Source organism: Xyrauchen texanus, chromosome 31 (assembly GCF_025860055.1).
Source record: "Xyrauchen texanus isolate HMW12.3.18 chromosome 31, RBS_HiC_50CHRs, whole genome shotgun sequence".
Lineage (NCBI taxonomy): Eukaryota > Metazoa > Chordata > Actinopteri > Cypriniformes > Catostomidae > Xyrauchen > Xyrauchen texanus.
This window is the reverse complement of record NC_068306.1, coordinates 7,872,229-7,933,176: the sequence shown is the minus strand read 5'-3', so window position 1 is coordinate 7,933,176 and position 60,948 is coordinate 7,872,229. Positions and strand designations below refer to the sequence as shown.

The following is a 60,948-nucleotide window of genomic DNA, read 5'->3' as shown; positions in this document are numbered from 1 at the left end:
CGAAAAAATGAAATATTTGTATTATTGTTTCATGATTGTGCATTATGTTTGCATTGAATTGTGTACGCCAACTAACAGTTACACGTTGGCAACAGTGCAAAACAAAAACCCCCAAAAATAGAAAATGAACATTTTTACTTGGAAACAGAAAATGCTCACTTTGCATTCACACTGTCCTGAACCATGAAAGTTGACCCAGGTTTTCGTTTATTTATTTTTTAAGTTCATTTCAGGGGTATGAGAGCTGTTCATATGGATTTTGGCAACATTTGAACAAGTGAACTAAACTGGGACCATCTCGGAAGGTGGTTCAAGGAGTACAGCTTGCTATAGGTCTGCACTGTAGACTGCTTATAACGTGCATTCTGAACACATTTCTGGTCTAAAGGGATCTGAGTTTGGTTAGTTTAAAAGGATGAAGTGAAAAAGGCCACAGACCTCTATTCGGTACACTATAGTTGCAATTGGATCTCTGTACACTTTCCATTCACACATAAACCATCTTTGGAGGGTTTCAAGGCAGAAATGTGATGCTTATAATCTTATAAAAGCACTTACATTCTCACTTTCCTAGTGTTTGTCCCCCTATGGTCCGCTTCGGGATAGTCCGCATGTATAAATTGATTTGGCACTTTTAAACCTGATGCCTTTCCTGATACAACCCCCAGTGGATGGGAGACACTCGCACACGGACAATTTAGAGTCTCCAATTCACTTAACCTGCATGTTGTTGGACTTGCAGTGGAAACCGGAGCACCTGGAGGAAACCCACGCAAACATACAAACTACACACAGGAACAGGGCTGGACTGGGGGGTTTGTTCGCTGTCCTTTTCTGCATATCGCGGCACCGTTTTGTGGTCCGGCTCGTTTGAGCTTATCGCGGCACATTTCGCAGTTGAACCATCGGCCCTCTCGGTTCTCCTGATGGCCAGTCCACCCCTGATCGGACCCAAAGTGCATCAGCCCACCAGGAAAATGTCCGGTATGCCAGATTACCAGTCCAACCCTGCACAGGAAGGCCCTAGTTGAGCCAGGACTCGAACCCAGGACCTTCTTGCTGTGAGGCAACAGTGCTAACCTGTCATATCGCCATATAGTCGAATTGGATAACTTTACACAGAAAAGGTTAGTAAGCAATTGTATCACAGTAAAATCAGGTTTACTCCTTTCTTTTTGTGGCTGTACTTTTGAAACAGTGACTATTTTAATGTTTACAGATTGGCCCCATTCACTTCCATTGTAAGTGCCTCACTGTAACCCAGATTTTTGCCCTTTTTTTAATTAAGAAAAGGAGGGAAGAGTCAAAACTAATTTGTGGTGATCAACATTATGCCACAAATCCAGTCGATTGAGCAAAATTTGCATTAAACCCAGAAAATTCCTTTAATATTATTTAATATTAAAATATGCATATTTGATATGTGAACAGGGAAGCATGTTGCTTTAACAATGCATGTTATAGGCGTTATCATATCAGGGATTATGTAATTGTGACAGGTGTATGTTATGAGTTCATTGCTTCTCTGACCTTTGGATTGAGATATCCCGACACTGCTGTCCTTGTTTCTTTGAGGGATAAACGGAACAATATTAGTAAGAACTTTAATTTATTTAATTTATTTTGCCATGTCTACACCTCTCATCCACACTGGACTGCCGCTTTCTTCCACCAAAAATCGAAACCCCCCCATCTGCCATTGATCAAACAACCAGATAGTCCCGCCCCAAACTCACACCATTGATTGAGCCAATGTTGCTGTGTTGGGCTGGACAGGCTGCTCAAATAAAACCTTTTTCTTTTTATTATTATTATGACTATTACATTGTAGAAGCGTTTCGGCCTGTAAAAGTGCAGTTTATTTGCAAGCGCTGCCTGCATTGGTTTGGTGCCAGATTGATTAAAGGAATTACGTACATCAGGCAATGGCACAAATAGAAAGGAGGCATGCTTGCATGGAAAGGAATCACAGTGACATAATTGAAATACTCAAGCAAATTGATGCAGCACTGAATGATTCAGCTTATAGCCTGGATTACACTACACAATTTTAATACAGATTTTAGCTCTGATTTTCAGTCAGGCTGAACCAGTGTTAGTTGGTGCTTGTTGGCTCTAGTCGCCTGCAGTCGAGAAAATCACGTAGTATATGATTGGGACTGACTCTGCTGTTTAACACGATTACATGGGAAATCCAATTGCATGCTGCACGACTGAAATCTGAAGTCATACTGTGAGCAGCCAATGGAAATCAAGCGCTCTGGGCCATGAAGCTCAAGAAATAGAAATGGCGAACAAGCACTCAGGTGGAGTTGTGTTAATGTGTTCAGCCTGCTAGTATTTTAAAAATCTGTTCAAATATTAAAAGTCATGTAGTGTAATCCAGCTCTTTTACAGGTGGTTAGTGAATAAGGCACAGCTTTTTTTGGTTCAGTCCCCATGAGGAAAACAGCTTATAAATCATACTAAATTATGTTTTTTGAAAATGTAAAAATGCAGAAAGTTTTCTGTGAGGGTTAGGTTTAGGGGTAGGGTTAGGTTTAGGGGATAGAATATAAAGTTTGCACAGTATAAAAACCATTATGTCTATGGAAAGTCACACAAACGAACCATCGTGAGTAAACAAATAGATACAAATACAGATCTAAACCAAAACCAACTATGGCTTCTGTTCAGTTTTCCTCCTAGTTAGCTGTAAACAGTGAATGTTGGAGATGGTAAAAATGTGGCTAATACCCTAATATTTGGCAGGGGCTTCAGGGACTCCATCCAGGGCCTTGTTGGGTGGGATACAGCAGCAAAGGACCATACTAGGCTCCTCTAATATCCACTAAGAATGAGACACTGAACAGTAGATGATTGGAAAAAACATTGCATGTTCCGGCGAATCTCAATTTCTGCTGTGAAATGCATATTGATTGGGTCAGAATTTGGTGTAAACAACACAAATCAATGAATCCATCACGCCTTTTGTCAACGGTTCAGGCTGGAGATGCAATGGTGTGGGAAATATTTTCTTGGCACACGTTTGCTTTCTTAATACCAACTGAACAATGTCACAGCCTTGTTGCTGGCTATGTGCATCACTTTAAGGCCACAGTCCCTTCATTTTCTTAAGGCTATGTAATGAACCATGTTGCAAAGCAAATGTAATTTCAAACTGGTTCCACAAACATAACAATGAATTCAGTGTCCTCCAGTGGCCTCCGAATTTACAAGATCTCATTCCAGTAGAGCACCTTTGGATGTGGGAGTAGAACTACATAATTGCAACATGAAAGTGTGGCCGAACAAGTGATAGTATGATGCATTATCACATTATTTCATTATGTTGCATGTTTAATTCAGAGATTGGTTTCTAGAAAACACCTTTAATTCTTTCCAGTCCAATTCAGACCAATGTCTTAAAAAATAAAAATCCTTACATCATTACAAAATATTATTTAATCACCCAAACCCATATGACTTTCTTTTTTGATACACAGTGTGCCTATATTATAACATTTCAAACCTTTACACTCCGCCCTCATTACGCATGAAAAAGCCACTAGAAAGTGATAGCACAAGATGACTCTGAGAAATAATAATAACAAATATAGCTGCAAGCAGCGATGAAGGGTCCAAGCACCATGGGTCCATTTCCACCTTGTGGCTTTTGGAAAATAATGCAAGGTGGACACATGCATTTGCCATTATTCTAAACAATTTGGGAAATATATGAGGACTATTTCAAAGTCTGTTGTAAGTGCCATACTATCAGCTGCCAGTTGGTGGCACTATGACCATGACCCACAATAGCCACATCCATATGATTAGCCCCCAAGAGAAAACATACAACTCAATTTTGGTCTAAATCACACAATGCACGCAGAAGATATAAGACACTTCCCGTTTCCCTATTTTTGCCATTAATTAAGTGCATTGCCATGGCAACACCATTTGATATTTAAAAATCTGTTCACAATGTAGCATCTTCGATGTCTTGGCATTATGTTGTCTACATGTGGTGACAGTCTCATGAATCACCTAGGAGGAGTATTTAAAAGTTCAGAGTATCTATCAATCTGTCTGTCTGTCTGTTTGTCCATTTTTAATTCTTGACTTTTGCAAACTGATTAATTTGACATTTTTGCTATAATTTAATGTAATTATTTATTTAAAAATAAAAATGTCTTCATTGTAATTAAGTAATTTGCCATTTTTATTTATCTTTAAAATGGCTTTAAATTAAATTAACAAATATAATTCAAGGCATTAGGTGTTAATATGAGCACAGAAATAATTTAGGCTTGTAATTTTGTTGCAATTCCATTATTACATTGTCTGATATTTAAATCTGGTATATGGCCATATACGAACAAATACAATTAGAGTTCATTTATTTGAGCATTTATGTACACATTTAAATTCCACAAGTGTTTAAAAAAACATGTTTCATATATGAAAATTGTCATTTTGGTCATATAGTCATATTCTGTATATTACTTTTATCTATGTAATAGACATTTTTATATCAGTAAAAACATTTATGAACGTTTACATCCAGCATACAAGTGTTCAGCATATATTGCCATTTTCAGATTCATGGCCTACTGTATTAATAGCACTTCAAATTCTAATCACAGTTTATTACACAGCTAATGGGAAGTGAATGTTAGGGATTCTTTGTATAAACGTGGGTTTTTGTGTCTCTTTTGCGGCACGTAGGTTGAAGATTTAACACGAGCTGTGATGTGTCTGTGCTGTCTGTGGTCCAGTGAATGTTTAGAAGGATTTTGATAGTGAACAAACAACATGGAGGAAATGCTACAACAAATATTGCGGAGATTTGTTGAATTTGCAAGATCGGAAAATAGGTTGTGTCTAGAAGGTATCCTTTAGTAGTTACACATACAGTACTTAAGACTATACAAAATGTACAAAAGAGGGATCCCTTCTAGACACTACCTGCTACATTTTGAGGACGGACTGAAATGTGAAGTTTGGGAATCATTCATCAGTCGAGCTTGGCCCTCAGAACTGGGTTAAAAATGGCTTTGAATTTCAAGTATTTTTACATTTCAGTTGATATTTGTATTGTTTTTTATTTATATAATAAATAGAATGTTTTTGCAGTACATTTTCATTACAATAAACTTAAACTTCTATAGCTTTTTTATTTCACTTTAAAAACGACATTCCCTTGCACAATAAACTGCAATGGCAACAGTATTTAAGATATTGAATATCCATTTACAATCAGCAGTGTCTTGACATTATTCTAAATAATTTTGAAGCAATTCACAAGAACAAAAGAGGGCTATTTCAAAGTCTTATAAAATTGCCTTACTTCCTGGTTCCAGTTGGTGGTGCTTTGACCGTGACCCATAATAGCCCCATAATTGTAATCAGCCTCCATTACCAAACATACAGCTGGAGTTTCATCAAAATCAAACAATGCACAAAGTTATAAGGAACTTCCTGTTCACATTTTTGCCCTTAATTTATTGCCTCGCCACGGCAACACTGTTCAAAAATCCATTCACAATTTAGCATCTTCAATGTCTTAGGAGAGATATAAAAAATGTCAGGGCCTGCAATAAAAAAAAAAAAAAAAAATGCACATTCAATCCAAAATGGTCGACTTTCCATTGGGTGGAGCTAATGACTTTAATTTTGAAAGTTGTCCGGCTTGATGAGAACAATATATGTTACAAGATTGGTGACCATAGAAGAAACTGACCTCACCTCTTTTGTGGTAGTTAAACTACAGTCAAGCTGCTCTTTAAAAGTAGTTAGGAAGGTACATTAGAAGCTACTCACAAAAACTACTTTGAAGCTATTTGAAGAAATAAAAATGGTCGACAACTCTGATGTGTGTGCAAAATATCATGAAAAGTCAAGCATGCAAATGACCTCACAAACATGTGAATATACATAAGAAGGAATAATGCCATTTAATGCTTTGCCATGGCAACAGCATTTAAGATATCAAGATTCCCTTCAGAATTTAAAATCTGCACTGTCTTGACATTATTCAAAAATACATTTAAGCAATTCAGGTAAACATAAGAGGGATATTTCAAAGTTTGTTAAAGTTCCACGCTTTCCACCAGTTGGTGGCACTACGACCGTGACTCACAATAGCCATATGTGATCAGCCAGCAAGGACAAACATTTGGCTCAGTTTTGATGTATATCACTTGATGCACGTAGAAGATAAGAGACACTTCCTTTTTCCCAATTTTTGGTATGATGTCACCCACATTTGGTATCTGTAACATGAAATCCCTAGGAGGAGTATTTCAAATCCCAGAGCATGCAATCCATAATGTCTGAATTCCTGTTGGGCAGAGATTATGACTGTCAGCACAGAAAGTTGTCCGGATTGATGAGATCTATATGTGTACAAAGTTTGGTGTACTTTCAGTGTTTCATGTAACAATAGGGCCTCCACACTTTCAGTGCCCTGATAAAAGTAACCATATTTAAATTAAAACTAAACAAATACGTACAGATAGACTGAGAACGAATAAAAATAAACTAAATTGGAATGACAATTTGTACTTCTGAATGCCTTCTAATCATAAAATGCAGATACACTGTAGAAAACAAATAAAAGGACATATAAATATGCAAACGTAAAACATATTGTCTTTATTAAGAATATCAGTCAAAGTTGAGCTGTAACTGCCATATATGTTTGGGGAAGTATCCTATATAACAAACACTGGCACCATCTAGTGATGAAACCAGTTTTAGGAATAGTGTTCTAGTTACAACGAAGCACTTTCCACCGTCTCAGGTTATAAACATTCCACAATCTAGGCACACCACATATCTGGAAGGGTTTGTGACCAAAGGAGAGACATTTAGAGTTCATTTCAGACTCAGCATCTGTCCATCAGGTGGCAGGAAGCTAAAATGCTGCATGAGAGAGTTGAAGAAGAGAAAGAGCTCCACACAGGTGAGCTGCTTAACTGCGTACACACTCTCTTACTTGCAAATCAGGGAGTGGAATAATAAATCTGTTCACACATTGATGAACTGAAACAGAATGATGAACAGAAAGTTAAAGATATACACTAGAGTTCGAGTTTTAACATGAACGTATCCCGCAAACAGTCCATCTACGAGATCGGAAGTCATAATTACCCTGTAATGAGCATTCAGGTGGTTTTGGTCAGATAAAATGGAAACAATTGGGTAATTTCATATATAGATTTGTCTTTCTTACTTCCAGACAAAGACAAGTTTTATACGTTTTAGGAAAATAGACATAAATGATTAATTTACTTCTTTCAACCACTCCAACAGATGCTATTTTTATTCTTGCCACCAATCACCAAACCACATAGGATTAGGAGATATCATAGGCCAGAGCAAAGTCTCTTTCAAGGCAAGTCAGTCCATTCGTCAGCTATTTTCCATGGATACAAGTGGCATAAAAGTACAGCTCCTATCTACTTGAATGGGGAAAGATAGAAATGTTCAAAACGGTAAGTCAAGATTATGATCAAAGACCATATTTCAAATCAGCAGTTAAATGTGACAACAACGGTATCATAAATGTAAGCGCATCATAGTTCTAGCGGGAAGACTAGCAGCTGTACATCACACCATTAGCTGGGTGACTCCTAGCCAATCGCATGTAAGCCGTTGCTTTATAAGTCTGCTCACAATCTATCACATTGCTGTTTCAGTGTGCTAACACTGCAACCTCCATGGGTGTGGATCACCCCTTTTGATCCACAGCCATCTAGATGCCTTTTCAGTGGCATCCGTGATGTTCCTGATGGCTTTCTTGTTGTGCAGTTCCCTTATTCCTAGGAGCTTGAGGTCCCTGTAGAGCGACTGGCCGGTAAACCCTAGGTCTTCCATCCCCTGCTACAGCATTCACCAGCCAATTCCCAACCCTAACCCTAACCTTCCATTCAAATGCCTGTTCCACTCGGTCTTCCCAGGGCACAGTCACTTCCAGTAGGACCACCTGCCTTGATGATTCTGAAAGGAGGACCATGTCAGGCCTAAGTGTAGCCGTGGTAATTTGAGCTGCCTTCCCAGGTCAACCTTTAGCTGCCAGTCCCGGGCTGTTGCCAGAAGTCCCCCTGCTGGGTTCCTGCTCTGTGGTGGTTTCTCTCCAGCCTTGACAAATGCAATTGAGCGCTGTGCTGGCTGCTGGTGCCTGCTGAGGGAGATCCCTGTGCTGATTGTTTCTGCAATGACCCTTAGCATCTGAACGTGGCACCACCGATAACGTCCCTCTCCCAGGGCTTTAGGGCAGCAGCTTAATATGTGCTCCAGGGACCCTCTTTTTTGGCACAGAGGGCATGCGGGGGTTAAAGGTATAGTTCACCCAAAAAAAATTACATTCAGTCGACATTTCATCACCCCTATATTGTTCCAAACCAGTATGACTTAATTTCTTCAGTGGAATACCACATCTTTTTACATATAAGTGAATGGTTACTGAAAATTCTGCCTAAAATCTCCTTTTGTGTTCCACAGAAGAAAGAAATCAAATGGGTTCAGTACAATGTGAGAGTGAGTAAATAATGACAGAATTAAAATTTTTGGGTGAACTACCTATTTTTAGAAAGAGGTATCTTGATATATCGGCTTTACATATGAATCGGTGCTTATAGCTTTTTTTATTACTATTATTCCTTCATGTTCCTCTATGGACGGAGCTGGATGATTCTACAGTTAGAAGGGCTTATAGCGTAACAGCGGCCTCTAGAGGTGAAATCACATGGTGATTTTCTGTATCTTTTATCATTGACAATATTAAGGCAGGTGCTATTTGCACCCTGGTGCAAATAATGGTAAATACTAATTGCACCCTGGTCCAAATAGTGCCAGATACATTTTGACCCATATTTAAATACCTATATACAATACTGCAGTGTGTGTGTATTGTGTTTTTTTTAGAGTCCCACAGTCACACCACATTAACCCTGACCCCTAAACCTAACCCTAACTTTAACTTAACTTAAAATATAACCTTGGTTTTACCACAGTTACAAGTTTCACTGTGGTATTTTGTTGTTAATTTACAGAAACTCGCCTCAATCTGGATGCGGAGGGGCCTTCACCCCTCTGAGACAGTCAATCCATGCATTTTATAACATGGCTTGTTGATCTCTTTATTTAAATCTCTGTAGAATTAAATAATATCATCCGATTGTTATGCATCTAAAAAAACATTTTTATTTCTTCAAATAGCTTCAAAGTAGTTTTTGTGAGTAGCTTCTAATGTACCTTCCTAAATACTTTTAAAGATCAGCTTGATTGTAGTTGATCTACTTTATTTTGGGAGCAGCTTGGAAAGCTACAGGTACAGTTTCAATGTATCTTCCTCCCAGCCCTGGTCAGCTTATTAAGCAAAATCGGTCTAAGATCGTGCACAGATCCTGTCGTTTACAGGGAAATATAGTCGGTCTGTGAAGACGTCCGCCTGCTCCATGAACTCTTTGAAAGTCTGGTATCCAGTGAGCAGTATACAGGGTTTGCTTCCCAGGTAAAGTGAATGGTGACTGCTGCTGTCAGTCCCTAACATTCCACATCTACAATTGTGTTCCACAAAAGAAAGAAAGTATTATGGGTTTGGAATCGTACTCTTTGGGTAAACTATCCCTTTAAGTGTGAACTTTTCAGATACTGTATGCAAAACTAGGACAGTGGAAGATACAGCTAATTGATATTCAGGTCTCACATGTCGAGTCCATATCTGAAAAAGCCATTAGCACCAAGAAATGAAATTACACCCTTGACCTTATATGCAGTCTGCTGCTGGTTATGAATTTTCATTTTCAAGTGTTTGTGCATCACCTGAGAGATATGCAGAGGTAATGGCCTAAATGCCTGGAAAAGTTAACATCATTTTAAGGGTTTATTGTTTTTGCAATAAATTACAAGGCAATATCCTATACTGTAGCACTATGTGGTGAGAAGCAGGATGGTCAGTTCAGTTAGAAGCTCATCTATCTTTAATGTTGAATGGGCTAATTGCGATCTCTCACTCTTGTGATCTTTGACTGAACGGCTACCACAAAATCACGGCAATGTTTCCTGTTTTGAGCTAAATCATATATTTGCCCATCTTGCTGTGGAATGGTTTGAAACTGATGCTGATGTGCTCACCAGTTTTTGTAAAGAAATCAATGTTTGAAACCAGTTTTGAACCCATTGCAATGTAACATCACATGGGTGATGTCAGGACATGTCTTATTCTACAGCTTTTGAAACAACTTTTCTGTTTTTGTTACATGATGATGCATGACCGACACAACAGAGTGAACAGAGTGGAAGAGGACTCCAGTGGCAACCTGTGAAGCTCTGGTGAACTCCATGGCCAAAGAGGGTTAAAGCAGTGCTGCAAAATAATGGTGGCCACACAAAATATTGACAATTTGGGCCCAATTTGGACATTTTCACTTAGGGGTGTACTCACTTTTGTTGCCAGCGGTTTAGACATTAATGGCTGTGTGTTGAGTTATTTTGAGGGGACAGAAAATGTACACTGTTATACAAGCTGTACACTCACTACTTTACATTGTAGCAAAGTGTCATTTCTTCAGTGTTGTCACATGAAAAGATATAATCAAATATTTACACAAATGTGAGGGGTGTACTCACTTTTGTGAGATAATGTATATATGGGGGAAAAAAAAGTGTTAAACAGGGTGGAAAGAACATCCTTATTGACAGCTGGGGGCATTATAAAATGAACCAAATCACTTATTTCACTTTTATCTTTTGGTAAAGAAAAGAACAAAAGAAAATCCCACTGTTTGAGAATTTCTGCATTGCAGCAACAGAAATTGATGAGATTTGGTACATGTCTTCACATTGTCCTGATGCCAATGTGTACAAACTTTTATGAACTTTGGATATTGTATTCACAAGATACACACTGAAGAATAAAACAATGGTTGGTTTAACTTAATTCAATTGACCCTTCACTAAGCCCCGCCCTTAATATCGTTTCTGACCAATCCTGTCTTAGCAACAGTTGCCCCGCCGCCATTTCTCTGTGAGATCTGCAGAGCTTGTTAGAGAGCGAGCAACCGTAACCGGGGGGGTGGCTTAGCGAAGGGTCAATTGTGTACATTAGCTCCACACAATTGAATTTAGGTTAATATGAAACAGAAATGTAGGCTCTGTTCAAATACTTTGTGTAGCTAAAACGTAAATTAATTGAGTTAGTCGATCTTAAATTAATCTGTTTATACAACTCCATTGAACCTTGCAGCATGGTGCTAGCTAGCAACAAACAAACACATTAGCATATTATATCTGTACTGCTTGACAAGTATGGTGCTGCTGATAGTTTACAGATCATCACAATCAATTATGGCTGACTTGGGACTATCACTCAATATTTGCTTTAAGAGAAAATCAATAAACACTGATAATTTGTTAGTCGTTACCCATTCTCTATCCAACCATCTTCTCTATCTTCTCTGGGGTCAGAATTTGGCATCAAATCTTTGAATCCATGGACCCAACCTGCCTTGTGTCTACAGTCCAGGCTGGTGGCGGTTGTTTAATGGTGTGGGGAATGCTTTCTTGGCACACTTTGGGTCCATTAATACCAATCAATCAATCATCGCTTGAATGCCACAGCCTATTTCAGTATTGTTGCTGACCATGTGCATCCCTTCATGGCCAAAATGTTCCCATCTTCCAACGGCTACTTGCACCGTGTCACAAAGCAAAAGTCATCTCAAACTGGTTTCATGAACATGACAATAAGTTCACTGTTCTTCAGTGGTCTTCCCAGTCACTGGATCTGAATGCAATATAACACCTTTGGGAGGTGGTTGAATGGGAGATTCGTAGCATGAATGTGCTGCTGACAAATCTGCAGAAATTGTGATGTTAAATAACTGAGGCTGTTTTGAGTGCAAAGGGAGGCCCTACCCAGAATTACTGTAGAATTGTGTTCCTAATAAAGTACTCAGTGAGTGTATACCATGAATTAATGTTATGTTGTTTTGGATAAACACTGACTTAGCTGATTCTAATTCTACCCTATCGAGGTACAGCACATATCTGAAAGGGTTTAGGCCCGGAGGTGACACTAACAGTTCCTTTCAGACTCAGCGTCTGTCCCTCAAGCGGCAGGAAGGTAAAATGCTGCATGAGACACGTGAAAAAGAGAAAGAGCTCCATTCGAGCGAGCTGCTCACCTGGACACATCCTCTTACCTGTAAATTAGGGACTAGATTAGTATATATAACTCTATATATAACATGCATGCAGTTGCCATTATTACCTACCAATTGAAAATGGTATGAAATGTTCTTTCTTCACAAATTTGCTATTTTCATCCAGAAAATGTGCAGGGTTGAATTCATAAGGCGTTCTGTATTCATTCTTGTCCAGCTGGATTGTCTTCAGCATTGGCATCACTATCACTCCCTGGAAGTTATGTTAACAAAACACTGATCATAGTTGTAGACCCATTCATTATTTAAGGTTATGCTGTCTTGTTTAAGACTTTCTCTACATAACTGTTCACCTTGACATTGTCCCACAAACGCTTAATGGGACATAATGTATGCATGTACTGTATGCAGCGATGAACCGACCTTTGGAATGAGACATCCTGCCACTGTGGTGTCCTTGTTGGCCACTCGTGGAGGCGTAAAGGTAGCGATGTTTGCAAATCTCTGAATCTCATGGATCACAGCGTAGGTGTACGGCAGGTTTGTTCGGTCATCCATCAAGGGTTGACGTGTCTGTCCGATCACCTGATCAATCTCAGACTGGACTTTCTCTGAGTTTAAAACAATATAGACAGAAGAACAAACATAGCCATCATGTTACAGCAGTTTTTACTGAGGACAAGCAACAGGAAGTGAGCATTGACATCATACCCTGTACTTCTGGATACTTGGCCATGTAGAGTACTGCCCATCTGAGTGTATTAGAGGTGGTTTCTGTGCCTGCTGAAAACAGATCCACCACACATTGAATGAGGTTTTCCTCTGTGAACTCTGCTGCATTGTCCTTACACTGAGGACAATAAGAAAGAGAATTCACTTGGATGAAGAGACAAGAATTACAACATGAACACACATTCGCATTTTAGAGCTGTGTTGTGTTTTGCATTAATTATAACTCTAGTAAAATTACGGGAATAAAGTTGTAGCATTATGAGATTAAAGTCGGAATATTTGGAGAATAAATTAAAATTACGGGAATGAAGTTGCAGCATTATGAGATTAAAGTCGGAATATTTGGAGAATAAATTAAAATTACGGGAATGAAGTTGCAGCATTATGAGATTAAAGTCGAATATTTGGAGAATAAAGTAAAATTACGGGAATGAAGTTGCAGCATTATGAGATTAAAGTCGGAATATTTGGAGAATAAATTAAAATTACGGGAATGAAGTTGCAGCATTATGAGATTAAAGTCGAATATTTGGAGAATAAATTAAAATTACGGGAATGAAGTTGCAGCATTATGAGATTAAAGTCGGAATATTTGGAGAATAAATTAAAATTACGGGAATGAAGTTGCAGCATTATGAGATTAAAGTCGGAATATTTGGAGAATAAATTAAAATTACGAGAATGAAGTTGCAGCATTATGAGATTAAAGTCGGAATATTTGGAGAATAAATTAAAATTACGGGAATGAAGTTGCAGCATTATGAGATTAAAGTCGAATATTTGGAGAATAAATTAAAATTACGGGAATGAAGTTGCAGCATTATGAGATTAAAGTCGAATATTTGGAGAATAAATTAAAATTACGAGAATGAAGTTGCAGCATTATGAGATTAAAGTCGAATATTTGGAGAATAAATTAAAATTACGGAATGAAGTTGCAGCATTATGAGATTAAAGTCGGAATATTTGGAGAATAAATTAAAATTACGGGAATGAAGTTGCAGCATTATGAGATTAAAGTCGGAATATTTGGAGAATAAAGTAAAATTACGAGAATGAAGTTGCAGCATTATGAGATTAAAGTCGGAATATTTGGAGAATAAATTAAAATTACGGGAATGAAGTTGCAGCATTATGAGATTAAAGTCGGAATATTTGGAGAATAAAGTAAAATTACGAGAATGAAGTTGCAGCATTATGAGATTAAAGTCGGAATATTTGGAGAATAAAGTAAAATTACGGGAATGAAGTTGCAGCATTATGAGATTAAAGTCGGAATATTTGGAGAATAAATTAAAATTACGGGAATGAAGTTGCAGCATTATGAGATTAAAGTCGGAATATTTGGAGAATAAATTAAAATTACGGGAATGAAGTTGTAGCATTATGAGATTAAAGTCGGAATATTTGGAGAATAAAGTAAAATTACAAGAATAAAGTTGCAGCATTATGAGATTAAAGCCGGAATATTTTGAGAATTAAATCAAAATGACGAGACTTTTTCATCTTTTGGGATCTTTTGGGATCAGGACACTGCAATGTCAAAAGTCATTAAAACTCTCTTTTTTCATTCATATATGCTGATGGTAACATATATGTGTTATTTGTGTATAAAGGGAATATTTGGTTGTGAACTATTTTCATGGCTGTCTAAACCACGAGGTGGTGCTAACAGCTCAACGGATCCTATTGAGAAATCCACACCAAGGATCTTTGTGACTTGCCGTTGTTTTCATTGAGTCTTACATGTGAAAACATGATTATTTATAAAAAAAAGTTGCAAAATCTCTAAAGGCCTGTCACGCCTGTTAATTGAGCCCTCAAAAAAAGCCACTTAAAGAAATATCAACACATGAGAACATCCTAAAACTACCTTCTCAATTTCATCCAGATAACAGTCAATGTAGTCTCTGGGATTGGACGGGTCTCTCTCCTCCTTGTGTTTGTTGATTTCCTCATGCATGAAGGGCTGAAGCTTAGACATGCTGGAAAATGCAGTCTGGTGTTGTCCTGGAAGCAAGGACATCAGTTTGGGAAACTGATTATATAACTGTTGAGAAATTAAGAAAACAAAAACCTTTAGTTTCTTGAAACCTCTTGCAACGTTCTCACTACAATAAACACAACAACAGCCAGAATTAAAAACGGATGCTTTAATTTAGCACCTGTCAATTAGAGAATGCCGATATTGCTTTATTTATAGCCGGTGCCGATATATATTATTTTAAGTGTCCGATAACCGATATGCAATTTGTAATAATTACTTTTATTTCAGCTTTCTGATATATTGAAACTAAAGAACCGATAACTAATTAAGTAGAAAAGTGAGAGTATCGGTAACAATAAATAAATATCGGTCAAACTCTATCTCTATTGTCTAATATTTGTATAGCGCTTTTCACAACACACACAACTTCAAAGCAGCTTTACAGAAAATGATGCTGTAAAACAAATTATAATAATCAAGCTAATTGTGCAATTATAATGACTAACGATATTAGAAATCATGCCATAACAATTATAGTCTTTAGGCCGCCAGTGAGCAAGCCGAATTGCCAGTCCACCAAGTTTGGGTCAATAACTACTGAACGTTCTTATTTTTATGAACATTTATAGTGTTTTAAGCCCCAAGTGAAGGAGTTCAAGTACCTCGGGTCTTGTTCACGAGTGAGGGGACAATGAAGCGGGAGGTTGGCCGGAGAATCGGGGTAGCGGGGGCGGTATTGCATTCGCTCTATCGCACCGTTGTCATGAAAAGAGAGCTGAGCCGGAAGGCAAAGCTCTCGATCTACAGGTCAGTTTTCGTTCCTACCCTCACCTATGGTCATGAAGGCTGGGTCATGACCGAAAGAACTAGGTCACGAGTACAAGCGGCCGAAATGGGCTTCCTCAGAAGGGTGGCGGGCTTCTCCCTTAGAGATAGGGTGAGGAGCTCGGAGTAGAGCCGCTGCTCCTTTGCGTTGAAAGGAGTCAGTTGAGGTGGTTTGGGCATCTGGTAAGGATGCCCCCTGGCCGCCTCCCTAGGGAGGTGTTTCAGGCACATCCAGCTGGGAGGAGGCCTCGGGGAAGACCCAGGATTAGGTGGAGAGATTACATCTCCACACTGGCCTGGGAACGCCTCGGGGTCCCCCAGTCAGAGCTGGTTAATGTGGCTCGGGATAGGGAAGTTTGGGGCCCCCTGCTGGAGCAGCTGCCCCCGTGACCCGACTTCGGATAAGCGGTTGAAGATGGATGGATGGATGGACGGATGGTGTTTTAATTTTTTGTTTAGTAGTTGTGTGTGTGACGTTCAAATATAATTTTTAATTTCAGTGCAAAATCTGAATCAGCTAAATTGGCATAATGGGTAATTGATCAAAAATGTAGTTTTTCTACAATTAAGAAGCAACAATCATTTTAAATTATTTGTTTTAAAGCTACAACTTTAGTTTGAACATGACAGATGCATTCATGTACAATATAGCTTGTTATTGTAAAAGTATGCTGGCTTCGTACCCGACCACAGTTAGAGAGAGGAAGCTGTAAGATGTCATCAATATACTGCTGCATCAGATGGAATTTATGGTCACCATACTCAAACCTGTGGCCAAACACCAAGCCACTGATTATATTAGCCACTGCATTGGTCAAAAGATGGTGAGGATTAAAGGGCAGACCTAGAAAACAACAACAACAACAACAACAACAACAACAACAACAACATAAAAGAGTCATGAGATTTGAGAACATTAAAAGCAACCTGCACAAGATTTCAAACATCTGGTTACAGCGCTTCATCCTTTCTCAAATATGTTAATTAATTTTTTTAAAAAGAGAGAAAAGATCAACTTTCACAATGTTTTGCCCTTTAAAAAGACATTGTACATGCAATTTGTGGCCTGTAGGGGTCAGCACATATAGCATACCTGATGCATTTCAATCAATTAGCAACTTATTTGTAATATACTGACAGCAAATCATGCTTGTAAAGAGAAATGGGTTGTTTGGCACTAAAACGATGCTCACTGACCGCGTTCAGTGTGTACAGTGTCACAGAGAAAGCGACACTCCTGCAGAATGGAGTTTTCTAGAGTTTTCTTCCCCACACCAAAATACTTCAGTGTGGACAGAGCAAAACGCCTCTGTTGACGCCACATGTGTCCATTAGACATGATCAGACCTAAACAGACAGGTTGAAGTAAATGAATTGAAAAGATGGATTCATCCCTATAAGACTTTGTCAGTAATATCTGCAGTTTGAAACCTAACAGGATGGTGTGTTGGTGCGGTATAGCCCAATGTGTCTGTACCTTTCCCTTTACTGAGCTTGTCATTTAAAGGGAAGTTCGGCCGGTCAGTGAAGATGTCCGCCTGCTCCACAAATGCCTCTTTGAAAGTCTTCATTCCAGTGAGCAGTATTAAAGGTTTGTCTCCAAAATAAATGGTGCACACACCACCATACCGCTCAGCGATCTGACAAACAGCACATTCACATGTTATAAATGCACACGGCATCGTTTAACATTGTATCAGCTGGTTGAACAATATCGAAATAAAGTGAGTGTACATCCAAACACAAACACTTACCCTTTGGAAGGAACCCAGTGGATCTTTAAAGCCTAAATTCAAAATGTTTCCAATGAAAGGCAGAGGGAAGGGACCAGGCGGCATGTTCTTTGAACAAACATCACACAGATGTTTCACCAAAAGCAGCACAATCAGAAATATCAAAATTCCTTGTACGTCCATCCACTGGCTGATCAGGTGAGATAACGCTTGCCATACTGAAGTCATTCTTGCTGATACAAAAGAAGCCATTACAAAACTGTTACACGTGTGGAGAACTTCATATTTGTAGCATTACTTCTTAAAATCTGCTGTTGAGTTGAGAAGGTCAAAAGACTATAAAGACCATTTAAAATGCTGTCAGCTCCATTTTGTAAACCTATTTTTGCATATCACACATTAAATGCAAAAGATATTTCGTTTTTATGATGTCACTAGCGACTAAGGATGCACTTACAAAGAGGTAAATTATCTACAAATCTTGAAGAATGTTTGAGGCATCTTTGTTCATGGGGTCCAAAACTTTCAAGCTCGAAAAAGGACATAAAGACAGCATAAAAGTATCCCATACGACTTGAGTGGTTTAATCCATGTCTTCTGAAGTGGGACAATCCCTTTGGACGAGAAACAGAGCAAACTTTAACTCTTATGTACTATGACTCTTGATGGGTTGAGTGTTTGGGATACTGTGGGATGTATAGCAGCCACCAAAAGGTTGATGATAAAAAGTAGAAAGTGAAAATGCAATGTCTTATTGATGTAAAAACTGCTCTGTAGGTCCATACAATGCAAGTCGACAGTGATCAGACCTTTGTAGCTCCAAAAATCACATAAAGGATACAGAGAAGTATGACCATACGACCATCTCAGCTCTGTAGGTCCATACAATGCAAGTGAATGGTGACCAGACCTTTGTAGCTCCAAAAATCACATAAAGGATACAGAGAATAGGACTATAGGATCATCAAGATGTAGAGTGCACCAATACAGAAAATCTAAAAGTTATCCATAAGACTTTTTAGATCCATGTCTTCAGAAGATATATGATAGGTGTGGATGAGAAACAGATCAATATTTATGTCATTTTTTACTCTAAATCTCCACTTTCACTTTTAAATACGAAAGTCACATGCGGTGCCTGTGCACATCTAAAAGTGAAAGTGGAGATTTAGAGTAAAAAGGACTGTTCTGTTTCTTACCCACACCTATTACATTGCACCTGAAGACATGGATCTAAAAAGTCTTATGGATAACTTTTAGATTTTCTTTGTGATTTTTGGAGCTACAAAGGTCTGGTCACCATTCACTTGCATTGTATGGACCTACAGAGCTGAGATAGTCCTCTAAATATCTTTGTTTGTGTTTTGCTGAAGAAAGCATTTCATACACATCTGGGATAGCATGAGGGTGAGTGAATGATAAGAGAAATTTCATTTTTGGGTGAACTGTCCCTTTAAGATTTATAGTGAATAAAGACTCAATTATTGGTTTGTTACTCACCTGAAATCGATCCTATTGCTTCAGAAGACATGGATTAAATTACTCAAATGGTATAGATGATCTTTATGCTGCCTTCACGTTCTTTTTGGAGTTTGAAAGTTTTGGACCCCATTGATTTATATGGAATGGACAAAAGCACTTCATCCATACTTCAAAATATCTTCGCTTTGTTCTGTGGATTACAGAAGGTACTGAAAGTATGTATGAAGTTTTGAATATATTGAATAAAATATTTTGTGCCATATGTCGAGAATAAGTGAGTGTGTAACAAACTAGTCAAGCATAGGCCTAATAATCCTGCATTTTCAATCACTGCATTTAAAACTAGGACATGGGTATGTTAAATGTCAAAGGGAAAATACTAAGTTGAAAAAAAAATATTTGTGCAAGAAATGATATTACACACTTGATCTTGTAAATGCATACTGTTGTCAGTCATTCATTTTTATGACACCACATATAATGTACCTGAATGTACCTCATTACATTATTGTCATCAGGCAAATGTTGCTGTCAGTTGTTGTTTTAGTTTTTTTTAAGTGGTTTTAATTTTAGTAGTTAACCTAAACATGTTCCAAACCTTCTTTCTTCCGTAAAACACAAAAGATGTTGATTGGAATGGGCCTCAGTAACGCTTCACTTTCATCGAATGGAAGAAGCAATAAAAGTGAATGAATGACACTAACGCCGTGACAAAGAAAACAGAACGTCGACTTTTAAAAACGCGCGTCTCGAGACATCTGCGTTCTAAACGGCCCTAAAAGACAGCAGAAAATAGAACGTCAGAAAAAGAACGGCAAGTTTGGACTTCACCCCCTACCCGAGTTCACAGTACAACAGAAGCACCATCAAGTTAATCGTTGTCACAAGATCAATACATCGCATACGTTTTAGGGAAATAAGTTGGGATATGTATACTTACGAGAATGCTACTTTTTCTGATCAAAGAAATAAGAAGGTAAAAATATGTTAACATTAAACTGGACCGCTAAAAAGTGCACGCGTTTCACTCTGCACGGATCTGTGGAATGTTGTTGTTGTAGTACGTCATACCTAACCCATCTTTGGCCCCGCCCACTAAGAAGTCAGCTGCCTATGTAAACAGCATTTATGAGCAAAATAGAGGCTCTTCTAACGTTCCAAACGCGCCTATGACGCCCATAAGTGTTGTCTAGGTAGGTAGCTCACTCGGTTTTGAGACCATCACTCTGCAAAAATGCTTTTAAAATGAATTCTTAAATAAAAAAAAAAGCCATTTATAACTAATTAAGATGTTTTACATATTCTTTCTATACATGTTATATCATTTTCCCACTGATTAAAAAAATAAAATAATGAAGTTTATATATATATATATATATATATATATATATATATATATATATATATATATTTGACATTGGCATATTTATTAAGGTGACTTTTTTGTACAGTTTTTGTATGCAGAACATGAAAGGAAAAACAGGCTGTTTCTGCACGTTTATTTAATTGATTTATTCTGCTATTGTTACATGATGGTGCGTAACTTAACCTGTCCAAACACATGGATTACCAATTAGTTTTTTCTTGCATTATGTATTGTATATGTGAGTTCAGACATAACAATTACACTTTGGCAACATAGGTTTAAAAAAAGAAAAGTAGTAGTATATTAGGAATTACTTGGTCTATTGCCAATATCTATTCATATATATAAATATATATATTTATATTTTTAATCTTTATTGTTAAAAATGAAAGATAGAGAGCAGGGGAAGTTAACAGAGCACAAACTACATCAAGTCTCATCATTCTGAAATACTTTTCACAAGGTGCAAGTCATGAGATCAGTTCCCAGGAAATACACAAAATGTGTCTTGAATGCACTTTAAGTTGCTTACATTTATGCTTATATTAACATAAATATATATATATATATATGAATGCATCTATTTTTTGCCCTTTTTTGTCTGTTTATAACAGCTGAGAAGATTATCCTTCCAATAATCCCTTTTAGACCATTTTGAATTTGCAAAACTATTCTGTAGTGTTTAAAAATGTGATGCTCATTTCAAAAAGCTGTTTTGACAACAACCGAGACAAAACGACTAAACCACAAGACCTGAACTTATAGCCCTTAGTTGTGAAGTAAACAGAGGAACCTTTGTATTTTTACGTCAACACATAACATACACTAAATTATCAAATATAATTTCTAAGTCTATTTAAAGGGACAGTTCACCCAAAATGAAAATTCTCTCATCTCTTTCTCAGCCTCGTGTCATCCCAGATGTGTGTGACTTTTTCTTCTTCACAAAGATTTTTAGAACAACATTTCAGCTCTCCCATAGTATGCAAGTGAATGGTGACCATCATTTTCAAGCTCAAATAAGCACATAAATGCAGCATAGAAGTAATTCATAAGACTCCAGAGGTTAAATATATATCTTCAGAAGTGACACGATAAGTGTGGGTGAGAAACAGATCAATATTAAAGTCCTTTTTACTATAAATTCTCCTCCCTGCCCAGTAGGTGGCGATATGCACAAAAGCAAAAGAATATGAAAGTGGAGATTGTTAGTAAAAATGACTTAAATATTGATGTTTCTTTTAACCACACCTATCATATCGCCTCTGAAGACATGGATTAAACCACTGGAGCCGTGTGGATCACTTTTATGCCTTTATGTGCTTTTGGAGCTTCAATTTTGGTCACCTTTCACTTGCATTGTGTGGACCTACGGAGCTGAAATATTCTACTAAAATCTTCATTTGTGTTCTGCAGAAGAAAGAAAGTCACACATATCTGGGATGGCATGAGGGTGAGTAAATGATGAGAAATTTCATTTTTGGGTAAATTATATCTTTAACTTGTGTTTTTATTAATATTATTTAAATATGTTTTTATCCGTATGTAGTTTTTGTGTAGTGTTTATCTCTGAAATAAAACATGCAGATTTTGGTAACACTGCTTCAGACAAAAACAAAACACTGTTGTTGTTGTTTGTTTGTTTGCAAGTGTGAATGCACTATTTGTGTGTGTGTGTATATATATATATATAATCCTTTTTGTCAAGTCGCTTAGTCAATTGCAGAAATCCTGAAAGGAGTTGTGAATAATTGCAAACACTGTGCAAAAATGAAATCCTTGAAATTCTTCCAAATAAAAACATTGCAGGGAAAGTAAGCAATAAACAACAACAGCAGAACACTATTCTAGATTCACAGTGCATGTCTCCACAAAACAAGAAAACGATTAATAAAGAAATGTTTTGTCTTTCAATGGTTCACATCCATTTTAAAAATATAGTCTCACACAGCACCCTGATAGAGTTTTCCGAGTGTCATTTACTTCATTTGTAAATGATGCAATTCTTTTTTAGTCTCCCAGATGCTTCACCTTTACTCATCCCTGGTTAAGTCTTCCACCTAAGGTCATGTGACTTCATTGTGACGGCTCTCAGCGTTACAGATGCCGATCAAACTGAATGAAACACACTTTTCTCCTCATTATAAAGGGTTGAATCAAAATAGTGGCTGTTGTTCTTAAGTTTAGGTTCCACTGTAACCTTCACGAGGTATCTGCAAGGTTTCATCGATGGTCACCACCAGTTCTTCTGGCTTAATAGTGCTTGTGGAGTCGGAGTGATTGTAAGTGATGCATTGTGTCCCCACTGGATGAGACAGTTCGTTCATTTCATTCATGCTGATGCAGTTTACCTCACTCTTGCTCCTCCGATTGTCTGAACGTGGCCCAAACACCCACTCTGTTGAAAGACAAAGGTTGATTGTTACTATGCGGACATGCTAAATCCAAAGCACCTTGTTTTATGCCAATATGCCCTCAAAGGTGAGGAAAAGTCGGCTGGCTCTCAAATCAGGTTACAGCAAACTTGTAAAGAGGCTGCAAGATAATTAAAGTTATTTATCGGGGACGTTTCAACACTAGCACCTTTGCCGTCATTGCAGCATAAATGTACGATTATTATTAAAATATCATTGCCTATATTGGGGGACTCTTGAATATTGTCTTGGACAAGGGGGGGACCTTTGAGCTACAAAGGTTGAGAACCATGGCATTATCGTTATGAATCTGTCTGAACAGTGACTATGGCCTCAGATTAATATCACCAGATCATGAATTTGAAAAAGCCTTTAGAATTCATGATCTTGGAAAAAGTGTAATTTGATGTTGCTGTTCATTTTAAATATTTGAAAATATTTTGTGTGAATTTATCTCATTATTCACATTTGAATTATTCAAGTGGTGGATTTCATGTCTCAATATTCAGGTTGTTAAATACGGGTTGAGAGATTCAGGTTGCAAAATTCGAGGATGGCTTTCGTGAATGCAAGGTAGGAGCAAACAAGTGTCAATGTAATCCATCTATCTCTTGGACAATTTCAATTTGGCCCCACCCACTAAGAAGTCAGCTGCCTATGTAAACAGCATTTATGAGCAAAATAGAGGCTCTTCTAACGTTCCAAACGCACCTATGATGCCCAAAAGTGTTGTCTAGGTAGGTAGCTCACTCGGTTTTGAGACCGACCGTGTAAACTAACTTGTAAATGTTCAGAGACATCACTCTACAAAAATGCTTTTAAAATGAATTTTTAAATAAAAAAGCAATTTATAACCATTGTATGGACCTACAGTTATAAGGACTGATTTATGAGGCAAAACCTTTTAAAGTTTGCATTACATAACTACAAAATAATGTGGTTTCTTCAGCAGCGGAACTTTTCATCTCGCGTTTAATTTATGACACTATCGGTGAGGTTTAGGTTCAAGGTTTAGGGTAGGGAGGTCAGTTTTGTTGATTTAAAACTCGATAGAGCCTCTTCTGTTTGGGTGGTAATGCAACTTGCTTTTAGTGCAGAACTTCCACGATATGTGAAATGAACCACTTAATATCAATTTGCAAAAATGTCACATCATCCTATGACAACATAAGACATTTTGGCTTACATTTACATTTACGCATTTGGCAGACGCTTTTATCCAAAGCCCTTATTACAGGGACAATCCCCCCTGGAGCAACCTGGAGTTAAGTTGCTCAAGGACACAATGGTGGTGGCTGTGGGGATCGAACCAGCAACCTTCTGATTACCAGTTATGTACTTTAGCCCACTACGCCGCCACCACCACTCTTACGGAGTCACACAAAGCAATAATTATTTACACATTCTGCACATTATTATTTAAAGACATAAATCAAGTGACTTAATTAACAGGTTTAGTTTAAATAAGTTGAAAAGGTTTAATGTTAAGCTGATAAGAAAGTATTTATTTAACTCATTCTTTAAGAAAGCTGGATGAATCGCACAAAACCTTAAAAGGTAAATTTTCAGTTTTATTTTTAAAAAATATTCTAAATAAAAGAATAAGAATTTGTCCTTATATTATATGTAATTATTGCATATTTTTACGACCCTTAGAATGTTTTGCATTATGACCTTATTTTAATTACAAGCAAATTTCCCCCCATTCTCATTCCTATAATGCAAAAACATAAAGTTATATATATATACATTTCATTTTTCCATCAAACTGAACACTTCTGTTTAGACCCATGACTGAAAGAGAAACCACAACCCTCAGTCTTACTGTGCTAACACATCTGCCTTTGACTCAGAAAGATTCAAGCATCTTGGAATTAAGATGAGAAGATACGGCAGCAGCGTTAGGGCTCCCCCAAGCAAGACTGAAGGTTTGGAGTAAACAAAAGTGGCTGATAAGCCGTTTGATGGCACGAAAACGTCCCGCATATTTGTGTGTGCCAATTAGATGTGCAAAACTGCTTCATTGATTGGAGAGGAGAGGAAGAGAGAGCATGACAAAATTAGCAGGATTTCAAGAGGGGATTTTTATGATCGCAGAGGAAGATTATAACATGCTTTAAAAACCTGTACTCTGTATGTATATATATATATATATATATATATATATATATATATTCTGTCATATATATAGTCATTTTACTTGGAAACCTGTACTATGATCTTAAATGGTTATAGCAATTTAATGAATACAAATATATATATATATATATATATATATATATATATATATATATATATATATATATATATATGAATTTTATATTTCCTGAAGAAAAGGTGCAAAATTTGTCCCCACGATAGGGTTTTGTGGGTGGATACAGGGCGTTGCAAGATTTTCCTGCATGTTTTATAACCTGCCAGACAGATAATCAAAAGTGCCATCACTTATAAAAGTAATAGTTTTGAAAAACTAGAAAGATTGATGAGGATGTTAGAGATGCTATAGTGATGTTTGACAAAGATGTAACGGACAATAAATAATGTGTTTTACTATTAAAGTCAAAATGATCTTTTACTAGTATAAAGAGAGAGAGAGAGAGAGAGATTGCTTTCTGTTCGACTGTGGAGAAAGAAATGGTACCAAGGAAATCTCACTAGGAAGATGATCTTCACATTTACACCTCCCATGACTTCCCCAAATGCACAGAACCCCATCTACAGAACGAGCAGGGAGCAAGAGTGCTTGGTGTAACCAGGGCTTTTGGAGAAATCTCTTAGGTATTGTTGAGTGCTGTGTGTGTGTGTGTTTGTGTGTGTGTATCCTGCCTGCTACATCGCTTCAGGTAAACGTCAAGGTCTTTGAAAAACAGAAGTGAGGGGCTGTGGAAAAATGTTATGTAATTCTGTTTTCTTGACCCTTTCCCGGATGCTCAGCCCTGATATTTGCAAAAGACAAACAGCAGAGATGACATGCTTTTAATTTGGTACTGTACTTTGGTTTGTCTGACATTTCCGATGTTGCGCTTTAAATAAAGAATACACACTCTAAAAAGTGACAAAGTAACTTTGTGATCTGACCCTTTAAGATGACTTCGGCTGAGGTAACTTAATGCAGTCGGGCTGATTCTGTCATTTTAAAAGAAATATTAAGAGTTCAACACAAGTACAATTGACAGCATTTTTGGCATAATGTTGATTACCACAAAATTGAATTTGAATCGTCCCTTCTTTTATTTAAAATAATTAAAATCAACGTTACAGTGAAGCTCTAACAATGGAAGGGAATGGGGCCAATCCATAAACCTTTTCAAAATTATAAGTTTGAACAGAATAAATCTAAGTACTTTTAAAAGCTCAATCATTAGAATTTGGTATTGTAAATGGGCTGTACATTATGCAATGCATCCCCTGCTCTCTTTGTCGCCTGTGCTGCTCCGGACAGTGATGAATGAGTTGAATGTTCTCTATCAGCCTCTCTGGTACTATTTGCTCTCGTCATGCTCACCCATGTCTCACCTGCTTGAAATATGCTAAGCTTCTCTCCTATTGTTTTGTAATATATATATATATATCTGTTTAATGTTTTGTTTAATGTCTGTACAACATCCTTGAACTGTGGAAAGGTGCTATACGAAATAAACGTATTATTATTATTAATCATATTGATTGACTGACACACAAATCATGACAAGTATTAGAGGTGGTGGCGTAGTGGTCTAAGCACATAACTGTTAATCAGAAGGATGCTGGTTCGATCCCCACAGCCACCACCATTGTGTCCTTGAGCAAGGCACTTAACTCCAGGTTGCTCCAGGGGGATTGTCCCTGTAATAAGTGCACTGTAAGTCGCTTTGGATAAAAGCGTCTGCCAAATGCATAAATGTAAATGTAAGTATTAAAAGTGATTGATAGCGCTTTAATATCACCTGCTGGTGGAGTCCCTGAACTGCAAATGCAGGAATTGAGTTTAGACTTTGCGCCAAGATTAGAAGTGGTTTTGAAATGTATTAAGGCAATGAAAGTACTCAATAAAGTAGCTAATTGTGGTTTGCATCACTACATTAACATACATTACACCCACAGTTTGCACGCATACACCCACAGATAGTACAATCACTTCCGCCCATGCCCACTTGTCATTTGTGCCGGCACAAAAACTGGATAAGTAGTTGCACTGTGCCCAGTGTGGTCACGAAAATTGAGCCCAAAATCGTAAAATAAATTTTTGTCAGAAAATTGTTTTTTCCACATGGAAACATCTAAATTAACTGGTTTTATTCAAGTACAAAATATTATTCAAACATACTACATTAAAGGGGTAGTTCACCCAAAAATGAAAATTCTCTCATCTTTTCACTCACCCTCATGCCGTCCCACGTGTGTGTGACTTTCATAATTCTGCTGAATACAAACGAAGATTTTTAGAAGAATATCTCAGCTCTGTAGGTCCATACAATGTAAGTGAATGTTGACCAAAACATTGAAACTCCAAAAAGCACATCAATGCATCATAAAAGTAATCCATTGGTTTAAACCATGTCTTCTAAATCGATCCAATCGAATCCAATTTTAGGTGAGAACAGACCAAATTATAACTCCTTTTTCATCCAATAAATATTGATATCAGCAGTCTCCTTGGCGATTTCAAGCTCAACTGCACTTCCTAAAGCGATCTAGTTCTCTGCACATGCGACAAGCACTAGGAAATGCAATAGAGCTCATGATCGTGCCTAGAGACTGCAATGGCATGATGTAGAGCGATGTCTGTTCTCACCCCATATTGATTAGATTGCTTCAGAAGACATGGAATTAACCATAGTATGGATTACGTTTATGCTGCCTTTATGTGCTTTTTGGCACTTCAATGTACAATCCATTCACTTGCATTGTATGGACCTACAGAGCTGAGATATTCTTCAAACATCTTCATTTGTTTTCTGCAGAAGAAAGAAAGTCATACACATCTGCGATGGCCTAAGGGTGAGTTAATGATGAGAGAATTTCCATTTTGTGGTGAACTGTTCCTTTAAATTACAACAACAAAAGTAATTCTTGCACACTGTAAACCCCAGTGCTCAAAGTCATTAATTGTATTATTGAGTTAGCGGGAAAAAATCATTCAAATGAGTTCAAATAAATTAATCTCGATGAATATTTAGAACTTTCTCTTTCTTTTGAGTTTGGAACGGACACATTTTAAGTAACCTGAACTGTTTTATTGTTTTGAGTTTAATGAACTCAAATTGGCCAAGGGATTTCTTGTTCCCAGCATGCTTTGCATGGGACTCGATAGGGACAGTAAATGTTAAAATTAAGTGTTACTTTGTGTTTTTGCAACATGAATGCAAAGGCGGAAACTTGTTAGTGGTTAGTGTTTAATGTTTTGCTATGTTGCCATTTAGAAGAGTTTCAGTTATGTTGGAGTTTTGGGGGTTCCCATTACAGTGAAAAGTGGAGCTTGAGCTTAGGTTGAGGGCCGATAGCAAATACAGATCTTACTGCTTTATCCATTATTAAGCAAGTCACTAGCCAGACTTAACTTGGGTGAATAAAGTGATGGAAATAACTGATTTGTGTTAAATGTCATCGAAATGAGTTAGCATACTCAATTGTTCAAGTTAAGAACAATTAGCATGCATAAGTAGTACAAAATCAAAACCTGACAGTTCCACTTACTTAAATTTGAAACTGATTAGCTTAAAAAAACGTATTCGGGTTTACAGTGCATGTCAGATCAGGTAGAAACAGCTCCTTAAATAGTAGCAAACGCACATTTTCACTTGTTATAGTGTAGTGACCTCTAAATAGGCTACACAGTGTTTTCAAATAAAACTAATAAAGGAAAGAATGATGTATGTATGGATGCATGCATGTATGGATGGATGGATGGATGGATGTATGGATGGATGCATGGATGGATGCATGTATGGATGGATGCATGTATGGATGGATGTATGTATGTTTGGATGGATGCATGGATGGATGTATGGATGGATGCATGCATGTATGTATGGATGGATGGATGGATGCATGTATGGATGGATGCATGTATGGATGGATGTATGTATGTTTGGATGGATGCATGGATGGATGGATGGATGTTTGGATGTATGGATGGAGGAATGAATGGATGGATGCATGGATGGATGTATGGATGGATGCATGCATACATGGATGGATGCATGTATGGATGGATGGATGTATGTTTGGATGTATGGATGGATGCATGGATGGATGTATGCATGTATGGATGGATGTATGGATGGATGGATGGATGGATGGATGTGTGTATGGATGGATGGATGCGTGGATGGATGGATGTGTGGATGGGTGGATGGATGGATGTGTGGATGGATGGATGATGGATGGATGGATGGATGGATGGGCTAGGTGTTTTACAGAGTTGAAACATTGCTTCATGTCAGTACTGATGCAGACAGTGTTGTACTCCATCATGGACCTAACAAAAGTAATGGCACTTTAACAACACACACACATACTTTTCCCCCCACATTACAATGACCACAGTCTTCATTGTGGTATTACAATATTGGCTAGTAAGACATTTAGAATAGGTAAACAGGTGAGATCTAAACCCCTAATAACATGAATGAATGAATGCATGAATGGAGACAAGAGGTATACATTCTCAAGCACTTACCCACACATTCGTGAACGAGATCCTTCACCAGGTGGCCCACGATGGCGTACGCCACGGCAACCACCACCAGCGCGGCCATGACCAGGTAAAGCACCGCCTTGGGCAGCGGTATGGAGTCCCTCGGCGGCGTTCTGTTGTCCGTGTACTGCAGGTCATTCTCCGAGTACGAGTACTGGAAGACATGCTCCATCCCGGACGTGTGATTAGAGTTGAGCGGCGGGTGACTGGCGCTCATCCCGCTCAGGTCGGGCTCCAGAGCCGTCACCATAGTGCTCGTCACCACATCCACCTGATCCATACTCTGCTGAACAAATCCCGCGGATTTATTGACAAGAGGTAAGATGTGAGAAAGAAAATAGCTCCAGTCCTTGATAGCCGTGGTGTTGCATAAAAACATAATGCCTTTGGACGCTAGTGACCTCCGGCATCACCAACTCTTGAAGGCGAATGCTGAAGTCCCGTTCAGTTTATCCCAATTTGGATGTCAGTTTCCTCAGACAATAATATAGCATGGTCCGTCTGCTGTGGAAGGAATATGTCCTTGATTACTGTTCTAAGAAATTGCAACCATACGTTAATATGATCTGTAATCATATCATGCATGCATGTATGATTTGAACGGAATACTTTAAATAAGTACGGTTCTTTCTATTGCAAACATTCCCAAATTCAATAACATCCTCCTGGAAAGTATTTCCGCATAAGGACGATTTTGCGACGATCATTTGCGTCCATACAAACTCCTATAACCGTAATAAATATCCATCAGCAATTGTTGTCAAATGTGGCAGCAAACAGGCTGAAGAACCGATCGCGCGAGACTCGACAAACAACTGTATATTTATATAATGTTGCTCTATATTACAATTTTATGTCAACAACAAAACAAACTTGCGTTTATAATAGTAGGCTCTCCACACAAAGCATGTCCACTTAAAACAAGATATTTTCAATGGTTATTTGGTGTCAACGAAAAGTCCTAAAGGGTCATAAATATCCTTCAGCACAGTGTTACACGTAAAACACGCCGTTTAAATCAATACGTCAATTCAAAACGTTCTAAAATTCAAGGAGGCACAAAAAGACGTTAGAAGTAGTAAATATCCCTCGGCTGACAACTGTCGAAGCCTTCACGTCACACACGTCACAAACCGATCAAACGTTGAAGCGCGAACGCATCAGCATTTAAATTTCCACAAGAGCTCCAATTTTCTGCACGCGGGAAGAATTCAAACGAGCGATGTGTGGCAGTTCAAGGCTGTGTGAGGACGCTGCGCCAAACCAGTGGTAAATATGGGGTTATTTTTGTTTCATGTTAACATACAAATGGAAAGAGATGTACAAATAATAGTTAGGATTTTCACAATTAAACAAATTCACAAATAAAAAGAATGAGATTTACAAATGTTAGGAGTTTCTCAAAAATGAAGTGAATTCACAAATGAATAAAATGAGATTTACATAATATATATATATATATATATATATATATATATATTTTTTTTTTACAAATATATATTTTTTAACTCACAAACGCAACTCTGTCCAGCATTCATTTGTGAATCGTGCACATTTATTTATGGATTGCCTCCTGTGAATTTGCGGATAGCTACACGCATTTGTATCTACATCAAGACGTGTGCACAGATCATAGACTGTAAAAAAAGATGGACGACACCCCTTCGCTCTTTTCCATTGGTGAGAACTGAAGCCGCCAGTGTCCCGATATGGTGCTGACATCTTGGGACTTGAGTCTGCGCAGTTGCGATTTCGGGACCAGACCTGCGCAGTAGTGAGCAGGAAGTAAAGCCGTGAAATCAAGGCCCCGCCCTCACTCTCGCTGAATCAATCGCAAGGACACGCCCCTGCACTTTTGACTTTTGACTTATGATGGTGTGAAATAATTAATTATAGAAATTTAGATATTAAATTTAAAGCTCCAATCTCCTCAGTCCTCCGAAGATCCCGAAAAAAAGTCAGTTGGTGCTTTAGTGACTACTTCGCTCAGCGAACCTGTCAATCACAGCTGTCAATCATGATGTCACAGCACCGTTTTTATAGCATCAAATAACTAAAAACAAACTTATTTTGAAAACAAACACTTGAAATTACATCAACATGATAGAAATTACAGTAAATGACAGAAACTATCTTTGGAAAAAAGATATGTGAAGTGTAATTTAATTGTTTAATTGGTCTCACGTCCCGTTGAATAACATGGGGAGGCGGGGATTATGACCTATACTAGGACCAGTCACCGGGGGGCAATCGAGACGTTTTGGCTTCACTTTTGAGGGCTTGTGCGGCACACTTGGCACAGATCCACAAATAGGTGGACTCTACCCATCGTCTGCTCAAGCCAATCAGATAACGGCCACAGACTATAGATAAATTGGGGGGGTCAATATGTCCCTTCCTGCATATAGCGGCACCGCTTTGTGTTACGTTCTGCAACTTGGTTAAAATCAGGGCTGGACTGGCAATCTGGCATACCGGGCATTTTTCCGGTGGGCAGATGCATTTTGGGGCCGAACAGGGGCGGACTGGCCAGCAGGACCACGTTTTGCAACCAGCCCACCAGCAGAACAGAGCGGGCTGATGGGCTGGTTGCAAAACGTGCCGAATGGGCTGTGATAAGCAAAAATGAGCCGCCGCATTATGCAGAATGTAGTTCGCTGGTTCGCTGTCCTTTTCTGCATGTCGCGGCACCGCTTTGTGCTACGTTCTGCATAACGCGGGGGCTCATTTTTGCTTATCACGGCCCATTCGGCACATTGGAGTAGGTCAGCAAACCTAGGTGATCCCCTGGCACTTCAGACACTTGTATCCAACTTAACTCTGCTACAGAGTACTTTAGCGTATATGTATGACTTACTTTCTTCTGCTGAATGCAAAGATTTTTCGAAAAATATACAGAGCAAGTGAATGGTGACTGGAACTGTGAAGCTCCAAAAAGCATATAAAGGCAGCATAAAAGTAATCCATAAGACTCCATTGGTTAAATCCATGTCTTCAGAAGTGATATGATAGGTGTGGATGAGAAACAGATCAATATTTAAATCCTAGTTTTTAATATAAATCTCCACTTTCACTTTCTTCTTTTGTTTTGGCGTTTCACTTTCTATGTGACAGTGTGAGCACTTCAGCGGGTCAGCAATCCTCTGCTACTCACGCCAATCCGTTTTAAAAATTCAGTCAACGGTTAGATAATTCTTTGTATCCAGGCAAACAATGTTAAGCACTAGTTAGTACCTTTTTATAGTCCTCTTTGTTCTTTTCTCACTCCAATGGCGCTACTGATATCACACGTATACTGGGCAACAGTGTACTGATATCACACGTATACTGGGCAACAGTGTACTGATATCACACGTGCAATCATTTTGTGAAACTCCTTAAATATATTAGTGGATCTCATTCAATTTATTTGTGAACCAACTAATTGTAAATCTCTTTCCATTTGTATGTTAATATGCAACAAATCTATCTCCATATGCATTTCTCACTCATGATCAGTGCTGAAGGACAGGAGATCTGTATAGATTTCGTACAGCAATTATTCTGGGTGACATGTTTTGTGTACAGTTTTGATAAAAAAGACAATTTCTGGTTTTGTATAAATAACCATATTGACAGAATGTAAGGGAGCTGACAGTTGTCACCAGGGGCGGACTGGCCGTCGGGAGCACCGGGTGTTTTTCTGGTAGGCCGCTGTGTAATTTGGGCCAGCCCGCTGCAAAAGTACTGACCCTGGACTCCTACATGCCAGCGGAGACCCCATTACAGAATGTACATTCAAAATATTATGTAAGTCAAACCTGATACATTGGCTTAATTTTGTTAATTAAAATAAATGTTATTTTGAAAGTTCATCCAGATCACAGCATATTTCCACTTAAATGCCGTAACTCTGTACCTTGTGTGCAGCTCATTATTTGACATACAAATCACAGTAATGGTGATAAACAAAGACAACATGTTAAGTATAAGATGAGCTCTATATAATATATAAAAATACATATTTGTCCCTTGCTTGCTTTTGCTCGCGTGTCAATGATTATCCCTCTTTGTGTTAGTGATGCCGAGATCTACACCAATCAGCCACAACATTAAAACCACCTGCCTAATATTGTGTAGGTCCCCCTTGTGCAGCCAAAACAGTGCCAATTTAATTTAAGTGAGATAACGAGTTTACTCATTCAGTTGAGTTAAGTCAACTTATTAGGGTTTTCAGTGTGAGATATTTTGCCCCAGTCTCTCCTACACAATCACCATTGCTTGCAGGGTAATAACGGTGGTCCGTGACCTCAAAACCACCAAAATAACCCACTATGCCGCTATCTCCCCAAATGCCATCAATAACTAGCCGTGCAAACCGCAAAAGTCACGTGTTCCCTTTTCTGATCACGTCTCGAGATATCCTTCAGCCCACGCTGATAAGAGACAAGGAGATGGAGCGGAAACATCCTCTGTGTGCTGACCCGCGCTTTACGACTCCTACAGCTGGAGAGAGAGAGAGAGAGAGAGAGAGAGAGAGAGAGAGAGAGAGAGAGAGAGAGAGAGAGAGAGAGAGAGAGAGAGAGAGAGAGAGAGAGAGAGAGAGAGAGAGAGAGAGAGAGATATTTATCTTAGTACTGTCTGACCAACTTCCTTTACAATACAATAGAAAAATCTGTTCTTATTGAATGTAATCTACCTAAATAGGTCCTCATTTATGTACACCCTGCAGCAAAAAAACATCTTAAACCAGCCTAAGAAGGTTCTCTGGTCTTAGTTGGCCACAGAGCTGATTAGGCGGGTCTAGTTGATGGTTTTAGAGGGTTTTGGACACTTGTCAGTTGGATTGACCATTTTAGCAAAGCAAGTCACCCCAATTAACTCCATAAACATCAGACATTGTTTTTATTTAGCCTTTCAGTGCCATCCATACCAGGCTGATTTACCTTCACAAGGCAAATATGACCTCATCACTAACTGCTTACCACTTTTGCTTCCCTAGAGATACTGAATTTCTCAGTAAGGACTTAAAAAAGAAAAGGAAAGAGATGTATAGTATGTTTTAGAAACAACCCAGTCCATGTTCAAGAAAGAGCCTGATTTGTATGAGTGATGCATGAATGGAGGATTCTTACTGTCCCATTTTCTGCATCCTTGAATTTTTAATTTTCTTTGAAATCCAGAGTTCCATCACCTGAAATGTGTGACTGATTCATTTGCATCCCCTGATTCAAACCCACAAGGTCATTGCACATTTAAAGGGACTCCAATTAGTGAATTTTTCAACCCAGTCTTAAGAGTTGTTATAATATGAGATGGTGAAATCGAAAGAGTTGGCTCATACAAAAACCTATGACTTTTACTCGCCGAGAGAAAAATATCCAACAAACCAACAAACACACTTTTTCCTAAGTTTAACCCATAACTCAAGCCCAAACCAGTGGGGCAGTGGATGAGGCTCTGGGTTACTGACCAGAAGGTTGGGGGTTCAAGATCCAGCACTGCCAAGATGCCACTGTTGGGCCCTTGAGCAAGGCCCTTGACCCTATCTGCTCCAGGGGTGATGTATCATGGCTGACCCTGCACTCTGACCCCTTCTTCATCTTCTAAAAAAACTGTATGGAATGAGTAACCAAGTTCTCTTTGTTGATTGACTGGTCTCTATGGGAGTAAAAGTCGTATCTTTTTGTACGAGCCTTGTCAAACGGTATCTTATGATTTTGCCATCTCGTACAAATGAATAGGAGTAGTCATAACTATTCTAAATATGTTGGAATTTGTATTTAGGCCAAGAATTGGGACCGATACAGTAAAATTGTTCATCTTCAATATGTAAAGACACTGAACATTTGTTGTTGGTATTCTTTCTAAATTGTGCTTATGGGTGCTGTGCAGTAGTATAGCTACTGCCGCTTGGGTGTTTCGTGACATAGCTCTTCCTATTGTATATGGTGTGTTTCATCATGGCTGGATTGATCAATCAACACTTTCCCAGCCAAAACATGTGAATGATGTTGGATACAATCCACCATTAGCTGAAGAGTTCACCATCACTGACCTCAAGAATTCTTCTTTTCAAATACATCACACTGCCTTTTTCGCTTCTCGGAGGACGAGGTCACACCGTCGTTGCTTGTCAATTACCTCCTGTGATATTTTGCACACCTTTGGGCTGGCTGGCCTCTGTCTGTCCCCTTCTCTGATGGACTGGACTCAATTAAGTGCATATCAGAGCTTTCAGCAAGAGTGTCTAGATGAAAAGACAGGAGTCAGTGACCTCACTATGCACAAGGCTGAATAAGGTAGCGGGTTTAGAGGCGTGTCTGAGCGAGACATGATGGATTTCCTGGTAGCAGGTTTGATGATAAATATCAAAAGACCATTTATTAAAGCTTGGCTGAAAGAGGCAATGCTCTAAGGTTCACCTGTAGATTTGAGTTGGAAAATAACCATGTCTTATCACTCCTTGTTTTATACATACAAAAATTCAAACTAATAATTGCTAATAATTACTGATGTTTGTGTGATGATGTCACTTCACGGAGATGTCCTTAAAGGAATGCTCCAGTTTCAATACTAGTCAAGCACAGTCAACAGCAATAGAGGCACGATGTTGATTACCGCATAAAATAATTTATACTCCCTCATTTATTTAAAAAAACAATTGTGATTACAGTGAGATTTTTACAATAGAAGTGAATGTGGCTATTTCATAAACGCTAAAATATGCATTGTTTTAAAAGTATAGCTAAAAGACATAAACGTCATACATGTTGACATTATTTTAATGTTATAAAATCGCTTTATTACGCTTATCTGTGTAAAGTTATCCAACATAACAACATTGTTGTCATAATGACACCACATCCGTAAACCGGTAATCCTGTAATCAGGTTTGCACTGTAATGCTGATAAATCACTGATACTTATCACGCTAATACATGGAACATTCCTTTAAGAATCTAGCTTATACAAAAGCTAGCTATAGCTTATATATATACACACACAACAGTTAGTTCCGGTCCTCGAATCTGATGGTCTCACGCCATCAGCACTCGGACGCTTCACTATGTGTATCACTCCACTTGTGTTCATGCCGTTCTAAGCTAAAGTGTAAGAGTCGTGCATATGTGTTAAGAGCTTCTGTTTGTCTTTTCTTTCTTTCTTTTTTACGTTAGCCAGCAGTTGGTGGCAAAAGATCATTTTTGTGTGTGATATGAGCCAGTTAGGTGACGTGAAGTGAATCCGCGTCAGCTACTGTTGAACAGCTCTTCATGATCGCTTTGTATTACTACTTCTAAAACTAGGAAATAGCTTTAATCGGCTTTAAATGAACAACTTCAGCATTAAGGCTCATCACAGCTGAGAGACACAACAGACTGTTTAATTACACAATGGGTGCTGTTTAAAATGGTGCAGGACATTGAGGGTTCTATAGTGATCGACTCTTGCGCACCGGCTACCGCTAAATAGGGAGAAATACCCCTGCTTGGATGGTATTTTTCCACTTAGAAAGCTGACAGCATCTCTGCTTGGGAGTGACAACAGGTGATTTCACATGCTCCATCTCTCTCTCTCTTTATCACTCTCTCTCTCTCTCTCTCTCTCTCTCTCTCTCTCTCACTCACTCATACACACTTACATCCATCCTTGTTAATCCAATAACTTGTTCGAAACAGCACAAGCCATGATACTATTTCTGATATTTTTGAATTACTAATGAAGGCTTGAACGCACCATTTGTTTTGAACCAGCAACTGCAGATTCTGATCCATCACGTAAGAAAGTATTTCCATGCACAAATGCGTTTTTATGACCATACTGTGTTTTTCCTCGCAATTGTGCTATATGGCCCTAAAAAATGCATCCTATCATCCGCTTAAACCAAAGTTTGGAAACTACTGAAAATTCACCCTTATGATAAATTCATTGTAACAAAATTTATATTTTTGCAATAAAGGAAAACTATAACAACCTTTAAAAATGTAGTTTTCATATTTTATCCAATATATTAAGAGATGGGATGAGGACATGTCTAATTTTTAAAACAGTTGTTGCTTATGAATACATTATAAATGACTGCCAACAACTTATCAATATAAATTCAGTAAGCAATGGTAATTACATGCCACAACAAGTTTACAACTAACATTACCTCATCACAAGCCAACCAGCTTTCAGCAAGGGAATATGGTGTTGAACAGTGATGCTTTTTTCTCACAAGTTCCCCTTCTGTTTTGCCTTTGTTTGGTTTGATTACCTAAAATAAAAGACAAACATAAAGACATATAGGCTAATGTAAGACATAAAGTTTTACTTTAAATGTAATGACTGTCATGGCATGTTGAGCTTGAACACATGTGCTAGTTTTAACTTAAATCTAAATACATTCATACAGTGGTCTTGTAACAGAAATAAGGCACATTATTCTCGCAGTAATCTGCTAGCTGGAAACATCTGCATTTTTAACGCCTTTCTATCATACAATGAGCCATCTCAGGGTAGATTAAAGGTTTCTCATCTTGTCAGGGCAATCATTTTAAGGCATGCATGAAGTAAATGGAGAGATGTTCTCGGTGGATAATCTGAGCGGAAAGGTTTATTTAAAAAAAAGTACTAATCCTCTTAAAAGTGTGCTAATTTCAAGTGCTGCTACATCATTCGATGTGCAGTTCTCCAGATGTGCACATACTCAGTTGAAAATAAATAGGCTAAGTGAGTTTGTTTGACCAGCTTTCAGATGATTGGGCTTTCTGGTTGAGGAACAGCCTTGACCTTCATATTGAGGATCGATATCCATTATCTTCTATTGGCTCGAATGGAAAATGTGTGCAAGTACATAGATTGAGATTTGGTTTTAAAGTTACAGTATAGTATATATAGTATATACTGTACAATATATTGTTACAAGTTTGTTGTTTATATGCATAAATTGTATTTAGAATAGCAGCAGAATGGTCGCTGGTTCGATCCCCACAGCAACCCACCCACCCCACAGGTTGCTCCGGGGGGATTGTCCCTGTAATAAGGCCTCTGTAAATCGCTTTCGATAAAAGCGTCTGCCAAATGCATAAATGTAAATGTAGGTTCAGAGCGTCTTACAGAAGTGTCTCAGATATGAGAGTGGAGTCGCACGGCATTGACAAATGGATTGCGTGGATCTTGTCTTTGGACATTCTTTACATGGATAGGGTGAAACCAAACTTTTACATTTTACCAAACTTAAACATTTACCAGCCAACGGGTAATCACAGATATTTTTAGTCGCACAGCGTAAAATTTGGTCATATATGCGCGTGATCAAAAATCAATCAAATGCATAGGAAAATCTATATTTTTACCCAGCCCTAACTGTTAAGCTTCAAAAATGACCAAAAAAACATATACAGTGTATTTATTTATACAGGGTTGGGAGGGTTACTTTCGAAACACTGTATTTTAAAGATAATTTTGTAAAAATCCAAATAACTTTACAGATCTTTATTGTAAAGAGTTTAAACAATGTTTTCCATGCTTGTTCAATGAATTCATGAACATACATCTGTGGAACGGTCGTTAAGACACTAGCAGCTTACAGACGGTAGGCAATTAAGATCACAGTTATAAAACCTCAGGACACTAAAGAGACCTTTCTACCGACTCTGAGAAAGTCCAAAAGAAAGATGCCCAGGGTCCCTGCTCATCTGTGTGAACTTGCCTTAGGCATGCTGTATGGAGGCATGAGGACTGCAGATGTGGCCAGGGCAATAAATGGCAATGTCCGTACTGTGAGACGCTTAAGACAGCGATACTGGGAGACAGGAAGGACAGCTGATCATCCACCCAGTGGCAGACCACGTGTAAAAACACCTGCGCAGGATCGGTACATCCGAATATCACACCTGTAAAGGATGGCAAGAACATCTGCCAGAGTTACACCAGGAATGCACAATCCCTACATCAGTGCTCAGACTGTTTTCATGACATTCAAGGCATCCTTTGTTATGTGACAAAACATCTTATCTCAAATGTGTCATTTTGGAGAAAAATGGTAGTCGTTTGTACAGTAACTGCAAAAAGCCCTAGTTAAAAAAAGCATGAGTACAGTAACATCCATTCTGCACTCTGCGTAGTTACTGCCTTTTTGCTTTGTAGGGCAGAATAGGATGAAAGATGACTGAGGGCTTGTAGGCCTGTTGTAAAGCAGGTCCTTACCAGATATCACCGGCAACAACGTTGCCAAAGGACACACATTCACCTTTGCTGGACCAGAGAGGACGGGCAAAAAGATCTCTTCACTGACGAGTTGCAGTTTTGTCTCACCAGGGGTGATGGTCGGACTCACGTTTATCATCGAAGGAATGAGCATTACACCAATTTGTCCAGATACTGTCCAGACTCATTTCACCCCGCACTTGCCATAGATGTGGCTGTCTTGTCGGGCACTACAGTCTAGCTGATCCCACAAAAGCTCAATGGGGTTAAGATCCGTAACACTCTTTTCCAATTATCTGTTGTCCAATGTCTGTGTTTCTTTGCCCACTCTAAACCTTTTCTTTTTAGTTTTTCTGATTCAAAAGTGGCTATTTATTTGCAATTCTTCCCAAAAGGTCTGCACCCCTGAGTCTTCTATTTAGTTTATTCGATATTCTCAATTGACTTATAGCGCTACATTCTCAAGTGTCGAAAGGCATACTGTAGCTTTGTATTAAGTGGACTGCAATTTAAGTTAATTCATAAAAAAACATGTTTTTTTCGCTGTCCTTTTCAGCATATCGTGGCGCCGTTTTGTGGTCCGTTCTGCATAACGCAGCAGCTCATTTTTGATTATCGCGGCCCATTCGGCATGTTTCGCTGCCGACCCACCTGTCCGCTTGGTTCACCCACTGGCCAGTCCATCCCTGATCGGCCCAAGTGTGTCGGCCCACCGGGAAAATGCCCGGTATGCTAGATTACCAGTCCAACCCTGTGTTCCAGACAGTTGTTCTGTTTCGTCTTATCATGTTTCATTTATAACCTTTTTGTCCCAGCCTGTGAGAGCACAGCTGGGTATTTTGTAGATCTAGGCCAGACATTTCATTATTCAGATCCTCGGAGAAGATGTTCGCTGTAGTCCCACACTGGCAAAGAAGCTAGATAAAAGAAAATAGAAGAGGTAAAGACCTTTGAAAGGCAAAAGTGCTAAAAACGATATCTAAACCATTCAGTAAGAGTGAGTATTTAGTATGTAATCATAACAAAAAACATTAACGTAGATGAATCCAGTGTGCTGATATACTGTAAATGTATTTGTGATATATTTAAATGGTGATTTGCCAAACAAATGACCATTCTATCATCATTTACTCAACCGTACATTGTAATACTTTATTTCTTTACTGTATATAACAACATAGTCTCATCCTCATCCATAGTCAAAATCCTATTAATCCTATTAAAAAATTGTACTAATCCTACTAAAAAATCTATTTGTAACTATATCAAATATATTTTGCTGTAATATCAAGCATCCAGGCAACAGACCAAAAGTGAGAGTGTGGATTGTGTTGTATGCTCGACTTCAGCATGTGATAGATTGTGTAAATAATGTCAGGTGTAGGTATTCATAGGTGCTTGGGATTATCCAATCAGAGCTAATCAGCACAGATTCATACGAGCATGGAGGAAGAGGAGCATCCCTCTCTTCCTCGCGATTGTCACAGCGACACCATGCAATAAACAGTCACAGTTGTGTGCCTGCTTATCTAGGGTGAATGGTATCTCAGGTATGGCCTCAGTGCAAGTGTATTTCTCTCTCTCTCTCTCTCTCTCTCGCTGTCTCTTACTGTGGATGTTTTTTCCTCTATGTCCTTGTTTTCTATTCCTCTCGCCACTACACCCATATTTGTGAGGCTATGTGTGTGCGTACAAGCCCTCAACTGCAGTCTAAATGAATTTCATTCATTTATAATAGTGCTTGCAAGATAGGACTGTACATTCCTCAAACATCCAGTTTAACTGGATTAAACTTTGGCAACTATTTTAGGCCGAACCGTTTAACACACACACACACACACACACACACACACATATATATATATATATATATATATATATACTTTATACTTGATTTAAACTTCATTTTAAAGATACTCTCAGCCTTAAAGGGACAGTACACCCCCCAAAAAATAAAGATTCTTTTATTGTTTACTCACCCTCATGTCGTTTCAAATCTACTGATGTATGCGATTCGGAAGTTGCATTTTCACTCAAAAATTAAATTTTTACTCCACTGACGGTTAGGTTTAGGGTTGGCGTTTGGGATAGGGGTAGAGTTAATAAAATATGCAGTGTTGTTGACTGTTTTACACCATTTAGAACTAAAATTACTGCTTGCTTTTGGCGCCACTCTGTGGACATTTCATGTGGAAACTGGAGTTCACATGTGCACCACGTTCATCAACACTTCCAGCTTCGGCCACTGGGGGCAGTGATTCGAATTTCAGCAAGTGCAACAGCAGAACTTTAGCCCCAATGTCGCTGAATTCAAAGTGAGACAAATTTCAGCTTTAATACTATTCTTTTGCTGCCTTGCAAGTAATGAAATTATAATGTAATGCAAATCTAGTTGTTTAATATCTCTGTTTCCATTGGCTGAAAGTGAGCTCAGTTGCTTGCAGTGTAAACGCAGCTGAACAGAGTGCTTGTTTTTCACTCATGTAATGTTTCACTTCAATACTTAAAGTCCTCAGGTGAGCTCAGAACTAAAGCAGATTTAAGCACTGCTGCCCCCCAGCTCCATTAGACCTCCTTTATGTTGCTCATTTCACAATGACCCAGAGGACTCTAAAAATAACATTAATGGCTGATGGGGATTAGGTCTTTGGGAACAAGCTGTAGTGGTGATATTTAGCTCTGATGACTTAACAAAATCATCTGTTTAGTGTGGATGGACAGTGAGTAAAGTCGAAGAGAGAACTCATCCTTAACTGTCCTCATGGGTACAATATTTATGTTTATTTCCTATTCGAGTGCATTAGAACCAAGTAGATTATACTGTACTTTCTATAGCTTCAGTTGGTTGCTCAATTTGTTCAGTGTGTCCTCTATAGCAATCTAGGAGATTTTGTGATAAAGAGTGGACCGAAGTAGTATGCAGACACTTAAGTCAGGCTTACAAATGTATGATTGTCATTGCAGTAGATACCAAGATAAGGAAAACATTTCACAAAACCAAGTTTAGGTTGTCAATTATAAAACAATGGAGACTAGCTGCATTATTTGCATGATTGTTGTTGTTGATATTTTGTGATCTATTCAATTCAATTAATTCAATGGTTTAAGTGTCCAAATACTTTTCTGAGCCACTGTATCATCATGCATTCATCTTGTATCTTGTCAAATTCTTGATTATTTGCTGCTTATTACTTACTTGTACCACTTGTATAAATAAGGAGGAGGGATACGCTGTAGTAGAGTTCTCGCCACTACCGTCCACCCCAACGGAGCAGCTGCGGCCATCTGCCTGGGGACGAGGAGCCCGGCCGCCTGGAAGCGGAGGAACGGCCGCTGTCCGCGAGGGGAGAAGGGGCTCCTAACCGACCGCCTGGAGCAGTCAGGGCAGCTGCCAGGGGTGGAGGAGTCCCCTACCAGCCGCTGAAACGCTCCGGAGTCTGAGACCGCCGACCACGAGCGGGAAGGGGCTCGTTGCCGACTGCCTGGAGCGGGAGAACCGCTGCCAGGGGCGGGGGAGTCCCCTTCTGTTCCCCGAGAACGCGGCGGGGCATTCTGTCCACCAGGGGCTGGAGGATTGCCTCCAATCCGCCCGGAGAGGCGCGGCTGTCGTCCGTTAGAGGGTGGAGGAGTGGCCGAGGAACAAGCTGCGGCGTATCGGAGAACTGGCGAGTAAGAATTTTTTTTTCCATCTCTCTCTCCTCTCTCTCTCACTGCCGCTCCGTGTTGGCCTTTCCCCTCTTGTTTAAATTGTATAGTGTTTTTTTGGGGGTACTACACTGTTACAGGAAGTACCCCCCCCATTTTTATTATTTCTGTTTCCCTCCCCTTGTCCCCTCCCTCATCTAGGTAGACGGGGATGACCTGTTGGCAGACAGGGCGAAAGGCACGCCCCTCCCCAGGGAAAGAGGGAGGAATGTGGCAGGGCGGAGGGCGGGGCCGGGTCGTGATTATATACACCCGGTCCCTTATCAGGCTAATCAAGCCTCCGAGAGGGATAAAGGCCGACTGCGGAGGATGGTGCGGGAGAGAGAGATCGTCTACGGGCATGTCCGTCATGTGTGTGTTTGTCTTTTGTTTAAGTTTCTCATTAAACTATTATTTATAGTGCCGGTTCTTGCCTCCTCCTTTCCATTGAACTGCTTTACAACAATGTAGCCCCATTGATCGCTGTCCTTCTCTGAAACAGACGTCAGATAAATCCCCAAAAAAGTGTTTTGTGTCCTGTGTGCTTATTTTCAACTCACCAGCTAGCCTATATACTTGTTGAAATAGTAATAGTGTTACAGCACTTTTCAAATCAGTGGTAATGTCTAACACATATACTCAAGGGAGGCCAACATGCAGCATTCATATCTCAAAGCACCTTGATTTCACAAAGAATAAAAGAGTGTTTTCTACTGTATAATTACCAAAGCATCCACCGTGCTACAGTCGACTGGCTTCAACACAAAGCATCAAAGGCAGACAAATTAATATACATTATTTATATAAGCCCATGCATCTCTGAAACATTTATTCTTATTTCAATATCAAAGTGCTTGAGAAATGGCCTAAATGACTGAGAACATGTTCGTCTCACCAGTAATTTCACTTTTCTGAACTTATGTGTGCGTTCAAGCATTTTCAAGGCAATATTCACAGAGATAAATGGGTGAATGAACGAAATCATGTCCTGGTCTCAGTTCAGCCCCAAATCAAGAAAATGAAGTCTAGTTTTAGGACCATTAAGATTGTTTTGCATTGAAACATCTTTTTGTTTTATGTAACTGTCATTATTCTCAATGGTGTCACATAATATTGTTCAATGTACTTTTGGCCGCCAGTGTATATATATATATACATATACACTGGCGGCCAAAAGTTTGGAATAATGTACAGATTTTGCTCTTATGGAAATAAATTGGTACTTTTATTTACTAAAGTGGCATTCAACTGTGCACAGTATATTGTCAGGACATTAATAATGTGAAAAGTTACAATTTGAAAAAATTTCTTAAACTATTTCAGAGTTCTCCTCAAAATCCTCCATGTGCACCAATGACAGATTTGCAGATCCTTGTTATTCTAGCAGTCAGTTTTTCCAGATGCTCAGGTGACATTTCACCCCACACTTCCTGTAGCACTTGTCATAGATGTGTCTGTCTTGTCGGGCACTTCTCACACACCTTACAGTCTAGCTGATCCCACAAAAGCTCAATGGGGTTAAGATCCGTAACACTCTTTTCCAATTATCTGTTGTCCAATGTCTGTGTTTCTTTGCCCACTCGAACCTTTTATTTTTGTTTTACTGTTTCAAAAGTGTCTTTTACTTTGCAGTTCTTCCCATAAGACCTCCTGAGTCTTCTCTTTACTGTTGTACATGAAACTGGTGTTGAGCGGGTAGAATTCAATGAAGCTGTCAGCGGAGGACATGTGAGGCGCCTATTTCTCAAACTAGAGACTCTGATGTACTTATGTACAAAAATTGCTTTTTTCAAATAGTGCATGGTGCTGGTTTTTACATCAATAATGTCCTGACTATATTTTGTGATCAGTTGAATGCCACTTTGGTGAATTAAAGTCCAAATTTCCTTCCGAAATGGCAAAATCTGTACATTATTCCAAACATTTGGCTGCTTGTGTGTGTGTGTGTGTGTGTGTTTGTATATATGCTGTAAAGTGAGGATGTCTTCAAAAATAATGGCCAAAACAATTTCCAATAACATCATAAAAGGTCTAGTAAACATAAAAAAAGCTAAATCAATATCTGGTGTGACAACCTTGAAATTGAAATGTGTCAAGCTTAATATACTGTATTTACATTGCATTGTGGTTATGAGAATTTGAAATAGCGGAGTTTTTATTTAGGCAAAAAAGACATTCTCATATCTCTCTAGATTTGGAGGTTAAATGTGGCCCGGCAATATTCTGAGACGATTCATCCAAGCAACACTCAAAACAATAATTCAGTCTGTTTTTTAGATTTACATATTTGAAGATATTATCAGACTGAACTGAGCAAACTTTAACAAAATTAAATGAATAAAACTTATAGGGTAATATATATATATATATATATATATATATATGAGGCATATTTGTTTTAAACTATGTAACACAGTTTTATGGAAATTTGTTATACATTTGAGATGTGCAAAATAAATATATATAAAAGCAAGAAACAAAACTACTCCATGGCATTTCTGTATTCCATTCAGGTTAAACCGAGACAAAAAATAAGGCACACATTTTAAGTCTTGATAGGTAAAAATGTTGAAATCACTCTAGCCCCGACATTGTGTTTTGTGTTTTTCCGCTGGTTATTTGGAGGCTTATGGAAGACTGCCGGCCTTGTTGATTTTTTACTTTCGGGTGAAATGAAATTGACCTGAAGCAGTAACATCCACTCAGTCTTCAATCAGTTTTTCACTGCCCTTCTCTTCACTTCATTCTCTCAGTTCATCAGTGTGTAAATGGGAATTCTGTGGAAATCCTTCACCTTAAGCAAACATCCACACTCTAGAATCAGAATGAGCTTTATTGCCAAGTATACTTGCACATACAAGGAATATGTCCTGGTGACAGAAGCTTCCAGCGCACAAACAATACAACAACATGACAGAGATAATAATAAAAAAATAGAATAAAAATGAAAAGTGAATAGAATATATAAGTATATAGTGATACACAATAAGAATATGTATATAAGTATGTACAAATACAAATAAAAAATCTGTTATATACAGAACCAAGAGAATGTAATGGCAGAAGAGGTAGGGTGTGTAGGGCACATTGGCAGTTTTAACTGTTCATGAGATGGATATACTGTGGGAAAAAACTATTCTTGTGCCTGATGGTTCTGGTGTTCAGTGCTCTGTAGTGCCGGCCAGAAGAAAAGTTCAAAAAGATAGTGGGCTGGGTGAAAACCAATAATCCTCTCAACAGTCCGAACTGTCCTTTTGTAGTCTTCTGATGTCCGATTTCGTAGCTGCACCAAACCAGACAGTTATTGAAGTGCAGAGGACAGACTCAATGACTGCTGAGTAGAACCGTTTCTGCAGCACCTGTGGCAGGTTGAACTTCCTCAGCTGGCAAAGGAAGTACAACCTCTGCTGGGCCTTAATCACAGTGGAGTCAATGTGTATCTCCCACTTCAGGTCCTGTGAGATGGTAGTACCCAGGAACCTGATTGACTCCACTGCTGCCACAGCGCTGTTTAAAATGGTGAGCGGGGTCAATGTTGGGGTGTTCCTCCTAAAGTCCATTATCATCTTCACTGTTGAGCATGTTCATCACCAAGTTGTTTTGACTGCACCCGTGAGCCAGCCGTTCAACCTCCCTTCTGTATACAAACATGTTATCATCTTGGATGAGGCCGATGACAGTAGTGTCATCTGCAAACATCAGGAGCTTGACAGAGGTATCTTGGAATTGCAGTAATTGGTATAAAGGGAGAAGAGTAGTGGGGAGAGCACACATCCCTGGGGGGCACCAAAGGAGGTCACAAATATAATGGTCCTTTAATAAAGGCACTGAATGCAATAATTTTCTGAATAAAGGCTTGACATGGATGAGCGGTGCAGCAGACCAGAAACAAGGAGATACATTATTTGGGGGGAAAATCTGTCCATATCTGATTATTGGAGGGGACTTGTCCCCCTCAAGGTATTGTGGTTAAGGCCCTGCTACTGCCACATTCACAGACTCGCAATAGAATTCTCTGGAATACTGCGATAAAGTTGAGTTCATGGGCAAGAGTCAGGAGACAACGTAACAGGTTCAAGGTCAGTTTTAATGATAAACACAATCTATGGTAACCGTCAACTAACATAAAAACTCATATATTCAGTGGAACGCTCTCTAAAGCACTGAACGCTCTCTCTCTCTCTCTCTCTCTCACAATGGCCACCACCATTGTGTCCTTGAGCAAGGCACTTAACTCCAGGTTGCTCCGGTGTGATTGTCCCTGTAATAAGTGCTCTGTAAGTCGCTTTGGATAAAAGCATCTGCCAAATGCGTAAATGTAAAATGTAATAATTCGTACAGCTCACGTAGTGTACGTGACATGAATGTTGTGCCTTGGTCCGCACTCGCTTTTAGGGTGGCTGTTGGATTCACAAAATGGTTCACAAAATGGCACACCATATGCTTATGTCGCAATGAATGCCCAGCTCTTTGGTACTAATAGCGGATTTGTATTTTCTATATTCTGCGTGTCCTGCGTCACTAGTTACAACCACTCTTTAATAATAGAAAAGTATAGGTATGTCAATACAAATTTTACCCATTCTGATGGCTGATGTGAACATTAACTGAAGCTCCTGACCTGCATCTGCATGATTTGATTAACTGCACTGCTGCCACACGATTGGCTGATTAGATAATTGCATGGATGATTGTTGGTGCCAGACGGGCTGGTTTTAGTATTTCTGGGATTTTCACACACAACAGTCTCTAGAATTTACTCAGAATGGTGCCAAAAACATCCAGTGAGCATCAGTTCTGTGAATGGAAATGTCTTGTTGATGTGAGAGGTCAACAGAGAATGGCCAGACTGGTTTGTACTGACAAAGTCTACAGTAACTCGGATAACCACTCTGTACAAGTGTGGTGAGAAGAACATCAACTCAAAATGCTAGTCTGAGATTCGGGTTGTCGCTGATTTGGCAGCACGAGGGGGACCTACACATTATTAGGTGTATAGGTACTTTATAGTAACTAAACTCTTATTTAAACTCCATTTTAATATGTTAATTGCAGAAATGAGAAAAGATCATACTGTGTGTATATATATATATATATATATATATATATATATATATATATATATATATATATATATGAAAAGCAAATGTTTTAAATATTATATATATTATATTAAAGCAAATAAATTAATTTAAAAAAGTAATGAGAAAGAGATTTTTTGCAATACTTTAATGACAATTTGCAGGGGACAGAGCTCAATTTTTATGGATTTATTGTAGGTCCTAAAATTGTCATTATGCAAACATTTTGGGGTGAAGTATGACCTGTGCATTTCTTTGTGAGATTCACCCAACAAGTGTACTCAAACACAAATGAACAAACAGATTACACGTTGAATGGCCGCTAGTCATTTCTTCATATGTCAGGAATGAACTTCAACTGAACACAATGATTTAAACTCCATTTTAATAACTTCACTGAAGAAATTATAAAAGACCATGAAGTTCATTTAGTCATTAAATGTATGAAGGTAGAGCTGATTAAAGGACTACATCAGCGTGTCTTTAGGTCAAAGATAGCAGACACACAGAGATTTAAAACACACACACACACACACACACACACACTTCACACTCTTTCAGTAACTGCCTCTTTACGGGTGGATGAGTTGATATCATTATCCTCTTCACTAATGAGCAGATACTAGAGTCTCATCTCTACATAGTAAAGGGTATCAAATCAGACAGCCTCGTTTTAAGAAAATTAATCTGAATACGGGAGCGAGAAGGTCTTATGTCACCACGTAACACCAAAAGGCATTAAAAATCATGCTTCTACATGTAATGCAATGTTAAGGGTGATTAATGGAGGCTCGTTTTAATGATCATTGGTTTCTGTAGTTTTTCTCAGTTCAACCTGATACAAAATGAATAAGATGGCAAATAAAACCAGGCCAAAGAAAACTAAACCAAAAAAGAAATAAAGAAATGACCAAAAATGTAGTCATTTAGAAGATTAATTTATCTGTGTTATTCAGTAGCGTTATTCCTAGTAAAGGACTACACTACCCATGATCCTAAAGGGGAAAATCCACCAATCAGAGAATCTGCAGCGATCAAACAAATGGCATCCACAATCGAGTCGGTCTCCCTTCCCTCTCAAAGTAATTGTACATTTGTATTTGAATATTTATATATTTTTCCATTGTTCTTATTCCAATTACGTCATTCGCAAAGCTTCATGGGATTGTAGTTCGTTCCATTGTTAAAGATTTTAAGTGCACTGTCTTGAACCTTTCCAAATGCATTTTTGCTTTGCATCAAAATGTTGTGATTCACCTCAGAGGTTGGTTTAGTTCCACATTTTTCAAACTGGGAGTCGCGCCTCCCAATCTTGACGACAAACAGGTATTTTTAATAAAAAGTAATGTAGAAAACGTTCATATTGCTAATAGAAACATTTATAGCTGTTAATCACACATCAGTGTATAATGTATTTCCAAATTAAAGGTTATTGATCATCACTGGTGAAGGGCATCAAGGGGGTAGTGGTGTCTTGGGGTGTCTTGGGGGTGGTGTCTAACTGTCCAAGTCTTTGAAAATCTGTGGTTTAGTTCATGGCTTACAGGGCTGGACTGGGAAGAGAAATCATCCCGTGATTTTACATATGAACTGGCCCAGAAGTTGTTGAGCGGGAAGGGTTGATCCAAATGTTGTTGTTGCTGTCCTTTTCTGCATATCGCGGCGCCGTTTTGTGGTCCGTTCTGCATAACGCAGCTGCTCATTTTTGCTTATCTCAGCACATTCGGCACACTTTGTGGCCGAAAAACTGGCCCGCTCATTTATCACGAAGGCCAGTCCGCACCTGATCGGCCCCAAAGTGCGTCGGCCCACCGGGAAAATGCCCGGTATTCCAGATTGCCAGTCCAGCCCTGATGGCTTACATAGTAATGCACTCTGTAGTAACAAAGATTCAAAGCTGTGACTTAAACAAAAGATTATTGGCTATTTAAAACAAGGGCAAGCCCAGCAGCGTGTCCTGCTATCCCAACTTCCTGTTCCAATAGGAAATATGTAAACACAAGAATGCAAACTATTTTGGTAATACAGCATATACTGCTCCTAAAATGATATTTCACTGCAATAAATAAAATTGTCATCATGCACTAATTTCAATCTATGGTACGCAAGGAGATTAACTTAATGGTACATGAGGACTTAAATTTGGTCTCTCACCCAAAAGCAATTGTATCACTTCAGAAGACATGGGTTAAATGACTTGAGTCATATGGAACGCCTTTATGTTACACCCAAGTAAAAACTTGGGTGAGTTATTTCCTAAAACTTTACTTCAGCAAAGTAACTGACTTGACACATCACCCTTTGGTTACTGTGAAAACAGGTTGCCACGGTGATATGCACCCAGTGGGCAGGTGGCTTAGGTCAACTACTGTGTTCACCTGTTGTGACATCTCATCTCCCCACTCCTCTGGTTCTCGCCTCTTCTTACCTGCTGACTCATCTGTTGGGCCCTGCTGTCTCCATGTGTGGCTCTCGATGAGGCTCTGCTCATTCCACATTGTTGGCTGGAAGATTGTTCATTAGGAGCCCATCTGTTGCTGAAGTGAGGCAGCCTCAAGTCCATCACACTTTTCTTTTTTCACACATTCTAGCCGGCGACTCTCACCCCTCCTGTCACTCGCTCCCTCGAGAGGAGCAGGGGAGAAAAACGCCATCACAGCCCTGATGACAGAAGAGTCTGTCCAGATGCCTCGGGGGGAATCTTGCCTGGTTCTACAGGTCTCAAACTCCCATTGGTCATTATTAGCACATAAACACCCTCTCTCTCTCTCTCTCTCACACACTCACACTCACTCACACACACCCTTATCTTACATTCATTGGCCAAATGCCCCTACAATTAAAGGACTAGATAAAAATTGAGCATTATTATTTATACTCATATAACTTTCTGTTTAGTTTTTGTATCGGTCATTCTACACTACAAAAGTAAACCGTCTTTTGGTTACAATAATAACGTGTTACATCTCTCGGTTTCTGTAATGAAATGTGAAGTCCTGATTTAAAGACCCTTCAGCGAAAGCATTTAAGGGTGTATTTTAATTCGACGTGAGCCGCTGAAGTGTTGGCGTGCATATTAATTGGATATTAATTAGCTCTGTCTCAAGCTTCTCTTGTCTCTAATGTGCTTATGAAGTGACAGTGGGGAAATGCAGGGCTGCTCCGTCCTCATCTGGGGCTTGTTTAGTGCTCATTTAGTGCTGTGGGTTCTAAAGTGAAGTGTTATAGCTGTATGTCAACTAGAAAAGTCCTAGATCCATAATAAAAAATGATTGTGGTGGTACCATGATACAGTGATGGTATCAGATGGTAATACCATAGTACTGAATGATTATATTGTCATGTACCATGGTTCTTTCCTTTCGATGATGCCAGAGCAGATGTACTGGGTTCATGGAACCCATCCAGGAAATAAATACATTAGAAAACCATTTACACACTACCACAGTGACAGCTGAGCGTTGAAGTGCAAACGGTCAGTTCGTGAGTCTGTAGGGTTGCAGCAGAACTGCAGAGCCATGCCAGTCTGTATGAGTCAGAGCCGTGTGCTTGCTGATGTGAGGGGGAATCGAAACCGGACCGAGAGCTGACTGAGCCGTCTGTCTCCAGATAGGACCAATATTTGCTAAGCCGCCAACCAGATTTCACTGAATCACAGAGAGAGAGAGAGAATATGTTCATATGTCTGTGTGTGACTGCATCAGCGTTAAATTAACTGGGTTACAGTGAGGCACTTACAATGGAAGTGAATGGGGCCATTACATAAACGCTAAAATGCACAATATTTAAAAAAAGTATAGCCACAACACGTAAACATTATGTGTGTTATCACTAACTAACCTTCACTGTGTAAAGTTACAGTATATCCAATTTTACAACTTTGTTTCCATGGCAATGTACTGTTGTAAACCCTGTAATCGCTGTAAACAACATTTTCAACAACATTACAGCTCAAATAAAACACAACTTTTAACAGAAGAATGAATGTAAGTGATTGTTTAAAATTATAACCTCCTTTTTTGCCGTTAAACCCTCCAAAATTGGCACCGTTCACTTACACTGTAAGTGACGTCTAATCCAGATTTTAACTTCTTTTAAAGAAAAGGAGGGACGAGTCTGTGACAGGGCGGAGGGCGGGGCCGGGTCATGATTATACACACCCATTCCCTTATCAGGCCTTATCAGATATCTTTTTTATCCAAAGCGACATACAGTGCACTTATTACAGGGACAATCCCCCCGGAGCAACCTGGAGTTAAGTGCCTTGCTCAAGGACACAATGGTGGTGGCTGTGGGGATTGAACCAGTGACCTTCTGATTACCAGTTATGTGCTTTAGTCCACTACGCACCATCACTCACCACCACTCAATGACGCATACATGCAAAACACCAGTTCCATCTGCGACAGTGAAGAGAAGCCTCTGGGGTGTTGGCATTTGAGGCAGACCTTCATAGAAAAAGCCAAATCTGAAACAGACAAATAAGAATAAATGTGTGGAATGTGCAAAGGAACTTGAAAGATCGAGTGGTAAATGATTAGAAATGAGTATCATTGGTGTTGCCGTTAGAAAAGACTGGTTGGAAAATCAGCAAGAACTGTCCTACATGTTAGGGAAGTGCTGCAAAAAGCATGAGATGAAACTTTACCTGAAGATCTAGAATAAACTGACTACAAGAATGCCTTAGGTGTCATTGCAACCGGAGAATTAATTGATGAACAGAAAGTTTGAAGAATACTGTATTTGTAACAATAGAAATTGTCATTTTTAACATAAAAAATGTCTTGACTGTAATTCTTAATCTATTTGAAGCATCAAAATCAAATAATAAATTTCTATTACAAACATAAATATTTCATAGTGTTTCCAAAATTTTGAAGGATAGTGTATATGAGAATATACAGAATGTCTTCTAGAGAACTTACACCCCACACATCAGGGCCAGTCCTGGCACACCCCTCTGCTGCTCCGAACAGACTTTAGCAGTCCTGTCATGAAAAGCAGATTCATCAGTTTTAAAAGAGGTTTTTAAACTGCACTACATAAACCCTAGGACAGAGATTTACAGCAAGGCAGGACAAGTCATGATTTCGGTGAATGAGAGAACAGTAACAGGTGGAGGCATTGCTGTCTGATTTGATTCGTAACGTTATGATCACAGCGGAATTTCAAGGTGAAAATCCTCTCACACAAACCATCTCTCGCAGGAAATTAGTCAAAACATTGACTCACACAAAGGATCAGAGTGCCAGAGCTGAGTGTGTGTTCATTTCACATGAAACAGTTTCTGTCAAAGACTTCCACTATAAAACATGCAAACATGCAACTGCCTATTAGTTCATCCAAATATAATTTTTACGTGGCGTGTTGTACATATCGTGGTAGTTTCCTGGTGAAATTTCCACTAGAGGCGCTACAACAACAATGCCTTTTATTCCCTGTAAATCATGAGTGAAACGACAGCATATTTGATCATAAACACTCACATAAACGCTCTGTTCCTCACACAATATGGAGTTAATTAACAGAGGTTCAGGAGGAGCATGTCCATTTTAATCTGACAAATCACAGCCCTTGAGTAGGAGTATATAAGCTGCTGCTTATCTGCTTCTTGTGAAAATTCTCCTGACATTTGGGTCCCCCTCAAGCCAGCAAAATATCTCAACAGAATCTTTTTCCCTCCGATGAGGAACTCTTCAACTCCCCCTCAATACTCCATCGCAGCCATCCGATCCTGGCAAAGACACTCCTCCGTCCAACGGATTAATCGATCCGGCTGCTCAAAGCTGAGGATGCAGAGCTTCTGACTCAACAACCAGCAAATCAAGACAGAGGAATCAACCCTCTCCTCCACCATCCAGATCACCCAGATCTTCAACTTATGCCGACCGGCCAACTATAGCGGTCATTTCAAAATGGACAGTGAACAAACTTCGCCACGCTTTAGTCACTTCCAACATCCAATTTTCATGCAGGCTAAGTAAAATCCAACTATATTATTTATGTCTCTTCCCAACATTACATTCCCTCTAACTCTAAAACCCCTGAAAACATTATAGCCCAATCCTTACCTTCTAGCCATTGCTCTAGACATGACAATCCAGCTTGCAAACACCCGACCACTCACAAACCTCTGGTTTTCCAGGTACAGGCCATTTCTCCCTAACCAAACTTCTATCCCATAAAAGGCCTTCAGCCAGCATGGTATCGGCAGTGCCTAGCAAGCCACCATGTCTCCTTTCTCTCCCATTCCAGCCCCCGCTTACTTCGAAAGCAACCACCGGGCACCCTGATGCAGAGGCCTTCCCGCCAACCACCGTATCACAAACCTCAGAGGCCCTATATCCTTCTCCTCAACTGATCTTCCCCAGCTCTTCCCCCTGTATTACCCTTAGGCTTCCAGAGCGGAATCGAGCAAGAGTCTGCCTCCGCTAACGGCAAACACTCCAGCCCAATGTTTATCTTTTCCATCACCTCACCCCTCACTCTATCCTGCCATCGGAGCCACACCAGGCTTGAGGATACCTCCACCTTCAGCACCGGCTCCGTCTCCACTTCTTCCCAGTTGGCCTCAACCAGCCTGCACTCCTAATTTCACCCTCCATACAGCTACGCCACTAGCCATCCCTCCAAATGCCGTAGCCCCTGAGCCTCCGCAAGTGTCCAATAATCCCCGGACCCAGATTTTGTCAGGTGCAGATACAGACCTTTTTGCCCTCCTCTCTCTCTACCCCACCAATGAGCTGCAATGCCATTAGATTGTGGCAAATTTTCAGTAACCACCAACAAAATCACCTCCACTTGTATGCTCTCCTTGGCAGAATTCTGTATTTCGTTTAGCCGTTAAACAGAATGTATTTGATCCACTTTCCCCCACAGACAACGCAAACTAAATGATTATATGATGACCATCGCAGAGCTCTCTCGGTGGCAGTCGAGAGTTTTCATAAACTGTTCTCTGCAAAATGCATTGTTCGAGTCACGCAGTGGAACCAGTGTCCATACTGGGGAGTCCTCGACTTAGATCTCCATAACAGAGATTTTCTGGGCTGCCATAGCATTTCCTGCACAGTATGCAGATCATCAGATCACCAAACTGAATGTCCTCTCATGAATTCCAACTTTCCCACCCGGTCATCCCAAAGACCTGAAAACTCTAACAGCTATGTCCATTGCTCCGCCAACAACCCCCCTCGATTAACCAGATCTCAATTCCAGGGGAAGGGTAGTAAGAATTTCAACCTGCAGACAAGTCTGCAACAATTTCAATAAGTTTGGTTGCCCTAGGCAACACTGTCATTTCTAACATGTCTGTTCCCTGTATTGAAACCTTTCAAAAATAAAAATGTAAAAAATATCTCAGCACTTCTGTCAGTATTTCTTCTCTTGCTAAAGAACTTGCGAACCATCTCGATGACCAATTTACAAACTACCTCCTAAATGGCTTAACCCCACTCAGGGGCTCACAGCTGAAAATGACATACCTGAATTAAAATAAATATAGCTCCTGAGAACAGTGTACCACAGGCACAATTAAGGTCTCTTTGGAAAGAAGACACTTGGCACTCTACTAACAACAAATCAGAGTTGATAATGCTCAAACAAATAAAAAGTTATAAAAGTTGAAGTGCCTCATAAATAATGTGAACTTCAAAAAATGTTTTATTATTTCATGTACAAATATATAAAAATAGACCTGGAGGAATCCAATTACGTAAAGGATTGAAAGCCACAAGTCTCATCAGTTTATATTTCAAATTTGAGGAAGATATAATGAAAAATGGGGTTCCTGCAAGCTTTTTTCCAAGACTATGTCAGTTCCCTTTCTACCTCCCCTGCCTGAGGCACATCCCCAGAAATGACATCCCCAAACTAAAATAATTGTAGTTACTGAACAATTTGCTCTACATGCACAATTTAGACATATTTAAAAAGAAGACACTTTGGAGTTTATTACCCAAATGTAAAAGTTGAAAAAACTTACACAGACAAAAATGTATAGAATTTAAAGTGTCTTGAAGATAATTTGTACTGCAAGTAACATTTCATTATTTTATGGAAAAATCAATGAAAACAAACCTGGATGAATCCAGTTAGGCAATTGATTGAAAGCCACAAGTCTCATCAGTTTATATTTCACATTTGAGGAAGATATTATGAAAAATGAGATTTCTGCAATATTTTTCCAAGACTATGTCCAGGTACCAAGAAGCCTCCTTGGATACCTCAAAAAGCAACCTAATGATCAAATGTTATGAAGGGTACTGCAAGCTATTTTAGTCATATACACTATTCATACCGATAGTCAGCCCATTCAACATTCAATGGCTGGTGATGGCCAGTGATACAGACAGCATTCATATGGATGGTCAGACATAGAACCAACAAACAATCACACTGATGGCCAGCCATCAGACAAGCCATTTGTTTTATATTTGGTCTTTTCAGACCACAATGCATTTACCTTATAAATCAAATGGGAAAACAAACACACACACACACACACACACACACACACTCTCTCTCTCTCTCTCTCTCTCTCTCTCTCACACACACACACGTATAATGTGTGCATGTTACATAGCAACTCACTGATGTAAAATTGGACCATTTTTTCCGTCCTCAAGTATATCACCGTCGTCGCTGTATTCACTCCTCAATTTCGTCATCGCTGCTTCGAGTGATCTCAAATAAAACATCTTCAGCAGAAAAAAACTTCTTTTGACGATCCATTTGATGAGATAATCCGTCCAGTAAGTAAGACGTGAAAACAGATGTTGACTGGGGAACCGTCTTTTTACTATGGCTCGTTTGTTGTCAAATGACGGGGTGTGGTCACAGCCTAATTCAGTAGGTTAGAGTGGCTGATTCAAATAAATAAAAAAATCTTGTTCGCGAGGAATTTAAACTTCCGGGTATCGTTGGAATCGTGCACTGCTTGGCTACATTTTCTATCAGTCATATCATTTCAGTTCTTTCATTGGCTTTCGTTGTAAAGACAAAACAATAGGATCAGCATATCATGACGTCAAAAAACTGACCGCAGTGTTTGGATATTTCGACCTATATATTGCCTATCTTTGTATTTGTGTGTGTGTGTGTGCGGTCTTAATTTGTTCATTACACTCTAAGCAACACACCCATATAACGTTCGGCTACCGGGAGTCTGTTTTTATGCATAATTTTATTGCATAACCGACAAGTATGATACTTCACCCTGAAGAAACTTCGATGTAAACAAAGGAATAACCATCAATGTTACAACGTTATTGTTTCTTTGGACTAAAAATGCTCTATGGGATGTTATTCAGTGGACCCTCACCTTTCCATCCAATCTGGAACTTTTAGCAGTGGATGCGTGTGTGGCTCGTTATTACGACACTACTGGTAAGTACTCCGTTTTTGATTACGTTTGTTTGATCTGTATTGCTTACATAAATGCAAGAAATACATTCGTTATAAGCTTTTCATCGAAAAACAGAGCTCTATCATCGATGCTTGAGGCTTACACCTTTAAAATTATATATAGTTTGCCAAGATTAATGATGTTCTTTCACGTTAAATCTATTCATAAACATTAAACGGGGGACTCTTCGGTGCGACTGCGCACTGGTGCAGGTTAATAGGTTAAAATGAATTCTTAATTCCACTACCACAGCGTTGTTGGATTATACATGCAGAAGAAGTGAAATTATTTGAATCGAAGATTTACCCAATCTTAGTCCTGGAATTCCACAACGTCATAAATGGAAAGACTTCCGGTGCCAGTAAGTCTCACATCTGGCCAATAAACCTAACAAAGAGACTTGTCTAGATCCCAGATGACTTGAAAACTTCTCTGAAAAGAAGCCCTAATTCAAAGGTTGAAGCAATAAAAGACAGAACACACACTCTTGGAGTTCCCGAGAGACTTGGGACACACAAGATTCTGTCCTCCGATATAAACCAGTTTGCTACACTTAGACTCATCAGATCACGTAACATTGTGATCATTGTTCAGCAAACAGCATCTTAATAAGGACATTCCTTAATCCAGAAACATTCTACACAATGTCACAGTACTTTACCAATTTAACCTTCTAAAGTGTACAGAATGCATTTAAATACATGATTTATACAATATATAGTCTTGCAAAGTAATTCTGACAATTGCTTTGAACTGTGGTAACTTGTATAACTGACAAATTAATGATTATAGCCTGATGTACCTCTTTAAAATGTGTGTACTTTTTATCCATGTTGTACAACCAAGGAATTAACCAGTATGATTTGTAACCAGGGATTTTCATGTTTTGTTACCTACACATATAATATCCATGAAAGAATGTCCTGCTTGGTATGCAACGGTTTGCTTGGTTACATAGAGAAAGCTGATGACAACGAATATCATGTCTCTTGTACCAATTGCAAGATATAAAATTAATGATTAAACATGCACTAGTTTGAGCGGGAATATTGTGCTCAAAGTGCTGGTGTATTTGTCAAATAGTTTGGGTAATCCATTTTTTCCACAAATTAATATTCGGCAAGTTAGCCCCAGCAATCAATAACCCCCACATTTCTCTGCTCATTAAAGGAATCAAAAAATCCCAAACCGCATGCCCAGACACCAGAATGCCTCTAACCATCAACATTTTAACAAAATGCCTAACAACATTCCGCCATGATTACCATTCATTAAACACAGCCCACATGCTCAATGCTATGTTTATCCTAGCCATTTTCAGCTTACTGCATTGCTCAGAAATCACTGTCAACACACAATTCGATCCCAAAATCCATCCTACCTTCTCAGACCTGCAAATTATAGATAACGAAACAATCAGACTCTACATTAAAAAAAGCAAAACAGATCAATTTAAAAAAGCAATTTTTTAAATTGCTCAATTTTTGGGAAGCTGTGGTTGCTGCGCCGATACGGAATGAATGACTGGAGTAAAATTTTGCCGGGATGCCTGATTTAAGGTGCTTTTGGTGCCAGTATCTTGAAACTGCGTTGTTATTATCATCGGTGAATAACAGATCAAGAGGGGACTTAATGTGGGAATGTCTGTAAGCGAGAAATGATACGAGAGATTGGTAAGGTTGGATGGGAGTGGGCAAGTTGGAAATGTAAATGGAATGCCCCTATCACAGCTACATCAGATCCAATCGTTTCCACATCAGGAAAGCTCCAATCACTAATCAGCTAATCCCTTTATCTGTACCACCTGTCGCTGTCACTCACGTCACCGCCCACTGCCTTCTCGATACATCCTACATGCACACGGGCATATGTGTACACGTACATATGTCCGCGTGCGTGTGTGTACGTGGGCGTGTGTATGTGTGTGTATATATATATATATATATTTAAACCAGAGTCCTCCCATTCGAACTGCAGCATAGCCCCCTTGATAAAATGCCGTACAATCTCTTATCACAGGCTCTACACTCCGAGAATATTTACAGATTGGAGTAAGTGGACCCTGTTCGAATGCATGCTGGTCTTACCCATTCGAATGCCACAAGCCCTCTCTCTTTAGAGTTCGAATCGCAGTGTAAGCCCTCCCTTTCGAATGCAGCGCAAGTCAATTCTCATTCTCACCTCCGTTTTATTTGATTGCTGGGCTTACCCTTCCGAATGCCGTGAACTCTCTCTCTCTTTAGAGCAGTCTCCTGTTTGAATTGCAGTGCGAGTCCTCCCTTTCAAATGCAGCCCAACTCTCATTTTCACCTTACCTGTTCACATGGCATGAGCCCATCCATTCTACGACGAGTGGTGGTCTCCCATTCCAATCCCAGTGTAGCCCCTCTAGACCGGCCGTCCTACAAAATGCACCTTCAAACACACGCATAAAGCACGTGGGGGGCAATTCAAAAGTATCCACCAAGCCAATTTACCAAATAGAACTGTTGCTGACTCGCTGTCCTAAATACTTCCTGCCATAGTCATGGTACTGATCTTTCATCTTAACACCTTTTTGGGGGGTAATAAGGACTCGAGTCAAGTCTCAAGCTCCAAGCCCTCTTGTATACGGACAGTAAACCAAATACATTTACTGCTTCAACATAAGATAACGTTAACATACAAACTACTGAAACTATCTTTGACATATAAACACTTTTACTATATCACATGACTTGTAAGGTTATACTTAGAATTAAATGCACTGTAGCACAACTGAAGAGCATTGCACTTGCGATGCAAAGGACTGGGATACAAGTCCTGAAGAGCATGCAAATAGACACGTGAGTCAAAAGTTGCAACAGTTGCTTTTTATGGCACTATCGGTTTAGATTCAAGGTTTGGGGTAGGAAGGTAGGTTTTGTTGAGTTTAAACTCGATAAAACATTAACCTTAAAAGCCTCATCTGTTTGGGAGAACTCGCTTTTAGCGCCACACAGTGGACATTTTACTTAAACACGTCTGATCAATACTTCCGTAATGCATTTCCCACGCTGCTCTTCTCTCGCACGCGCTCTCTCGCTCTCTCGCTCTCTCTCCGAAGAGTCATTGTCCCTGTGTCAGTCTGCAGAGATTTCCTCTCGCTCCTTCACAACACTAATAATAAATCCTTTAATGTGCAGTTCTCTTAAATATTGCAGTAACCCTCATGTGGTCACGTGACAGTACAGCTGTCATGGTCACTTAAGATTG

The 60,948-nt window shown here is 39.1% G+C and overlaps 2 protein-coding genes across 5 annotated transcripts; both read right to left on the bottom strand.

The window, feature by feature from the left end:
- Nucleotides 1-9,840: 9,840 nt before the first annotated feature.
- On the bottom strand, nucleotides 9,841-19,982 carry LOC127624821 (cytochrome P450 2J4-like). 4 transcript variants are annotated; one of them, XM_052099760.1, is made up of 12 exons: nucleotides 19,852-19,939; nucleotides 18,930-19,101; nucleotides 17,887-18,043; nucleotides 17,451-17,662; nucleotides 17,174-17,336; nucleotides 16,894-17,043; nucleotides 16,380-16,540; nucleotides 14,758-14,934; nucleotides 12,864-13,002; nucleotides 12,576-12,763; nucleotides 12,264-12,405; nucleotides 9,841-12,191 (listed from the first exon to the last, which is right to left on the bottom strand). In XM_052099760.1, the coding sequence occupies exons 3-12, from the start codon at nucleotides 17,996-17,998 to the stop codon at nucleotides 12,016-12,018; spliced, it is 1,620 nt and encodes a 539-aa protein (XP_051955720.1). In that variant the 5' UTR covers nucleotides 17,999-18,043; nucleotides 18,930-19,101; nucleotides 19,852-19,939; the 3' UTR covers nucleotides 9,841-12,015. The 4 variants fall into 4 exon arrangements, with proteins under 4 accessions (XP_051955720.1, XP_051955722.1, XP_051955723.1 ...); XM_052099762.1 differs by lacking the exons at nucleotides 17,887-18,043; nucleotides 18,930-19,101 and having other exon boundaries at nucleotides 17,451-17,658; nucleotides 19,852-19,977; XM_052099763.1 differs by lacking the exons at nucleotides 17,887-18,043; nucleotides 18,930-19,101; nucleotides 19,852-19,939 and adding an exon at nucleotides 19,510-19,795.
- Nucleotides 19,983-20,872: 890 nt separating this feature from the next.
- On the bottom strand, nucleotides 20,873-30,521 carry LOC127624846 (uncharacterized). The gene is made up of 2 exons (XM_052099799.1): nucleotides 29,353-30,521; nucleotides 20,873-22,675 (listed from the first exon to the last, which is right to left on the bottom strand). The coding sequence occupies exons 1-2, from the start codon at nucleotides 29,747-29,749 to the stop codon at nucleotides 22,461-22,463; spliced, it is 612 nt and encodes a 203-aa protein (XP_051955759.1). The 5' UTR covers nucleotides 29,750-30,521; the 3' UTR covers nucleotides 20,873-22,460.
- Between the last annotated feature and the right edge of the window lie 30,427 nt (nucleotides 30,522-60,948).

What these genes read in the sequence shown, in the direction of transcription:
- LOC127624821 (XM_052099760.1), bottom strand. Translation starts at nt 17,998, where the DNA reads ATGGGATACTTTTATGCTGTCTTTATGTCCTTTTTCGAGCTTGAAAGT. An exon ending in CAAGCTCAGTAAAGGGAAAG is followed by an intron (nt 17,044 to 17,173) that starts GTACAGACACAT and finishes CTGTCTGTTTAG; the next exon opens with GTCTGATCATGTCTAATGGA. An exon ending in CAAGTATCCAGAAGTACAGG is followed by an intron (nt 12,764 to 12,863) that starts GTATGATGTCAA and finishes TTTTAAACTCAG; the next exon opens with AGAAAGTCCAGTCTGAGATT.
- LOC127624846 (XM_052099799.1), bottom strand. Translation starts at nt 29,749, where the DNA reads ATGTTTTTATGCAACACCACGGCTATCAAGGACTGGAGCTATTTTCTT. An exon ending in TCTCGTTCACGAATGTGTGG is followed by an intron (nt 22,676 to 29,352) that starts GTAAGTGCTTGA and finishes GTCTTTCAACAG; the next exon opens with AGTGGGTGTTTGGGCCACGT.